Genomic DNA, 60948 nt, shown 5'->3' with positions numbered 1-60948 from the left:
GTCCAGGCATTAATCCGACGCCCTACCCAAAACCCAAACCCTAAACCTAACCTCACAGGAAGCCTATAGTTTTAACCTGCCACGGGTGAGTATTAACCTGCCACATGTTAGTTGTAACCGGCCCACGCACGGTATATAGACGTGTCTTTCCGAAGAAACGGCAGAAAAACGCTGCTAAAAATCTGAAAAACGCAACAGTGTGCAGACACCTTTAGTATGCTTAACCTTTACCAATGTATGCACCCCAGTGGAGCAACCCCCGGTCTTTCTTGTGTTATCCTTTTTAGTATTGCAAACTTGTTATAATAAAGTATTCAATCAATCAATGGTCTCACCTGGTATATGTGGAGGGTAGTGGAGGATGGGCGTGTCTTTCCTGCGAGGTTTCTTCAGCTCTGGGTCGTGGTCGTTGTGGTGCAGGCCCGCCTCCTGCTCCTCCTCCATGCCGTGCTTCATCTCCTCCACCTCCATCCTCGTCGATACCTCCTGGTCTATCACAGGAATTCAAGTACTGTAATCAACACATTGAGTCCTGAGACCAAATTCTACCAAATCCTGACAGTTTTCTGAAAGCCAAAAATCGAAATTGAGAACTACTCAGTAGTCAGAAATGATAGAAACCGTAATGGGGTGGTGTTTGCATGTATATCCACAAAGATACTGAATTCATTACCCGTACTGACTTGCAGCATGTTGAAATTGAAACTGGGTTGAATTAATTTAAAAAAATGCTAAATCAGTACTAGTTGGCACAGTCTACAAGACCTCCTGACCAGCAAGGCTTTTAAGATATTCTTGAGAGATGCTTAGCTGAGGAGGAGGGTGCAGAGAAAATCCTGATGGGCGATCTGAATACGGACGTACAACGTAAAGAGGCGCCTGTTTTCAAATCATTTAGTAGGTTTTGTGATCTGCATAGTGTTAGCCAGCTAATTACCCAACCCACTAGAGTGTGTGTTTCTCATTCTGACCTCAGACAAATCCAGAATCTCCAAGAAAGGTGTTATTGTATGCAGGCTTAGTGATCATTTCATGATATTCTGTACCCGCAAAAAACAAAAACTTAAGACCGGCTGCCACAAAACAGTCATATCAAGTGTGAGTGAGGTCTTTAAATAAGAATTGGAGAGTCTGGATTGGTCCTATGAGCTTAAAAGCACACTTGTCGAAGAAGCTTGGCTTGGCTTTAAAACCAAATTTACATCAGTGCTGAACAACATGGCTCCTTTGAGAACCATCAGGGTCAAAACCCGCTCAGAGCCATGGATGAATTTGGACATACTGACTGCAATCAGTCTTTATTTGTACGTCTCTAAATGTTTTGATGATTTGAACATTGTGGACCCTCTTGTAAACAAGTGTAATGCTTTATTGGGTCGTCCACTCACAGTTAACAGTCTTTGTATTGAGTTGTGCTTGAAATGTAGGCTACTGTAATTCTGCAAACTGTTTTTGATGACATGCAGGGATCTCCATATATGGGCATTCCCATATGGGCTTAATACTGATGACATCTGGGATCTCCATTCCTGGTGATTTTATGTGATGTCACGATGTGACCAACCAATAAACCAACTGACTGACTGACAAACCCTATAGATACCAGCTAAATAGATGAACCTAGCATCTGCGAAATAACACACTGGCTGTGTCTTTAATCCCCATGTCCTGCCTCTAATCTTAGCCTCATCTCACTCCCTCTCGCACGCACACACACACAGTCACACACACGTGTACTCACAGTGTGTGCTGTCCTGTGTTATCAGTGTGTGTTCACCACTGAGCTCCGATCTCACATAGCCACTCGTCATGTCTGGGAGGGGTGGGGGTTGGTCCTCGCCTAGGGGGTCGGGGACCTCCTTGACCTCTGTCTAACTGATCAAATAACACGCACGAAGAAAGAGAGAAAAATCTTATCTCCATTATTATTGTATTTTTCTGATACCTTAAATTAGTACCCTACTTCGTCATACTACAATGTCACACAAAAGTAGCAAAAATATTCAGAAACGTGTCTCGAGCTTGTAGATCAGCTATTTGAGTTTGAATTCTGAAAAGTAACATTGTTTTGTAGCATATGAGATTATGAGGTTTCCCAGTGGTGAAAAGTAACTAAGTATGTTTACTTAAATAATGTATTTAAGCAGCCTATATTTTTTAGCTATTTGTACTTTACTTGAGTATCTACAATAGGCCTACTTGTACTTCTACACCTCTACATCTCGGATCCAAATACACACATACATTTATGGGTAAACATTAATTACTAGTTAATTGGTAGATTGTGATTATTATTACAAAACATACACATTAACCACTCCAGCCTTATATACAGTACATTCCATATCCATATTCCATTCATTTGAAAATCACAATGCGTTGCATGCTATTTACAAAAAGATTTTTATACATTTGAAAACTTGTGAAATGGGACATTCTGCATTGAGCACGTTCTACTGTTGGTACATTTTTTATACCAATACTCAAGCAACATTTTGAATTCCGGACTTTTGTCTTTTACTTACAACAGGGTATTTATACATTGCCGTATTGATACTTCTACCTAAGTAAGACATTTGAGTATACTTTTTTCCCCGCCACTGGGGTTTCCACTGCCGACAGCAACCATATCAGATAACCCAGCAGCATGGAGAGACGGCCCACCTGCATGAATAATTCATGAGCGGGGGGGCAGACCCTCTCAGTGACAGACCCTCTCAGTCTGTCTTTGTGTATGGAGTGCTACGCAGGACAATAAGAGTCTTTGTTTGCAAGTGGAACTTTACGTCACCGCTGTGAAATCCAAAAGACGCCGCTCACTCCCTGCATGTACGCCAACGATGGACAGAGTATTACTTGACCCCTGTAGTAGGCAAAATATTAATAATACTCCTGGTCCAAATATTACTCATATCAGCTGCCAGTGAAAGTTTGCCGTGTCCAAACAAAGACTCGAGTTAAAGTAGTCTACTGGATATACAGTAGTGTATGAAGAAGAAAGAAGAAGAAGAAGACGAAGAAAGGAGGGAGGGAATGAATAAAAGGTGTCAAAGCCAAAAGAGTTAGAGCTCACCTCAACAGTGTGGACAGACAGTAGACAGCTGGACAGACAGACAGTAGACTACTAGACAGCAACACAACCACATCAAAGCCTGACTCCCTCTTCTTATATGCACCACGGAGGCGGAGCTTGTTGTCACGCCGACAAGGTCCCATCATCCCACCCTCCCTCCGTCACGGCGTCACTGGTAGAAAGCTGTGGTTCTCAACAGTGTACATTTTTTCAGAAGATTTTGATTTAGTCTTAGTCTTGTTTTATTTTTTATAGAGGGACAGAGTGACAGTATATAGGCTGACAGGAAATGGGGGGTGACACGCAGTAAAGGCCGTCGGGATCGCAAGTGGAACCCGCGGCACACTGCCAGACTGAATTACCAGCCACGTTGCCCATGATGACTACGCCAGCCGCCCGGGCCTGCATGTCTTTAATGCAATGTTAATTTTGCCAGAAAACACTGGTTCTCAAAGTGATTTTGGGGAGGTCCCCAGATGATTTGCTTAATGTGGAACATACTTTCCTCTCTCAACAAACAGTAAACAAACCAACATACAGTAGTGTGGTATCTGCACATTTCTAAAAATGACAATTCATGTCTTTTAACTTCCAATAACTTTAAAATAAAAAGACAAAAAACCATTAGGCTACTGTGTCAAAGGTAACTAACAAACTATAGGCCCTACTTAAAGAAATGGTCAAAAATTGGCCGAATGATCAATCATAACCTAAGATCAAGGCAAACATTTAGAAAATAGCTCTTTTACTTTACTTGAGTAGGCTATTTCCATTTTGCAGTACTTTTCATTAATTATGTATAAACTATAAACTCACTTCAACGTTTCTTTTTGTACGGTAATTTCTTTGCACTTTTACACAAGTGTCAAGTAGGCCTATGTCATGATCGTGACATCCCCTCCCTTCCACCGCACAGGTCTTGCATATCAATAGGGCACTTGTGAGGATGATAAGAGGTGTTATTGATCTATTTTAGAACACACAGAGTGGAGAGGCAGGAGTGGAGATGCGGTGGTGCAGAAAGAAGAAAGCAACGTTTAAAAGCAAGAAATATGTTTAATCTAAATGGGTTAAGTTAAGTATAGGATATAGAATACATAAATAATAATCTGAGTACTTCTTCCACTACGAATGAATGTTTTACACAACTCTGTTGCTAATTTCCTAGAATTTCTCTTCTATGGTTCAGCGTACTACGAACTGTTCCGTTCCAAAAACACAATGCATGACGAATAAACAAATAGCCTACAGCACTTATGTTGTTGCTATTAACCACAAGTCTTTGATGTGTGTGTGTGTGTGTGTGTGTGTGTGTGTGTGTGTGTGTGTGTGTGTGTGTGTGTGTGTGTGTGTGTGTGTGTGTGTGTGTGTGTGTGTGTGTGTGTGTGTGTGTGTGAGTGAGTGTGTGCGTGACAGTGGGTTCTGCTTCAAGTGTACTTCATTGTACTCACACTGCAGGCTAATTATACAAATAAAACACTTATGAACAGTGATGTAAGTGTGAGCCAGTGGAAATTTAGATGTGTTGTGGTTATGTGAGTTTGTGCTATTTTTCTGTGTTTTATATTTTGCATGTTTTTGTTGTGGTCATTTTTTCAGGAGAAGAGACCATGCCTCTCACCTCCCCCTGTTTATAATGGAGCTATGGTGGTAAGGGTCCCTATAGCTTCAAGTACCTCGGGGTGCACATTTGAGAGGACTTAAAGTGGACCACAAACACCTCAAACATTCACTTATACCGCCATATATGCCATTGCCGAAGTCCTTTGTCAATTGAAGCCTAATGGTAGAAAGGCTCTTATTGAGACCTTTAGATCGTGTCAAAGGTCATGTCTCAACTAGAAACAGGATCTGACACGAAATTTGGGCCCCAAATCATACCCTAGAAAGCACAAGTGTCTATTTAAAACACATATGTTTTTTGACTGACCGCAGATCACTGCCTGTCAGAATTTCACCCCCCCTCCCTATCTAAAGATTGGAGAGTATTAGGATGTTAATATTCATTTTGAATTCAGTAATTTCTGTACTGTTCAGAGGACCATCCTTTTAGTTTTCAGTGTAACCAGTCAGGACATATAGCTTATCTGTGTGACATCAACGATGAAGATTATAAGCACCAGTTGTGTCTGACCCAGGCAGAGAAGCCGTCCCTGCAGATAGCAACACATGCATTGGAGAAAAACGGACGTGAGCAACGGATAAGAGGATGCCTTCTGGAGAGTGGGGTATCGGAGCTTAGCCACCGCAAAAAGAAGCCCATCCGCATGGCCCAGACCCCCCCAAGTGGAGATGGACATCCCCAGGCGCTCATCAGACTGGGTGAGCCGACTGGGGAAGACTTACAACCAGAAGCCGGATGACCTGGGAGAGATACGCCAGCAGGTGCACCTCCTTGAGGAGCGCAACACTGTCTATAGGCAGTGTATGGATGAGATGGAGGAGGAGCTTGGCAAGGTAAACACTGTGCATAACCAGCTGGATGTCTGCAAGAGACGGGTGCACGACCTCCAAACCAAGTATGCTAGTGCAGAGGCCAGGAATTCTGAAAAGTGGCAGTTGAAGTATAAGAACCTTCATGACCAGACTTCCTCTCTGTAGATTACATGTTTTACCTTGATGCTTTATATTTTCTTTTGTGTGTTTGTTGTTGTATTGTTTATTTCTGTTTTTTGTGCAGTCTGTTTTTATTTATTTACTGCGCAGCTGCCCCCCTTTGCCAACTTGTAGATTTATGTACTGTTCTTTATGAACTTTTAATCTTTTAAACCAATGACCTCTTCCTACAGGAAAGGATTCCATATAAGCCTTCTGGCTTCTTCCTTTCCTTGCATTGCATTTTTGTTTCTTTGATATGTTATTGTCTATTTTTTTGTACTACATGCTAAATAAATAAACCTAAACCTTAAACACCAAATTTTAGTTGAAGAGAAAGAACACTGGATGTTGGAGAGTGAGGCACTGCAGGCGACCAATGACAAGCTGAGGTGGGGACAAGACCAACAGCGGGTGTCAGAGCTACAAGTCAAGGTGGAGAAACTCCAGAAAGCTCTACAACAAGATCAGGACAGCAAGACAGACGATGCCATCTCATTTCTGCTGAAGAAAACTCGGGGCACTTGGAGAAGCAGCACCAGATCTACCAGAAGGAGAAAGGGGTCCTTTATGACCTAGGATTCACAGCAGAAGGCCCTCGAATCCTGGTCAGTGGCACCACTTACAGAGTAAGAGCATGACAATGGGAGGGTCCTGTAGAAGTGGTTAACTGTTCTGGTCATGTTTCTTTTTTTTTCTTTTTTTTTTGTAGTGAATCGTTGGGGCGATGATTCAATTTTGGAGGGGGTAGAATGTAGCCCCTAGAGGGAGGCAGAGGTAAAATGACATAAGTGACTAAAGCCTTTCTGAACAGGCAGGTAACAGGTCTGAAATCTCTGGGGCCTCACAACATTGCTGGTAGCAGGTTGTTGAGAGGGGGATGTTGAGTGCCAACCTGTCAATTGGTAAGCCTGTTTGCTGGATGTATTGCATCTTTGCTTTTACTGCTATCTTGTATGGTCTACAATGATTATGTTTTTATATTGTCAGGACTGCAGTGGCACTTTTGGTGCTGTTATGTGGATGTTTACCGGTCCTGAATTGTTTGGGGAGTGGCCTCCCCAGTAATGTGTAGGCATGTAAAATGGATCAATGTGAGTATTATACGATATGTGTGCAAAGCTGAACAAAAATGGGTTGATATATTCTGTTGTATTTGCCCTGCAAGTGTATTGACTAACATTGTGTAACCTATGATGTCGTTGTTACCACAGCTACAGTTGGAGACTGGGGCCTATTCTGCCTGTGTAGCTGTGTCAATGTAGCCATTGAGGAGACTGCCTGTGTGTAGCCATTGAGAGTTATCTGGTAAAGCAATCATTGATTCATATTTAGTTATTGCCTGTGACATCTTATAGAAAGTATGATGGTGCATTATGATGTAATATTTTTATTATTCCTTGTGCTTTGTTTTGATTGCATAGTTGAACAGTGTGCTTTGTTTTTGTAGATCCATGATTGAGGAATAAGCGGCACCAATACGGACCGCTGTTCCTTTCCATTCGTTATTTGATTTGCTATGATTTGTATTTTTGTTTGGTAACCATTCTCCCCATTTCTAGTTAAACCTCTTAACACTTTTAAACATTTTATAAATATGTGCCCTTATTAGAATGTGAACAATAAGCAGCACAGCTATAATCAAAGCGAACGATGCTCGACTTGTAGCCTGCAGTGCCAGCCAGTGGCAGTGGATCCACGATAGCACATGGCTAATTAACATATATTTAAATTAGGACCATCGTATGCAAATTACCCATGCGGTATATATGCCACATGGAAAGAGGTGCGTAACATAACAGCTTACTTGTTTTTCATTGCATCAGATAAGACAACATTGATGTGAGTGAGACACCTGGCGGCCTGACCTAGATGCAGATGTGAAGAGATCTGGCCATACATGGGGACTGCTGGAGAAAATGGCCCAGGACCGGATGCCTGGAGAGCTCTTGTTCGTTTCCTATGCCCAAGGTTGGGGTAAGTAAGTAAGAGATGATACAAACATTACTTACACACGATGCTTGACTTGAATGAATAACATATAAAATACAAGTGTGATGCTGCATACCATAAAAGAACACCATGTGATATCAGTGATATTTTATTACAAATGCAAAAAAACAAACCAACAAAAAATAAAAAAAAAATGCATGTAGGCGGCCTAGTCAATATATCGTTATCCAACGGCAACAAAATATTCTTTAGTTTGGCGTCTGAGAGGCTAGATCTAATTGAATGGTGGTTCATGGCTCATAATGTCAATTGAACAGTGGGCCTTGATATGAAAAAGGAGATATTTCTGCCTGACAGCAACGATATAACATGCCTTTAACATTTAACATACGGTAATATAAAATGCAACTGTATTACTTACATTTTTAAACCAGGTAGGTTTACTTAAAATAGTTGGAAATAGTGCTTTTTAGCTTGTAAACATAATATAAAATACAACTTTTGAGGTAGTTTGTAGTTTTTTTTTAAATTACTTGTAGCATGTAAATCGTTGCTTGTAAACATCATTATTCTTTCTTTTTTTTAAAGCTAGTAAACAAGTTGAGTACTACTCAGCCTACTCTAAGTATATTATGATGCCAACACTGTTATAATTTTAATCAATTCAAATACTATTAGTATTGTAGAATTGATTCATGAACTTTGTCTGTGGAATTGATTCATGAACATGTCCTGAGAAGAGAGGTTGTGCTGAAAGTAACCCTGTATTTGGGCGTTGTGGCCGATGTCATCACATCATTGTCCTTTTTTGCAGCTTGAAGTTCAGCCTTCCATTCAGCCAGAGTTGTGGTGGCTGTGGCCTGGCAGTAGGCCTACCAATTGCCATAATAGTTATTGTGGGTTGCAGGGTCCTGCTAGCCTGGGTACCCAGGCTAGGGTCCCGCTCCATCTGACACTGCTTGCATGTGATGATGTTAGTCCTCTTGGTGTACCGTACGTCTCCTCTTTTTGCCACTTGCTTCTTCCTCTAACTTCCTCTTACAGTAGAGCAGGGTGCTGTAATGCAATTTTTTGTGGAAGTTACAGGAACGGCAGGTTGGGAGGTAGGTGCAGGAGCCAGCGGACGTTGTGAGGTAGCCACCGAAAGGAGAGGTTGGGAGATAGCCACAGGAACGGGAGGTTGGGAGGCAGAGATTAGAGGTTGTGGAGCAACTAAGCTTGTATGAGGCACATATGTTGTGGAAGCTGCAGCTCTTATTTGGACCAGCTACCTGAACAAGAAACTGGGTGGGATAGAGGAGAGGTTGAGCTGGCAAGAGAGGTCGCTGCACACGTGGTTGAGGTTGGACAGCTGGTGTTGGTGTCGGGATAGTGTCCTCAAGGGCTGCAAGGAAAGGTGGCCCAACACTGGCGCATGGAGCCACTGACCCCTTTCTCCTTTTTCCCAGGGCTGTCCCTGTAGTGTCAGGGGGGTCCCTGACCCTGTAGTGTCAGGGGGAGAGCAAACGCAGGTTTCCACAGCACTGGTCGGCATACAAAGTGGGTCTAAGAACAAATTTCCTCTTAAGAACTTCTTAAGAACGGTTGGCGCATGAGGCCCAATGAACCTGGGATTGTGATGGGATTGTAACCGTTTGCTGGTTACACCCTGGCGTTCCAAAGACTGCCATTCCGACGCATCGCATTACTAACCCTGTCCCAAACTGTACGCAGAATTAAGCCACGTAGTCAGAATGGCTAAAACCTAACCCCAATGCCACTCCGTCCCCGTTTGCTGTGCCGTGTTTCGTATGTGACGTATGTGGTTTTAGTCGCCATACTAGGTCTCAGTAGTGTATACTATTTATGCAATTATAGATTGAGACTCAGTCTCAATGTGTTTTACTGTTTAAATAAAAGTGAAATTGATGGGGTTACTGAAGATATGGGTGTATGCTGCACCCATGGATGTACACTCCACTTTCACCGGACTGAAACTACACATCCAAATGGTGCAAGAAAAAAACAAATAAATAAAACGCAAACAAATAAAACAAACCAACCAGAATCACAAATGTTTTTAATTATTTGACAGGTTGAATTAATTTGAATATTCCAAATTCCAATTCAAAGTTGTATAAATTGTATTTGACTGTGTCCCCAAAGTGTGTTATATTTAAATAACTGTTTCTTGTTTGTGGTTGTAGGTCATATTGGTTGTTAAAATCTGTGAAATCACCTACAGTATTACAGTTATTGTAGTGTGAATTTTAATAGTAGCTATTATGTCATGTACTCTTAAAGCAAAATAATAAAACCTAAACCAAGTAGTCTTTATTACAGCAAATGTCACAGTCTATAAACACCTATGCAAGGCCAAAGATGTTTTATCACAAAAGGTCAAAGAACATGTTGGGGAAAGGACTGCAAACTGGATAAATCTGTTAAATACAGCATCACAGGTCATGTCAAATATAACGGAGAACTATGTAGCGTGTAAATGTATGCAATTCATCATTGAGAAAGCGAACAAGGGGGTGAACTTTATCACCCATCCAAAGACATTGACCTGAATTATATGACACTGATATTTCTATCAGATATATGTCGGTAACATAAGCAATTTGGTTCCCTTGGAATTGTTCAGGAGTCTTTTCACAGCACCACTATGGACATTTACATGTGTTGGGAGTCCATAATGTCCAGATACTTGGCATCTATTAATCTTGGCAGCAAGCTTGTCCTGAAATGAAAAATGAAAAAGATAAGCGGTGCCATTCATCTATACATACGAATTCTACATTCTACATGACGAAGCAAATACTTAAGAAAAAACTACTAATAAAGGTTGGATGCTGCTATAGCATGTGTGTGCTTGTATTGTGTCGAATACAAGAACACTCGCGACTCGCCCCAAAACACGCCAGGTATTCCTAAAGGTATCTCAATAAAACTAGGCCTATAACTCTAACCTTATTCCCAAACTCAACCTCAGTGAAACTACAGTATACCTACACCTAACCTAATTCCTAAACAACTCATTAAAACTATGCTTAACCCTAAACTTATTCCTAACCTTAAAGGACCACTTTTCAACCTATCTTCATATAATAGGTCCTCACTAATAATCATGATAAATCCTTTCTACTCAGTCTATGTCTCATAGGAGAGCTGTGGGCAGTTCACAAACCCGTCCACCAGTGACATCATCAATGGGGAATCCAAGCTAATAGAAACTGCAGGCTTTCTAAAAGTTGCAATGCGAAAAAGGAAGCCATCATTCTCACGTTTATAAAAATCTAAACATTTTTCTAAAACAAATCTGCCAAACGATGATGTCACTGGTGGACGGGTTTCTGAACTGCCCACAGCCCTCCTATGAGACACAGACTGAGTAGAAAAAAAATGTTTTCATTTTATCATGATTATTAGTGAGGACCTATTGTATGAAGATGGGTTGAATAGTGGTGAAGTGGTCCTTTAACCTCAGTGAAACTATGCCTAAACCTAACCTCATTCTAAACTTAACCTCAGTAAAAGTTGTAAAACTATTCCTAAACTTAACCTTGGTAAAACTATGCCTAACCCCTAAACTTAACCTCAGTAAAACTATGCCTGACCCTAAACGTATTCCAATAACCTTAACCTCAGTAAAATAAATAATAATATATATATATATATATATATATATATATATATAGCTGTATTTGTATTTTGTATTTATTTATTCAGCACAGTATAAAAACAACACGGTGAACATATACATATAAGAAGGGTAAAGTGCTAGGCTGAGGCAAAAAAGCCCAAGGGGCTTATACGAGGCCTCTACCTAAATAAATTATAATGAAACATTGTACATGAGATAGACTAGTGTTTGGGCCCAAACGGATCTAAAAAGATGGCGATTTACAATTCACGGAATGACTGGCTTCATCTTACGTCCATATCAGACCCGGGGAACGCTTTGTCCATATAGTCTATGTTTCAGTACTATTTGGCACCATACTATAAAGTTTCATAAGCATATGATATGTATGTATTAGGGGCAGAATTGTTATTGGCTCATAAAAACTTTTTTGTCCGTATAGGTCCAAAGTGCATGTGTATAAGTTTTCGTGCATTTTGATCAAAGATCCTGGGAGGAGATAGATTTTAACAGTTTTTCATCTAATTCAAAATGGCGGGTCAGAGGTCAGAGCACGAAAGTTGTTCGGCATGAGGAGACGCATATGTGTATTTTGTATCAACGTTTCATTGCAAACAGTTCATGGCCATACGCGTTAAAAGTTAGCATTTCCAATTGAGTGCTATAGCACCACTCTTTGGCCAATGGTCGTGGGCTTCGCATCATCATCGTTTGGCATGGCCCTCTACCATATTCCCGAAATTCGCGAAAACCGACTGCACGGTTCAGCCAGAACTGTTATTTTTTGGCGGAAGGAGGAGAAGGAAAAGAAGAGGGGGGAAAAAAAAGACAAAAACAATAAGGGACCGACGTCCTTGGTCCCTTAAAAACTATATTCACTGCAAACTGCAGATTGGGTCTCACCTGACGGGAACGAGCAGGATCATGAGCAAAGGGAAGACCATCTTCATGTAGGGTAGTGGATACATCCCAAAGGCACAGAGGACGATCAGCTGCACCATCTGCAGGGCTGTGAAGTAGTGCACCTTCCTCTGAGGAACCCGCCGGATGTAGTGGGTCGGAGGGTAGGAGGTCTGAGAGGAGATGGCGGTTTTCATTGTCAAAGACATTCCAAAAAGAACGAAAGTAGACCATTTACAATTAGCCGATAGACAATCTACAATGGCCGATCTACAAGCTCACACCACGTCACATTGCAACGCAACACGTTAGATCTGCTATTTTTGAAATAGGTTAAAGGCAATATAGACAACTTTAAGACAAATTTTAAATTGTACATATATGTCAATATATATATATATATATATATATATATTACGCAATGCAATATATATTTCCCCTAAAATATTGTAGTTTTACCAACATTGTTCATATGAAATAGTATGTTTATGATTATTTAGCCTGGTCTTGGGGTGAAATCAGCAGCAGCCCTCACACAACGGTGGCTTACTGGTTTCTCGGGCCTGCCCAGACCTTGCTCGCCAAGCAACGGCCAGCCAGAGGAGGAGGGGAAGGATCCGAGACGAGAGAACGTCGGATCACCCGCTTCGAATGGTATCAACCGATAATAATAAAACAATATCAGGGGCTTGTGACTACGGGTGACGGGACTCTTGTGACTGTGAATTGCGATGTCATTGTCATTGTAACACAGATATTCGATAGAAATTCAGTTTTTTAATGCCATATTTAGACATATGAGCGCAAATATCCATTGCGTCCCTCCCAACAGCAACCACAACCCATAGCCTATTGGCTCGGCCAATAGAGCACCGAAGTCTGACGTCACTTTCAGTAGAGGGCGCCAGTACACAGGTTCATGTATTTTTTTAGTTGCATTGAAATCCCCATAGGGGTATTTTAGATCGCTTCATATAAGAACTGTTTGAAAAATAAACCGATCATCTCTGCCTTTCTGTCAGGGGGGTGGCTGTGTGTCGTTAATGATGTCCATTAATATCTGATACAGCCAGTTTCTGGAGAAAATTGAATTAATGTGGCCGCAAAAGCCTTGAAACTAGGTACATATGAAGGCAATGTCGCTGCTAATATACGCCACGCCCCAGCTGTCAACACATTGCGTTCCTGAGATTCCATATTGACGTAAGCTTAGCTGGTGGTGACTCGACTCGTACTAACCACGAAACATTAAATATCAATAAATTTAAAATAAATGTAATTAACATTCAGTTTCTGTTGTGTGACGGGCAGATGCAGCCACCCGCCTACCCGGAAATGTAGTCTCTGGGTTATTTGACTAATTTCTAACGCTTATTTTGTTACTCTTTGGGTATATTTGTACATTTCCACCTTCAGTCGATGCTTCATATCCATATGAGTGAAAAGGCCGGGATGATCGGTTTATTTTTCAAACGCAGTTCTTATATGAAGAGATCTAAAATCCCTCTATGGGGATTTCAATGCAAATAAAAAATACATGAACCTGGGGACTGACGCCCTCTAACGACAGTGACGTCAGGACTTCGGTGCTCTATAGAATGGCGGGGAGAGGGGAGCCAGATTTGAATCTGTTTGGAAACATCCAACTCACTTCTGTGTACAAACACTGGAAGTTGTCTATATTAGCTTTAAGTTGTCTGTTGGTTTTATACATATTAATGAAAGTAAAAGTACAAATAGCTTCTGACTAAGTAACAACTACCTTGGAACACTTTCTTTTTTTTCAACATTTCCTGACAAAAACTGAAATTCTGGTTCCCGCCACAACGGCGACAATATGCCAAACGTGGACAGACAAAGTGAGAAACATTGGACAGACAGTTGGACAGTTGTCCTCCCCACCTGTTCCTTCATCAGGAGGAGCATAGACAAAGTGAGAGACATTGGACAGACAGTTGGACAGTACCTGTTCCTTCATCAGGAGGAGCATGCGGTCCATCATCTGGTTGCCGTCCAGGGACGTGGCGGCGATGTAGAGGAAGAGGCCGTACAGGACGGGCTTGGGGATCCACTGGAGCGGGAGCGGCAGCATGAACACCGAGAGGCCGATGAAGATGTTGGCCGCTAAGGCCGTCAGGCGGGTCTCCTTTACGCTGACAATTCTGTGAGCAGAGCAAATAGAACTTAAGTGAACTAGGGGTTGTAACAGTTAATCAAACTAATCGATTGAATCGATTTTTTTTTTTTAAATATCGCACTTTTGCGAATTGAGTGGTGACGTCTGATGTCAACAACATGATGGCCAATCATATGAGCACATTTCATGCTCAAACGGACAGACAGACAGACAGACAAAGCTGTGCATAGGAGCGGCTGCACAGCTTTGCGAATTCCACTGATCCATGATATCCACCTGATATGGGCATAAAAGGGGCACAAACGGTTGTAACAGTACTCTGGAATACTTTCACAATTTACGTCGTTCCTGAGTGGGCCTATAGTGTCATAAATGACATAGATCTACTGCCCCAGCGATCAACCATGTCGATGTGGAGTTCCACATCGACATCATCAATATGATGGGAATCACTATGACATCAAACATTCTCTGACAGAACGTGCCCTTCGGTCCTCACAAAGTGTAGATGTGTTGTTGATTTTAAATTTTTGTTTATCTAAAACTATGACAAAAAAACAAAATGTTTGTCGACTACCCTTTTTCACCGACAAAAGAAAAACAAAATATAAACTTAATACATGGTGAGTAAAACTGACTAATGACTAAAAAGATTACTAAATATACAGACAATTTTGTCAACAAATTTAAACTAGACTAAAATGGAGGAACTAGTGGCGAAGAGACAATTTTATGTTTGGTTGCGATCGGGTGTACAATACACAACGAAAATACACAACGGCGAGCTTGTTATTTTCAACATGCAAACAAGTCTAAAATCAGCCCATTAAAGACTGCATTAAGGCCCGCCAACACTAAAACATTTCATTAAAGACTGCATTAAGGCCCGCCAACACTAAAACATTTCATTAAAGACTGCATTAAGGCCCGCCAACACTAAAACATTTCATTAAAGACTGCATTAAGGCCCGCCAACACTAAAACATTTCATTAAAGACTGCATTAAGGCCCGCCAACACTAAAACATTTCAGGTGACTAAAATATAAAACTAAACAATGTGCTGTAAAAAGTCACACCCGTGCGAATTAGCGCCGCTCTTATCATCACACATCACCTCATTCTGGCCAATCACAATTTGCGTCCTCACTTTTCCATCTTCACTTTGCTAGCCCTCCCAGGGGCTAGCGGCGAAGCGCCCCTCAAAAACCAACATTGACATGTGTGTACTCACTCTGTGTAGACGTGTCCATTCTCCACGCGCTGCTCGGTCTTGGCCAGCTGACGCGCGTGCAGGGACGAGTGTGGGAAGGCAGCGTGCATCCACGGCAGGCCCAGACACGACATGAGGATGTTGATGAAGCCCGTCAGCATCAAGTCCCAGTGGAACGCTGTGCCTTTGAGCAACCTGTAGGCAGTGGTGGGGAAAGTATTTGATTGTTTTACTTAAGTAAAAGTATCAATACAGCAATATATGGAAACACTTTGTTACAAGCAAAAGTCCTGAATTCAAAATTTCAAAAACAGTATTGACATAAAAATGTACTTAAAAAAAGCTGACAGTAGGCTCTCTTTACTCTAAAAAATAATAATATATATATATATATATATATATATATATACTGTCCAGCAGTCCAAATATTATTTCGGAATGGTAGACCTGAGGCCTACCATACCAGGCCTCACGTGAGGCCTAGCGTGTAGTCGCTTCTCTTGCTTACTTTCATAGACCTGGTTGCTTATTTCTCTCGCAAAATCTGCCAAAACACTGCTTACTTGTGTTCTGGTACGTGTGTGAGTGAGATGACGATGTTCTGGTCGATGAAGATGAGCAGTGCCAGAAGGAAGCCCAGGCCCACGGCACTCAGGGTGTTCATACCCGTCAGCTTGTCGAATGGAGCGAAGTTGAACACCGGGCCGTTGTGGACGTTGAATACAGGAACTAATGGGGAAACGAAACATTACAGAAGACCTACATTTTACACCAGAGGTTGGCAAACATTTTCATGACAACGACCCCCAAATTGATATGAATTTGGCAGTGGACCCCCAGCAGATTAAGGTTACGTTAAAAAATACAGAATTAATAAATAAAAAGTACCCATAGTAATAAATGTTAATTAATAGCTGATGTACAAGCTCGCAGCACAGTGCAAAGTGACACGTTGAACATCTGCTATCATTTTAACCACTTTAGCCATATTTTATACTCTGGCTAAAATAGCAAATATACAAGCTCATATTCGATAATCCGTGCTGCATCGATGTAGCTTGTAGATCTGCTATTTTCGGTGATATCGTCAAAGTTTGTGCAAATCTATGCATGCATGCAAAGCGAACATATTTGGTGGTCTTTGACATGAAAACGTTTGAGAACCACTGATACAGCAAAATAAGTAACTGTTAGGATTTAGAAGCAATTATTTTGAAATCGGCCTCAGAGGAAAAAGTTGTTACTCACGCTGTATGTCAAGGAACAGGTAGGAGCCAATGAAAGAGCAGATCACCACAGAGGTGGGTAAGGCACAGTCAGACACGACCTCTCTGACCTTGGCATTCAGATACGGGCTGTGGGGACAAAGTGTCACATAGTATCATGACACATGTATGATGACATATATTGCAATACAGGTATAATACATTCCCAGATAAGTGTTCCTATCATATACTGCAAATGCAAATGCAAAAAAATAAAAGAAGAAAAAGAATAATAAGAAAAAGAAAGTCACATGATGAACTGAACATAAAAAAATCCCCATACCCTGTAGTACATAGGACATATAGGCTAACGCTACACAGCTGAAAACGTTACATCTATTTACCTAGGTTAAACCTTGATTGATCTGTATCTGAGCATTTATTGGCCCCCTGCCTGTCCACTTCCTATATTTCTTTCAACCCATTCATGCCCTACAACAGCTATGTGGGCTAACGTTGTTTTTTCAGAAAGCTGAAATATAAGAATGCTAATGTATTAACCCATTCAAACTGGGAAAGCATGTGTGTCATTTTAGATGTTTAGCTCAACAAGTTTTTCAGAAAAACCCATTGTTCTAAACAGTGGTTTAGTTTAGAACAATGGTTCTCAAAAATAGCAGGATGGTTCTCACATTTTGTCACAACCCCTTTAATAAATGAAGTGGAAGATGATTTGAATGAATCATCAATGATCACCATACCTCCTCTTGATCTGGTAGAGAGCGTAGCCCAGCCACAGCGTCCCCAGCATGAGCAGGAGGCAGAGGATGGGCCTCTCCCGGGTACACAGCACCAGGGAGTCGGGCAGGAACACATGAGGTGGGTGTCCCTCCGTCAGTGGTCCTCCTCCTGTCCCGTTCTGGGAGTGGAGGGTGGCCCCCGACGCGTTCTCTGCCTGCTGTAGAATCTCCTGGATCTGCAGGAGCACGGCGGTGCTGTTGGTGGTAGCCAGGATGGGCCCGTGGTAGAAATGCTCAAAGACTGTGGGAGTGAGGGAGGAAGAAAGGAAAGCAAGAAAGAAAGAGGGGTTGATGGTGATTGATCGGAGGTCTTCTGTGACTTTACTGCTCATTGAATCACTTCAACTCTTCTACATCGTTGCTGTTGGGCAGAAACCAACTAGCCTGGCAGGGCCAGACTCACATCGTGGATTCACTGACGCTTCCTCCCCGCAAGCGTCAGTGAATCCACGATATGAGTCTGGCCCCGAAACCGACTATCTCCATATTTTAACTTTTGAGGGGGGTCGATCTGCTACTTTTGCTGTTAATTTGAATACTGAAACGTAACAGTGATGGACATACTGTATGTGGTTTCCACTGAAACGTAACAGTGTTGGACATACTGTATGTGGTTTCCACTGAAACGTAACAGTGTTGGACATACTGTATGTGGTTTCCACTGAAACGTAACAGTGTTGGACATACTGTATGTGGTTTCCACTGAAACGTAACAGTGTTGGACATACTGTATGTGGTTTCCACTAACGTAACAGTGTTGGACATACTGTATGTGGTTTCCACTAACGTAACAGTGTTGGACATACTGTATGTGGTTTCCACTAACGTAACAGTGTTGGACATACTGTATGTGGTTTCCACTAACGTAACAGTGTTGGACATACTGTATGTGGTTTCCACTAACGTAACAGTGTTGGACATACTGTATGTGGTTTCCACTAACGTAACAGTGTTGGACATACTGTATGTGGTTTCCACTAACGTAACAGTGTTAGACATACTGTATGTGGTTTCCACTAACGTAACAGTGTTAGACATACTGTATGTGGTTTCCACTAACGTAACAGTGTTGGACATACTGTATGTGGTTTCCACTAACGTAACAGTGTTGGACATACTGTATGTGGTTTCCACTAACGTAACAGTGATGGACATACTGTATGTGGTTTCCACTAACGTAACAGTGTTGGACATACTGTATGTGGTTTCCACTAACGTAACAGTGTTGGACATACTGTATGTGGTTTCCACTAACGTAACAGTGTTGGACATACTGTATGTGGTTTCCACTAACGTAACAGTGTTGGACATACTGTATGTGGTTTCCACTAACGTAACAGTGTTGGACATACTGTATGTGGTTTCCACTAACGTAACAGTGATGGACATACTGTATGTGGTTTCCACTAACGTAACAGTGTTGGACATACTGTATGTGGTTTCCACTAACGTAACAGTGTTGGACATACTGTATGTGGTTTCCACTAACGTAACAGTGTTGGACATACTGTATGTGGTTTCCACTAACGTAACAGTGTTGGACATACTGTATGTGGTTTCCACTAACGTAACAGTGTTGGACATACTGTATGTGGTTTCCACTAACGTAACAGTGTTGGACATACTGTATGTGGTTTCCACTAACGTAACAGTGTTGGACATACTGTATGTGGTTTCCACTAACGTAACAGTGTTGGACATACTGTATGTGGTTTCCACTAACGTAACAGTGTTAGACATACTGTATGTGGTTTCCACTAACGTAACAGTGTTGGACATACTGTATGTGGTTTCCACTAACGTAACAGTGATGGACATACTGTATGTGGTTTCCACTAACGTAACAGTGTTGGACATACTGTATGTGGTTTCCACTAACGTAACAGTGTTGGACATACTGTATGTGGTTTCCACTAACGTAACAGTGATGGACATACTGTATGTGGTTTCCACTAACGTAACAGTGTTGGACATACTGTATGTGGTTTCCACTAACGTAACAGTGATGGACATACTGTATGTGGTTTCCACTAACGTAACAGTGTTGGACATACTGTATGTGGTTTCCACTAACGTAACAGTGTTGGACATACTGTATGTGGTTTCCACTAACGTAACAGTGTTGGACATACTGTATGTGGTTTCCACTAACGTAACAGTGTTGGACATACTGTATGTGGTTTCCACTAACGTAACAGTGTTGGACATACTGTATGTGGTTTCCACTAACGTAACAGTGTTGGACATACTGTATGTGGTTTCCACTGAAACGTAACAGTGTTGGACATACTGTATGTGGTTTCCACTAACGTAACAGTGTTGGACATACTGTATGTGGTTTCCACTAACGTAACAGTGTTGGACATACTGTATGTGGTTTCCACTCCACAGAGACAATGTGTTGGGTGTCAAATAGATTAGTTCAGTGGTTCCCAAACTTTTTCATGTCAAGGACCCCCAAATTAGTTGCAAAAATGAGAACTGTCAATCACAGCGACAACTGGCCAATCACAGAGGGGGCTCCCTAGAACACTGGTGGGATATAATCATGTGCCCATGTCGGCTGCACTCACTCTTGACGGTGCCCTTCACCGCGTCCCCAATGAAAGCTATGGAGATGAACAGGGCGATGACTTCTTCCGTAGAGCTGCGACACACGGGGAAACAAAACAAAGCCAATGGTGAGACCAATGCATTCTTAAGTTATCAGTCTTATATGGGCAGACATAGCAGTGCATTCAAGGCAAAGACAGTGGGTGGTAGATAAGCTGCATGGGTACATTTAACAACAACAAAAAGTAGTAATGTCTGAGAGAGAATAGTTAGTCAAAGCAGACTGGCCTCTGCTATCAGTGATTTGATTGGTTCTATTGAAAGTGACAAGTCCTTTGAAAGACCCCTTTTTGTGTTTTAAGCACGATGTTATAGTTTAACTGTTGAAAAATAGCAGATCTGCTATTTTTTTTTAATCGTGAAAATGTGGCTCAAACTTTTGAATATATATTCTTTCAGAGCGGACGTTTAAATCTTTGTTTCTGGTGCTCCCTGGAAAAACATATGTTCAGATGGGGGGCCGCGGCCAAATTCAGATAAATCTGGGGTCCTTGACATGAAAATGGTTGAGCACCACTGACATAGAAACATATTCTTGAGGGGCACTTTATCTAGTTTGTCTGTCATGTATTACCACATCTGTTGGGTTAAACATATGCATACAGCAATGGTAACATTTGGTTACATGTCCCTAACCTTTCACCTCAAACAACCCTTTGTCAAGTCCTGAACATCTCAGTGCAGTATAGCGACTGGTGTATTTTTATTTATTTTTACTAGTTAACGCAACTAAACCATAATGTGGAACCAGGGTGGAACCACGGCAGACCAAGGCAGAAAGAGCCTGCTGGTTAGTCAGTCAGTCAGGGACCAATCAGGCAGTGTTGGTAAAGCCATAGGCCTATTTTATTTTAACGGTGGTTACTGCATTTCATATGTGAACTCCCAGATGTTATGCACTCACCGTTTAAATAGTTTCATCACCAGGCTGACGTTGAACAAGCCTCCGAGAATAAGGAACAGGCTGTTCCACAGGCCAATGCAGGCGTAGAATGCAGGGAAGTCTATGTCATAGTCATCACATATTCCCCGGATCACTGGAAAACATTTGTGTGCATTCACGCAGGCACGCACACGCACACACACACACACACACACACACACACACACACACACACACACACACACACACACACACACACACCAAGCTTAAAAACAAGTTTGTATTCTGTTTTCAAACTAAGCGCATACCGAAACCGATACATACCGCTTATGAAAATAGCTAGTGGTGCCGTAGTCAGTGGAATGACCAGTGGCGAGCCGGCAAACAGAACGTAGATGATTCCTCCAATGCTCTGGCCAACTATGGTCTTCTGGACATCTGTCAAAAACACACATTATTTTGTATTACTTAGTTTATAATGGCAAATTATTTTTTAGATGAAGTGAGTTTATCGCGTATCCCATGAGAACAATTCAACGTAGTCGTTAAGTAAGGGATAATCACAGTGGTGGTTAAACTCCCTGGAGGTGAATTATATCCCGACAATGACCACCTAGCCAGATATTATCCTGCTTATTACATGGCTACCTAACATTGACCCAAAACACAACAAAAAAAGTATTCCATAAGTTTGCGCTGGCTGCGTCTGCCCAGCTGCAGAGCTGGAGCACTGTCGGAAAACCAAGAAGTGAGTTGATCAAATAGAATCCATTTTCAGGTCCTGCTTCGTCTATTTCTCGCTCAAATGGGGGCCCCCATGAGGCCCCCATGAGGATTATGAAAACTATTCGTCCCTGCCATAGTGTCATAATAAATAATTGCCATACTTATTCTGGAGAAAACCTGGAGATTGACGTTCAGTATGGGTGTTATGATAAAAAATTGAACATTATAATGGTGTTTAAAACAGAAAATCAAACGTTTGCCACGGACAAGACCAAGTCTTTGCTACGGGCACATTTGTCAGTGCACGCAGGGGTGGCCTTATGAATCATGACCATATGATTCATAAGGCGTATTGGCACATAGTTTTGACTGTTCAATATCACACACAGCCATTACTCTCGACAATTACGCAGCAACAACACCTCTCCTCATCCTGTCGTCCCTTCACAATAAAGTGTCTCCCATTTACCTCCCAATGCTGCACATTTTACCCAGATTATTAACAGGAAATATGTGTAACTTTAACATCGTGACGTCTGGAGGTCAGTCGTAGCTCGGGGGCCCCCCTGAGGGTGGAGGCCCGGTTCAATTGAAACCGGTGAAACATAGCAAAGGCCTCCTATGCGTGTACATGTTGGTGGCCCGTGTGCATGTACTGTACCTATCTCTCCTCGTGTGCTCTCGTCATTCAGAGAGCCAAAGGCAATAGCAGGCAGCAGAATGGCAATGTAGAGGAAGATGGCAGTGGTGGTGTACTTTAGAAGACACCGGTCCTTCCCTGTGATACCTGCGATCCAAACACACACACACACACACACACACACACACACACACACACACACACACACAGACAGACTTTACAATTTAGGCTATCACTATCATCTTTACACACTCAATGTCTGTACTGTAGCCTATCTCAAATGGAACCATTTATTTCATGGGACGTACCCCAATCTATTCTACACTGTGAAATTGTTAATTAAAATGTAAGTTAAGTTACCCTCACAGGTCTATTTGGTTCCATTTGTACACTCTCAGAATTACAGACCTGCAAGGGTCCATTTGGTTCCATTTGTACACTCTGAGTTACAGACCTGTAAGGGTCCATTTGGTTCCATTTGTACACTCAGAGTTACAGACCTGTAAGGGTCCATTTGGTTCCATTTGTACACTCTCAGAGTTACAGACCTTTAAGGGTCCATTTGGTTCCATTTGTACACTCTCAGAGTTACAGACCTGTAAGGGTCCATTTGGTTCCATTTGTACACTCTGAGAGTTACAGACCTGTAAGGGTCCATTTGGTTCCATTTGTACACTCAGAGTTACAGACCTGTAAGGGTCCATTTGGTTCCATTTGTACACTCTCAGAGTTACAGACCTTTAAGGGTCCATTTGGTTCCATTTGTACACTCTCAGAGTTACAGACCTGTAAGGGTCCATTTGGTTCCATTTGTACACTCTCAGAGTTACAGACCTGTAAGGGTCCATTTGGTTCCATTTGTACACTCTCAGAGTTACAGACCTGTAAGGGTCCATTTGGTTCCATTTGTACACTCTCAGAGTTACAGACCTGTAAGGGTCCATTTGGTTCCATTTGTACACTCTCAGAGTTACAGGCCTGTAAGGGTCCATTTGGTTCCATTTGTACACTCTCAGAGTTACAGGCCTGTAAGGGTCCATTTGGTTCAATTTGTACACTCTCAGAGTTACAGACCTGTAAGGGTCCATTTGAGCCCCTGGTGGTCCCCAGACCGATGTTGAAAACCAAGTGTCTTAACCAAGCCAAAACAGTCCAGCCTACTGCATTGGCATGTAGTAGCTGGATTTAATTATACATTATATTAACTTTTAAAGTTAAGTTTGCTGAAGGAAGCAAAGGATAAAATGTTCATAGTGATGTTCAGAGCCAGCGTTTCCCTACCGTCTGTGAAGTCGGAGGGGTAGAGAGGTAGTCTGCGACGGAGGTCGTCATAGACACCTTTGCCGGCTTTGAGGAATTCCTTAATCTGTGAAGAACAAGACTTTACTGTCAGCTGAGGTCAGAGAGCAGTGATGATGCACAGTAGTATAAAGTAACTAAGAACATTTACTCAAGTACTGTACAGTGTTGTGGTCCACTTGAGTCACGAGTCACTACAACGCAATGAAATAATTGTATTATACCAACATTATGAGGAGCCCGTTCACATTATGGAATGCGTTTTATATACAGTTGTTGGTTTGACATAAACAAAGACAGCTATAATTGAAAGTTCAGCTTCAATCTGTTATAAATTGTGGTCAGTAATAAAAGTGCTGTATAAAAGTGCATGCTGTGGTGTGTCTCTGGGCAATGTGTTAGCTGTTCCCTAAGCCCCTACTCAGCACACACACACACACACACACACACACACTGTGTAATTAAATACGAGAGTGGTGGAACGAGTACTCTGATTATTCACTTAAATCAGTCATCCCAAGGACAACCATAATGGGCGTGTTTTCTTTTTCTTTTCTTTTTTTTATTTTTAATTTGAGGTGTTTCCATTCAGGAATTTATATTAGCCTTAATGCGCAAAACCATGGCTTAATGGAAACGTGACTATAGACCTTTCTCTTGCAAAATCTGCTTGGGGAATGGGGATTCATGCATTCTGCTTGGGGAATGGGGATTCATGCATTCTGGCAGACATTTCAATGTGCCCCCCAGCTGCTCTGCATTCAGACAGACGGTTGATAGAGTGTGGAAAACAGGATCAAATAATGAGGGGTTTTTTTTAACTACTATTTTTTCCCCCTTCTTCTTCTTTTACTGGGCCACATCTTTAAATGACTAGATGGAGGAGTAAAATACGAGGGTGGTCTCTCCACATGTGCAGAGATGTAAATGCCCGTTTTTACAAGTAGCCATGCATGGCTGGTATATAATACCCAGCTTCCCTGTTGCTATATTAACTGTACGCTACAGTCAGTTGGTTCCTGGTTGGTAGCATGATTGCACTGAACCATTCTACAACATAGTTGAGAAGAGGGTTACGCACATCCAGTTCTTCGCTGCTGCCAGACACAGAGTAATGATTCAAAAGAATAAAAGAAGAATAAAAGTAGTACGCACAATTTATGGGCGTGAAAATAACACAAGAAGATATAATATGGAGAATACAGTAAGTGGTTTCTGCCCGGAAGCGATGATATAGTGATCAGTGTTGTGCAGACCAGTGTTGATTTCGTCGACTAAAACTATAACAAAAAATGTTCGTCGACTACCTTTTCACTGAGGAAAACTGAATAACATTAACAACGAAATAAAAACTAAGCTATGATGACTAAACATAATGACAATTCGTCCACAAATACAAACTAGACTAAAATATTAGAGAGGGACTAGTGGACAAGAGATCCAGTAGAACTAAAAGACAAGTCATTTTTTTGCGTCACAAGAGCATTCTATGCTCACGAGTCACAACGCATCGCAGAGCGACACAATGTGAGCTTGTAGATCTGTTATTTTCAGCATGCAACCAAGTGTAAAATATGCCATTACACCATCAAGGGTGAAACAGTGGGTTACAAAATCGTGGAAAAAAAATGAAAGAAAATCAAATTCAACACTAACATGTAGGGCTTTGCCTTTGCGCGGGTCAGTGTTGTCCACCTCCTCCACGACAGGGTGCTCGCTGGGCATGGAGAGCTGCTGCCGCTGGTAGACCAGCTCCTGCACAAACTCCTCCTGGCTCCTGGATTCCAGGAGCTTCTGCCTGAAGGAGATGTCCGAGAACATGGTGGCAAACGTCCTGCCTAGCTCAATGGCCGTTTTGGTGCTTTTCTGGAAGGAAAAAAAAAATATGTATTATTCTATGAAAGTTATCATCTAATTTAGTATCTCAAGCTATAGACAACAATTCTTCAAATGTTAATGTCTGTAATTAAAGGCCGATCTTACATATCGTCAAATGCAGTGGTTCCCAAAGTGGGGTCCGGGGACCCCCAGGGGTCCTTGAGGGAGTTCCAGGGAGTCCCCAGCTAAATGATAGTTAGTAACCAAATGGACCCTTATTGGTCTGTAACTCAGAGAGTGTACCAGAGTGTACAAATGGAACCATATGGACGTTAGGGTCCATTTGGTTCCATTTGTACAATGAATTCCGGACTTTTACTTGGTATTTCTACATTGTGGTATTAATTATTGTGACTTAAGTAAAATAAATTAGTACTTTTTTTCCACCACTGTGGGAAAGGGACATTATTTATTACCGTTCTGGGAGGGGCCATGATGAGGATGACGTAGCGCGCTTCACAGCAGTTCTGTCCCCAGTTCTGGGGTCTTTCCAGACGGGCGATGCAGACATGGCGACGCTGGAGGGTCCTCACAGTGGAGCTGATTGATTGATTGAATGAATAGTGAAGACTTTATTAGTCAGATATGCAAACAGCAAAAGGGCCTTTCTGTGTGGAGTCCGCATTTCTCCCCGACATGTCCCCTAGGGTAGGTACCCTCGCAAAAAGAACATGCAGTAACTGCCTCCCCACTGGCCCGCCTGATGGAGGGGAAAGGAACTGGTTGGCATAACGTGTTCCTTCCATGCGCTACGTCCAGCCGGGGAAACTCCTACCGGTGTTATCACTGTTTACATACAGTACTGTAGATTAATACGGTAGCCCTGCTGCCATCCAAATGTATTTGTGTGCGAGTTAATCAAACAAAATTCATTATTTTAAATATATCAGTATATAAATGCAATCAATTTGGTGGGGAAAAACTGAAACGTTGACCTTTTCTTTTCTCTCTTTTTCTTTAAAGAACACAAATGGCAGATCTACAAGCTTACAATGCATCGCATCATGCTGTGTTGTGAGCTTGTAGATTGGCTACTGTAGCTATTTTTGTATGACACTGTTGTCCAATGAAGTATTTCTAATTTGGTGCGTTGTACAGACAACTTGAATATTTGATTCATCAAAAGGAAAATAATCGATAGTTACATGCAGCCCATATGTAATTTTTGGTTCAGCGAACAGCTTTCCCTTTATCCAGCAAGCTGGTCAAAGGATGAGTTCAAATAGGTTCATAGGTTCGGGATTTGTAGTGAGCCCGCCCTACAGTTATTTCACTGGCCCAGGGCGCAGTCAAAGCTTTTCATTAAAAACTAAAACCTGTGTACTCACAGTATACATAGCCAGGACTGCTGGTAGTGGATGCCGGTGGATGTAGAGGTTATACCCTGAATGGTCTCTGACAGAAGTTGCACTGTGGGAGCATAAACACAACAAATGTTAGGTTATATGTTAATCACAGTGCGTCGTTTTTCGGGACTTATCAATTCAACTTTATTGGCATGGCCTCTGATTGTCCTACCGAACATCCCCTTCCGTTACGCACACGGAAGCTGATGCTTCCGCAAAAGCTTGCCTCAATGTTGCCTACTCTCGAGATACACACGCCACAGAGCCGAAGGAGGCGTCTACCTTTTTACGTCTATGGTTAGGACATGACTATGTATGACGGATGGTGCAACTTTTTTGTGTGTCAGAAGTGAAAGTGCATGTGAAGTGCGCTGTATATGCTGCGAGATATTACAACAGATTTTGCCCACAATTACGCTATTACTAGTATTATCCAAATGATCCAAACCAAAACACTGATAGTGGTTAATCTAGGCTTCTGCTTCCTATTTAGCACTAGCGTAACAGCGTTTGTGCCCTGAGCTGGCCTGAGCTCGGCTCTGACGGGTGCATATCTTTGGTCCGACGTAGTTTGACAATAGTCAGACACCCTACCCCAAACCCTGACCTAACCCTATGCGCACACGGAAACCACGGGTGAGTCTTAACCGGCCACATATGTGTCTTAACCCATAGACAAATATAAAGGCTAGATGGCTCAAGGCGGAGTCTCTGACGTAGTTCACCCGGTGGCCATCTTTCTGAGGGGCTACAGTACAGTATGTTCTATGGCAGCACAAACAACTAACTAACATAACTCGCTCAAATCTTGACAGATTTACAAACGGGTTGGTTTATTACAAACGTTATCAACGTGGCTATGATTCAGGGCGCTTATTTGCTTAATGTTATTTTTTATATGAACGTCATCACCTATTGGTACATAGGACTAACTGACTGTGCCTGCTGCGCGACTCACCGTTCAGCTCCTTCCCACCGGCGTCGGTGAAAAGCGAGGCCATGACCTCGTCCACGTCACAGTCCTCCGCCACGCTGGCGAGCATGCGCCTTAGCACGGCGTCCAGGGTGCCGGCCTTCTCGTCCAGCACGATGCTGGCCTGGGCCAGGAAGCCGTCCAGGTCTCGGTGGGCCCGCACCTCCTCCAGGAAGTTCACTGGCTTCACATACTATATACCATGGGGAGGAAGGGAGGGAGAGAGAGAGAGAGAGAGAGAGGATCAGTGGAGGAAGCATAAAGGTGGTTGCACACTGGACACGTTTTTCGGAAAACAGATGGAGAAACGCCACTAAAAATCCGAAAGACATGCTCGTTGTGTGGGGACCTTAACAGGTTTTAACTGGTTTAGTTCTACAACAAACAAATTGTTACTTGGGAGGCATCACAAAATAAAAAAAATCTTACTTTTCTGGTTGTGTTTAAAAGCCCATAATCAGGGCAGTCCGGATCTGAGGATGAAACACATGGTCATAATAAGCATTGTGAAATGAAGGTTGTTTTTAACCATATGAACCCTATCCCTGCATGTCATAAAAGGTGAATATTCTGCAAAAATAGGCAAACATTTTTGAAAATATCTACAAGCTCATAATTGTGCAGCAATGCCGTTGTATTTGTTGTTTCTTTTTGCTTTATCATTGTTGCTCTCTTGTCGTGATGTATAGCACTTTGGTAACTTTAAATGTGCTTTATAAATACAATGTGAGTTGACTTGAGTTCAGTTGAGTTGTGTGCTTGTAGATGTGTGCTGTTTTCGGAGATGCGGAGGGTGGAAAAATACGCATGCACGCACGGCCGCACACACACACACACGCACGCACACACACCTGTGGTGTGGGTCTGGTTGTTGAATATGAGGTCCTTGGTGGAGACCGGCGATATTTTTCCCTCCTCGAGGTTCTCCTGCTCGCCATCATGCAGTTCTGGAATCACACACAATAATGTAACAAACACACTGTTGAAACACACCATGACAGCCCAAAGTGTGGTCGGGGACCCCCCGGGGGTCCTTGAGGGACTTGAGTTAATATGGTGTCAAAATCCGTTAAATAAACCGTGCTAAATAATGTGCACACAGGTGACCCATTTCACAGGCTACTAAGCATTTATGTTGAGTGAATGTATGGGCGAATAACAATGTAAGTGATCTATGACGTGGTGGTGAATAGATCATGGGGACGGATTGGAGAGCCACGGTTCGCTAGGGCTAATTTCAGGATCCAGCAAAAAACTATTTTGTTCATGAAGGGGAACATTTCTTGCCTCCTCAAAACATTCTAGCAGACATATTTCTGTTCTATACGATGAAGGAATTTACAAGGGGCTGATATTGTTATATTGCCGCTTGTCTGGTTTAAGGGGGATATTTTTTATTGGGCCTGATAGTATCGTCCTCCCTTCTGACCCCCCCCCCCCCCCCCACCCTCCCCCTCCTTTGTTGCTGTGTGCTGGTCAACAGATGGTGGAGTGGTGGAAGGGCAGAATTAATACTATTTATTTATTGCAGACATTGATAATCTAGTCAATATTGCATCTTAACCTTAATATTATTATTATTATTATTATTATTGTTAGTGCTGCAGCCCCCCCAACCACAACCATTATCCTGATGCTGTAACTCTCCGGGAAAGGTCGAGCTGTTTAAATTCTCTTTGAAAAAGCCGGCTTCATTATACGGCTGGGTGTTAATCGGTGATCGCTATAATTCACAGTGGGCCCCGACACACAGGTTAGGAATCACTGCACTATAGTAAGATGCATTTCAGCTACAGTACACACCTATATAACCCTAACTACTGCACTATAGTAAGATGCATTTCAGCTACAGTACACACCTATATAACCCTAACTACTGCACTATAGTAAGATGCATTTCAGCTACAGTACACACCTATATATAGTGACTGATAGTCGACTATTAGGCAACTAATAGTCGACTACAAAATAATCGACTAAGACTTTGGTAGTCGACTCGATGGATTATTAGTCGACTCTTCGACTAATCGAGGTCAGGCCTACTGCAGTGCACACCCATTTAACCCTAACAACTGACTGCATTAGTAGGATGCAATACAGATACACACCCATTTCCTGGAAGACATATCCATTCTTGGACCTCCCTGTTGTTGCCGGAACCCCTGTGGAGACAGACAGAAACATTATGAAGACCTGATGGCTTTATCATACATTATGAAATATCAACTCAAATCATTCCGTACAGTTCCAACGTTTTGTCAACTCTTTATTTGCAACAGTAATTATTTTTTACTCCTGAGTGGATTGTCTGATGCTTGTTTTGGGAATCCCTAGCTGTATTGGCATCATTATCATATACCTATATGATGATGCCTATACATCTCAAATCCAGTGGTTGTAAGGAAAAGGAAAAAAGTCTCCATTTGTAATCATTACTTTCTTTTGCAATGTAGAAAGTAGAAGAAGAAAGTGGAAAAGAAATGGCATCTTTCAATCTTTTGAAATTGCATATCTCCAGTCCATAGACTTGGCTGGCAAAAAAAAATACATCAAAACTGCTCTAAACAAACATTAAAGTCCATAGACTTGGCTGGCCCATGACGTCATTTCGGAAAGCCATGTATTGGACTATCGCGCCCCTCAAAAATACTGAATTGATTGATTTTTTTTTTTTTTAATAATTAATTACATTGATGCAGCACATCAATTTAAATGCTGGACCACCCTTATACACATAATGGTAGGCTATAAAGTTGAACCTTTATGGGTTTCCATTTCATGTTTGTTGTTTACAGTTTAAGTGCACAACCCAGATTGGCTGGGCCTCTGATCTGTGGAACTAGACCCCCTGCATACGGCCGCAGGTCTGACCCCAGAGCTTCTGGTTTCAGCGCTGGCCTTTAACCCTTTTAGGACCGAGGCTGATTCTAAAAAGGCCTTCTGAATCCTGACTTAAGTTTTATGAAAAACGTCAAATATTTATCCCCCCCAAAAGGGGGTTCCTGTCCTAAAGCAAACATGCCTCAGTCATACTGTCACTCATCATCCTCAGTTTGACATGCATTAGGCCACACCCACGGACCCTTATTTATTGTTTGTAATCTCCGAGACCCCAATACACACTGTACAATCCTTAGTGATAATTTAACTCTGATCGTGTACAAATGGAACCAAATGGACACATGCATTTGGTTCCATTTGTACACTCTCAGAGTTACAGTTACTATTTTTTGGGCGTAGTGATATGGACACAAAATACATAGTTCATAGGTTCACCAAAACCTGAGCAGAACTCCCACCACGGGACTCTGGCAATCAATTAATGCAGTTGCAACCACTATATTAATGGCAAGTATTTCATACAGCTTGCCTTAAGTTAAAACATTCTGAACTGTCCCTTTAAGAGTTAATTTGGACCCCTGGTGGCTGGCTGACAAATATATACATAGGGAAGACTGCTGATATACACTGATGCTTTCCAGCAGTTAAAATAATGTTTCAATGGGATATGTGGGCACTACCTATTTTACATCTGGTCACCTCAATGTAAAATTGGCTATTTTGTCCAAAATGTAAGAAAAAAAATGTTCGTGGTTAGAACATGCTTAAACATTTGACAATTAAGGTGTAATATTTCTACAATTGCTCCAAAATGCTGTAAAGCCCAGTAATTTTGGGGCATCAACAAGAAGTTGAAGGGTAAAATTTAATCTGATAATGATGTGCCATGCATGTTCACATGACTTAAAGGGATATTTCCTTTTCTTTACCCAGTGCCTACCTTAGTATCCTGTATCCGTTTCAACTATGTGAACCCTATAGCCTTGGATCTACTCTATGCATGCAGGCCTGGTAGCATGTGACCACATTCTATTTCCGTGAGAAACATTCTTCATGCTGTCCAGGAGACTGGGGGGGGGGGGGGGGGGGGGGGGGGGGGGGGATTGGGTGTGTCTTGTATGCTGTCTAGAAATTTCATGAACATTGAAAATGTTAAACTTTTACACTGACAAACTGAACTGAACTGAATTGGACCCCCCCAGAGGTCCAATTCTGGAGCATGTTCAGTTACAACAAAAATATGTGACTCCAGCGGTGTGTGATGTTTGTGTATGTGGTCAGGTATCTGTGAGACACTCACTGCCCCAGCTGTAGGGGTGAGATTTGTTTTGCCAAAAGGTACAGTGTTTGGCTCCATGGGCTCCGGCACTGGACGTTATCTCAAAGCAGATTAGACCGAATATTCCCAGGCCTACATCAACCCATTAAAGACCTGAGGCCGATTCTAAACCCTAAACAGTTTTCTGAAATAGCGTATGTTGCTATTCAGTCGTTCAAAATTATACAAGCCTAATTTGGCCGCCGACCCGCATCTCAAAACATTTTGTTCCAGTTTACAAAATAGTTTGTGTTACTTCAAGACTTTTCAAAATGAGCAGATCTACAGTTGAAACACTGTAATAACTAACTGTAGTAACGATGCTTCTTCTCAAATGTTTTACTTAGGTAAAGGTATACTGCAATGTAAAAACATAAAACACTGTTACAAGTAAAGGTCCCGTAATCGAAATTCACTTGAGTAAAAAGGTACAAAAGTGCTGGCATACAAATTTAATGTAACAAAAGTACAATTATTCATCATGCAGAATGTCCGTTTCACAAGGTATCATATACAATGTAGTAAAATCATTTGAAAAATAGCAGAGTCGCATTGCGTTGTGAACTCAGCTATTTTCAAATAGCCAAAGTTTGGTTACTGTATGTTTTGTAATAATAATCTAAATCTACAAAGCAACTAGTAACTAAAGTTTTCAAATCATTGTAGTGGAGTAAAAGTTAAGTAGTTAAAATACCCCAACATTGTAGTAGTATGGAGTAAAAGTTAAGTAGTTAAAATACTCCAACATTGTAGTAGTATAGGAGGTAGTTACTTTCCCACCACTGCTAAAACTTGAACTCTGTGCACATGCACTCCACTCGAACACGGTGTGGCTTTGCTTTGCACAACAACGGTGTTTGACCTCACAATGCACACACATGGTGCTACATCATCCATGCAGCGTAAACAGTAAGGAGGAACTGCAGTTCATTCCACTTCAACACTTCACACACACACACACACACACACACACACACCTCAAGGTGTGGCGTCTAGCTGCAGGTGTCTGCGTCTAGCTGTCGGACGGAAACCTCCTATCTCCATATTTTGGTATTCCATATTCTGCTTTTGATCATACTACAGTGTCACACAAAAAGCTTCAAAAGTAGAGATCCACAAGCTCAATCAAGCGCGGTGCAAAGTGATGCGTTTTTGAGCTTGTCGATTTGCTACTTTTGCTGCATGCTTCAATCCTGAAAAGTAATGTAAGTTTTAAACATATCAGGGTTCCACCTGACAGAGACCATATAAAGAAGCCTGGATAGAATCACTGGACCAAATGACAATTGCACAGACAAATGGGCACAGTCTCCCTAGTCCCTACCTATTATCCACAGCTTACAATTTGAAGAGATTTATTTTTTACAATTAGACATGAAAGAACCCTGTCTCCATGACAGCTATGCTCTGTGACACAGGGAGATATAATTGCCTGTAATTGTCACTTCATTATGTGCTTTTTGTGTGGCTTAAAAACCTAAACGTTGCTGCCTCCCTAAGCCTAAGTAGCCTACTGTGGAGAAGAATATTTTCAGAGAATGTACTGTATAACAAAAAGAGCCTGTGTTCTAATCGATCCACTCTTACCCATTTCCACTTTCACTGTCAACAAGTGACAAAAAGTAGAAGATCTACAAGCTCACAATGTCAATTCGCGATAGATCGGTTAATTTGTCAACGTTTGCGAGTTTGCGTTATTGTACATTCATTTATGAAAAAAGCACAACAAGCTAAAATATCAACATCAAATATCCAACAGCAACGATGTGTGTAAATCATATGAGACAGGAAGAATCAACTAAATAAATGTTCTTTTTCAAAATGTAAACAACATGACATTCTGATTCTCTAGTCTTCAACAGTTTGAGCTTAATAATGCAGTCAAGGGAAGTGGAAAGATTAGGATATTGAACATTTTTCTAGTGGATAATCTTCTTAAACCTCAGCCTGAGAAAATGTAACCGGAGTGGTTTAACCCTTAAAGGTACTGAATAGTTATGTAGATCATGTCATTCTTGACTTCAGATGGTACGCTTTACAAAAGATGTGGTGTATTCACAGATATAGGGTTAGAGTTATATGACTTCAAATTAGTTATTGCAGTCATTTAATATTTTTATGTACGATTATTTAAAAAAAGGAAAAGCTCACAACACCACCCCTATTCACAGCACTGAATATACAGTATTACCTGCATATTGACCAGGCACATGCTCATAATGTGCTGTGGATAGAAGCTATAACATAAGTATAATTTATGCTATGTTTGTCAACACATTGTGTTTATTCGAATCTGTTCAGATAACCTACCAGATGAGGTGTGTGAGGTTGAGGACAAAATTACTTGTTTTAGTTGTTTAGTCAATTTAGTATGTTTCTGTGATTTTGATGGACAGTTTATGGCAGAGTAAAAACAACCTTCCAACCAGGCTAAAACATTAATTATTTGCAGTTTGTGCATGCTCACATTTCCAATGTCAGACAACTGTATCATTTATAGGTGATCTGTAAATATTGACTGACTGACTCCCATTTCCTTTGCAACTTTCTAGCTTTCCCGGCAATAAAGGCATCTTTCTCAGGTTGAATGGATACAAAACACCCAAGACTCCAACACCCAACGAGCGAGTTACAGTATAGCCTTACAATACGGAGTGCAACAAAGCAGAGACATAACATTCAGCCGTACAGTCAGTGCAGACCTTATTTCAATCAATCAAATCCTCTATAATAAATTATAAAACCAAAACTATTCATAAATGTCACCTCATGTCACCTTCCACCAACACAGTGATTCAAAGTTATGATGAGCAGCGTTGCAGTGACAGAGTGAAACAGCATACTGTACATAGCATAATATGAGCAGACCAGCTAGCCCCCCACATGTTTGTCATGTGGTAGGCTCAGGTTGCATGGTGAATGAAAAGCGCCTCTCTCTGTCTCATATCCTCTCCACAACCATGTGAGTCAAATCTAACTTACCAGATGGCACGAAATGGAGGACCTGTTTGGCTTCCATGTTTACAAGTTGAGTTGAGACACACTTTCCCGTTGAGGTCAGCCCATCATCATCCTCAATTCCTCATCATCATCAACAACCTAGGGAGAACTTCACTTCCCTAACACCTTGCCCACACTAGAAGTGCCTTCTGGAGGCACACACACACACACACACACACACACACACACACACACACATGCACGCACGCACGCACAGACACACTCACACCGTCACACGCACAAACACACACACAGTCTCACACACACACTGAAACTCACCCACCCACTCACACAAACTGTGAGGCAAGAACTAAGAACACCTCCCCCGCCTCCTCTTCCAGCACAATGAGCACATGGCTTCAGGGGTGAAGGGGGAGGGTTTGAGGGAGGGGGAGGGAGACCATGCTGCTGCTGGTTAAAGTGCTGTACAGCCTAATTTAACCACCTACATTATGATGAAGGGGAATTTGTCTTTTGTTATATTAGAGTCAAGTATATTTACTAGAATAGAGCTATAGCCTACATTAATGAGCGTTGAGTATGACCAGAAGGCATATTACAGTGTATCATTTGGCAGAAACATCTTATCTCCATACTTTCACTTTTTGTGTTTTTTCATGAATGAATGCTCTACCAACTTGATCATACTACAGCGCCACACAAAAGTATCAGCAGTAGCACTAGCAGATCTGCAAGTTTGAATCGTAACGCAAAGCGTATACGTTTTGAGCGTGTAGATCTGATGCTTTTGCTTTTTTATCCTTAGAAGAACCATTTTGGGACATATGAGGTTTCCACCTGACAGAGGTCAGGACATGAAAAACAAAATAACATGTGATCTCATGAAACCAATGCAGTTCTTGTTTAGTCACATCTCTTGCTCTATGGTCTCTTGTCAATACAGGCTCTTTCATTGTTTTTTTGTTTTTCTTATATATAAAAACCCACAGAAATATTTGACCTGGCATTAGTACAATGTCTCTTTGATTACACCTGCCTAACCTGGTACAGCAGCTTATCTAAAAATACCAAAGATAAACTACAGACATCACAAAATAAACTGAGGGTAGTCCTTTATCTCTCCCCAAGAACCCACATTGGCGCTAACAACCATTTTAGATAATTAAATTGGCTCCCAGTGAAAGGCAGAATACAACAACTGAGACTCATTATGGTCTATACATTTTTAAAAGAACAATGCCCAAAATATTTTAAAGGTTACCTCCCTATGTTAACCAGTTCCATAGTTTGAACACAAGGGCTAGTGTAGCTGATCTTAAACCACCAAACCTGAGACATAGGGTAGGTAGAAGCTCATTTAAATATACAGGGGTGGAGGTTTGTAACAAAATCCCAAGGGAAATTAAATTTGCCCAGTCTTTGAACATTTTAAAAAAATATGTTGAAAAAGTGGCTGATGGGCAAGTTAGTATAGTGCTGTATTTACCTATTTATATCTATTTATTGTCTTTTTTTTATTGATCCATGATGGCCGGTTGTAAATGTCATGACTCATTAGTATTGTAATGTTAGTACACATGTTCTTCTTATCATATGCTGTAACTATTTATTTATTTATTTGGATCACAATGGAAATAAGCCCTCAGACTTTTTGTGCAATCCTGATAATTCTGTACTGCTCATGAATTCATGAATTGTATCATGAATATATCAAATAAATCAAATAAAATCAAATGGCATCTAAATTTTGGGTATTGGCAAAAGAAATCCATCTTTGTGACACAGTCATACGACATACAAGGCATTATGGAAAAGAAAACACAAATACATTATTGTCATTTGTCTCTGTCGGGTGGAAACCTGTCCAAAACTTTTCAGCAAATTCATAAAAAGCAGATAACATGAAAACATGCCGCTTCACGTCGCATTTCAAGCTTGTGTGGATCTGCTACTTGTGATGCTTTTGCCTGACGCTATAGTATGATCAAGTAGGGCAATTTGTTCATGAAAAAAACTCAAAAGGTTTAAATAATTATGGAGATAAGAGGTTTCTCCCCGACAGCAACGATATGGAAATACAAGGTTTGCCCAGACAGGCAGCAATGATATGTAATCTACTTGCTGTGCATTGTCCTTTTAACATCATCTCTTGGGACTCATGTGTTATAGGGCTTGCTTTCAATCTGCCATGTGGGTGTGTGTAGTGTACATTATATCATATGTCAATATGATATGACTCACCAAAGGTCACCAAGACATTTTTGGTCCATTTGTCATACATGGCGGTGGGAATGGATTCATTACAACCTGCTTCTCATATTCTAAGAGGGCAGGAATTCCCTACTGTAAACCGCTAAGTACCTCGTCTTCCCTGGGAGCCAAGACTGCAGTAGAGTCTTTGTGGTGGCGCAGCCGCGCAGATGTATATGATTGTGTCTGTGAAGGAAAACCCAAAGCTTCACTTCCTGAAAGTCCTTTATTGGCTCCTGTCTGTGAGTCTAAAGACTCACATAGGGGCCAAGGACATTTTGAATCACAGCAGCATCTCCTCTACTCTTCTCAGTCCTCAGTTTTCAGGTGAATGGTGAAACATTTGGTACCTGTAGTCTAGTGTATTCATGCTGTGTGAATGACAACGTAAATGAGGCCATCCATGGTTGGTGAAACTAAGTATGCTGATTGTGAGCGACCAGGAATGGCTATAGTTCTCTTGCCACCATGGTGAAACTTATAAACTTAAGTATGCTAATTCCTAGTGTGGGGGCCATGGCCTGGCTATTTTTCTCTGCTGCCTGCAACGAGCAGCGAGGGGGGGGGGGTAATCGGGGACTATGTGGTGTGGTGGTCATCTATGATATCATCTGTACACTCTGAGTTATGGGGATCCTTGAAATTAAAAAGTCAAAGTGCAGTAACCAAGTTTTTGGACAAACACTGACCTATTTGTGTATCCCAAAGGTCAAATTAGCCATTTTTGTCGATATAGACAATTACCCCAAGAACAGATAGGCCTACAATTAGTGTATTACATATATGTCGATATCTCAATTGGGTGAGCAGTTGAAACACTTTTAAAGCCATTTATCAGTTGTTGTTTAGTTTAGTTTTTATTTTTCAAAATGTTCTTTGTGTCCGTCTCCCTATTGATTCCATATTCTGAAATCCTGATGTAATGTAATTAGTATCCCAAGGTCATCTGGGTTTCGGGTCTCGCGAACATCATACCCCTCACTCGGGTGACCCAGCCGGGGTGATCAAGTCCCGACTTACGTCCCAGTAGCTACCCTCGATCAGACCCACTAGGGAAAGACAGGGCTGCACAATCCGCTGGAACCACATTTGGGCACCACAATGCGGAAATGCGCCCAAAAAGTCGACTTTGAAATGTCCCCTTAGGGGCACCTCCCCCCCCCCCCCCTGACAAAAAAAATACTTTAGCCTGAAAAAAAAATCTTCTCCTGAAAAAAAGAATCTTCACCTGAAAAAAACCTATAGGCCTACTTTACAATGTCTAAAATAACTAATATACATCTAGGGTTAGTGTTTCTACTTTCTCCTTGTGTGTAATGTAAGAGATATCTTCCTTTGGTGGTGAGCAGATGCAGGGATGCACACTGCACAGCTATAGGGCACGCCATTGTATTGACACAGGTGCGTGTTGTTATTAATTATCCCATAACAACCGCAACGCACACGTCAATTTAATGCGCCCCGTGTGCTTCCCAAACAATGGAAGGTGGGCCTATATTGCCCGTACGGGTGCACGGTGCATGCATGGCTCATGGAAAAGTGGAGATAGGTGACAGGTCTACTTAAGGACACGATATTTATTTATTTACGATGAGATGGCAGGGCCGCCGCCGCCACCACCACCACACGTTACAACTTTGAACGCCGCCAAGATGAGAGTGGGACATTGCGTGGGCAAACCAGGGGATGTTTTCTTCTCTACCAGGAGATGGCAGGCTTGTCCTGTTTTTCAAAGGCAGCGAGCATCGATTGAAACTGACCCAATATCTTCCGAGGAGAGGTTAACAACAGAAAATGTTCCGGTGAGTGACCAATGCAATCAGGAGAGAGAAGGTACCATTTTTTTATCAGCTTAAAATGTATAGGCTACAGCTCCTGATTGGAGAATATCACTATCCCAATCATCTAAGGAGTCACAGGAGACTCAAAGAGTCTCTTCTTTGACCGATGATCCCGTTCATCAAATTATTGTTAATTGTTATTATTGGCTTAGGAATGCGACAAAACATCAACATCGTGCATGAGATTTTGTAGGCTATTGATTCTGTTTAAAACTTCACACAACTCTGACAGCTCTATGGGCCGGAATAGATTTATTTCACTCAAGTGAAATTTATCGAAGCTTCTGATGTTTTTGTTTGTTTTCCCCCACTGTATGAGGACAGAGCAAGTCAAGACCAACACTAGCATATTTCGTTTTAACACATATTTCGTTTTAACACATAATGGAGAGACCATGATCAATCAAGCAATTGTGTTTTTGAAAGTAGTTTCGAGTTAAATGCAAGTAAATAGATTACTACAACAGAATGAAATGATTTGCTCTGAACTACACCGTATTCTACTAATTTAGGAAAAGGTCAGATTTGGGTAGTGTGCGTCCTTTAGGCCTAGTCAAGTGTATAGCGTTGGCTTAGTGTTGAAACTTGAAAGGGCACCCTCTGCTGGTATAATAGAGAATCACTACACTGCCTGTGCTGAGCATGCTGATAGGCTCTTGACTACTCCAATTTAAGCACTTTTAATCATACCATAAGTCTTAGTGCTTTTCTGGTTTAATTCCTCGTGTGCAGTTTTTGTAGTGACTCGTTTGAAATGTACCCATTCTACATACTGTGAATACAATTAACTTCAATTGGTAAGGAACTAAGTATATTTAGGCTACACAAGTACAATTTTGGAGCACGAGCACACACATAGGCCTTCATTTTAAATCAACTAACTGTAAGTTGGTTTTACTTGGTGAATATTAGGTGACCAGTCATTAGTCCTACAACTACAAGTTACTACAACCTATCTCAAACCCTCACCCTAACCCTAACCTCCCACGGGGCAGCACACCTACACGTAACCTTAACCCATGTCTAACCAATGACTAGTCTAAACTAAGTATGCACCCCAGTGAATATTCTAAGTTTGCAAGTTAATAGCCCTAGATTAGAATGTCTACGAACATCTGAATATATCAAAACATTAGGAAGCACAAATTTATGGGGCACACAAAATAGGTTGTGTGATCATTTACCCAACACCAATCACAACACACCTGTCAATTGTGTGCGCCATAATGTTTGTACTTCCCATTCATCGACTGTTCCCAAACGAAGTTTTTATATTTTCAGTCTAGCTTTTCCTCATGCAAAAGTGTTGATATTTTACATAACATATGTTTTCTGCCAGAACTTTCACATGGATATGAAACTAGAGGACAATATCTGACTCAAAGTCTTAGGAATTAATTCCTGGGTGAGTATACACGCAGTGCTACAAGTTTACATGCTGACGTGGTCAGTCTGCTCTGATAGAACTGATATGGCTGTGTATTTGGTATTTGGAATAAATGAAATGTATGTAAAATTACAGACATTCTAGGTCTATTAACAACATAACTATATAAAGCCAGACAATAATGCCAGACAATATTGTTGGCTGGTATCACAGAAAAAGCGAAACCAAGAGTCACTTGTCCAACGGACATGTAAAATTTGAATGCACTTGTCCGGGAAGATTTAATACTTGTCCTGGATAAGCGGACAAGCCTTAATGTCAAGCCCTGTTGAGTATGTAAAGTTTTCAATAGCCTACTTTATACTTCTCCCCCACAACTTGGAGGCAAATGTATGTTTTTTTTGCTCCGCTACAATTATTTGACAACTGTAGTTATTATAATATTATCTATCTATAAATGCACCACGCCTCGTTGTGTATGTTTGTCTGTGTGTACGTTTGTAATCTACGTAAGCACCATTAGCTCCACTGAGTTAAAATTTGACACACACGTTCCACACCACCACAGGGAGTGCAGTGCCTGGCCTTGAGTATGACAGATACACGGTTGACCACCACAAAAGTGGTTGCGGAAAAAAAGTTGTGGCCATTTTTGTATACCACACCATATAGACAACCAATATAACATTTAATCATACTTTAAGTAACATGTGACATGTCAAACTAGGGGGTTTTCGTGATTCTGAATCCATTCCAAGCATTCGTTTTGCACGAAAAACACTCCTTGGCCTAAAAATGGCGATAGCCGTCATCATAAATGTGATGAGGTCAGCACATTTGAACACATCTGGGCAAGTGGATATGGATGAATTTAGGTGTTTTTCATGCAAAACTAATGCTTGGACTGGATTCAGAATAATGAAAACCCCCTAGTTTGACATGTCACATGCTACTTAAAGTATGACATTTTGCCATTTGTCTAACATGGTGGGGTATACAAAAATGGCCATAACCTTTTTTCAAGATATTTCCGGCAGAGTAGACCTCTCATTCTGTGGGCCTTAATGACCAAAAAAATTGAAAAAATACAAATAAAAAGTATGTCATGACATCACAGGTCCTCTCATATTTTGTACGGCTGGCTCCCCGGCTAGTATAGGTGTTGTGCTCCACCTCAGCAGCAATCTATCTCCCTGGTGTCTAGCGCATTGAAAGTGATAGGGATAGGTGCCCGTGCCCCCCACTCTCTGCTGATATGGGCAATAAGCCACTCTGACCTACTTTGCGGTCATAACTACAGAAGAAATGCAGTAGCTGAAAATATGTTACTGAATGAGAGCTATAAATGTGCAACAGCACGCACGGCTGAGCAGCTCATCTGCAGTCAATCATTACGTTTTGGGTACACTACACTTGCAAACATGTGTGATCATTAATCACATGGAAGAGCCTGAGCATGACAGACAGAGCTCTCACTTGGACACTTTGTGGAAAGATCTACAGCCAGGGTTCCCAAACCTTTCAGGCCGTGATGCCCCCGAAAATAAGCATGGATTTGAACTGGGGCCCCTCCATCCTGACAACATCTTGGAATTGTAGGCATATTTTGTTTGAGTCGGTTCCACAGATAAATATTGTGAAAATAGCAGATTGATCTATACATTCTGAGCTTGCAGATCGGCAATTTTTTTTTTTTTTTTACAATGTTTGCCTCTTTCTTATGTAGTATTTGACAACTTGACCAATTTGGTATTTAAAAAGGTCTTAAAAGTCATTAGTCATGAAGTCACTTTAGAAATGTGCAGATACCCTGTGTACACTTATACTGCATGTTGTTTTGTTTACTTTTTGAGTGGGAAAACAAGCACACCTAATCATCTGGGGACCCCTCCAAGTGTTTTGGAGGTCCTTGAAATGAAAAGATTTAAGAACCACTGGTCGAACGCATGTAGTTAATTTTTTTCCCTCATAACTGTAGCTAAATATTTTGTATACATAATACACGACACCGTCTCACGACGAGGCAAAGCCTGATTGTCCATAGAAAAAGAAACAGCTGGTATAACATGCCGTGTTTTGACCAGTGTTGCCAGTTGTGAGAGAAATAAGAAACCAGGTCTATGAAAACAAGCCCAAAAGAAGCCGAACTCGGCCACATTGTAACTGTAAACCTATATTGGCACTATTTGAAAATGGCACATCTACAAGCTCACAATGCATCACGATGCTGCACGTTCTGTGCTTGCAGATTTCCAAAATAAATCAAACATTTTTGAATACCAATCTTGTACTATGATGGAAACACTGACCAGCTGTTTATCAAGTCAACACCCTGACCTCATCTTAACACAATTGGTTATCATTGTCCCTCTCAGATCTACAAGCTCAGAATGCGTAGCGTCGGTATAGTCCAACAGTTTGTGTTGAAGTGTCCTTGAGCAAGACGCTGAACCCCTAATTGCTTCCGATGTGCAGGTTGGTGCCTTGCTTGGTTTCCTCCGCCATCGGTGTATGAATGTGCGTGTGTGTGTGTGTCATTGTAAAGCGCCTTGGGGCAGCTAAAATTAATATCAAAAGAATGAATTGAGCAACTTAACTGTTTGGGGTGTTCACATAAGCCTGTGTGTGTTACAATTTAAATCTCTCTTTCTCTCTCACCTTCGGCAAAGGTATTCACTATGACCGCCGGCATCTCCCCCCGGGCCTCCTTCTCGGTCCTCACCATGGTGCTGTGGTAGTGGTGGCTTTCCAAGATTGACGACCAGCACAATCAGAACCACAAAGACGGAATAGATTGACGAACCATGCATGCGCTGGACGGACGGATGGTCAGGATCCTGAGTACAGGTATAGTTCCTGGGGCAGTGTTGTTCTATGTGTGCAGCATGAGTGATCCTTAGTCCACACTCACACTCAGGCCGGCAGGGCAGGTAAAGAGGACATGGTCCCCACTCCCCTCTCTATACAATGAATAACACCTTAATGTCATCTCCACCAATCAGATTGCAGACTGCTTTGTGTGCAAGAGGTTGGAATTTGTGAGGAGGTGGCGGGAAAGGCATAGGGGGGGGGGGGGGGGGGTGTTGGAGGTGTGAGGCAGTGGTGTAACTAAGTACATTTAAGTAAGTACTGTACTTAAGTACAATTTTGTACTTTACTTGAGTATTTCCAATTTCCAATATACCTTTACTTCTACTCCACTACATCTCACTCAGAGGCAAATATTGTACTACATTAATTTGAAAACTTTAGTTACTAGTTACTTTTATTATTACAAAACATACATTAAACACTTCAGCCCTAGATTTCGGCCGATCTACAAGCTCACAATGTGTCGCAAAAGTTGTTTATACATTTGAAAACTTGAAATGGGACATTCTGCATATTGTGAGTATACTTTCTACTTTTGGTACTTTAAGTACATTCTGATGCCACTACTTTTGTACTGAAGTACATTTTGAATTCCAGACCTTTTACTTTTAGTAGTTTGCAGTATTGGTACTTTTACTTAAGCAAAAACTTTGAGTACTTTTTCCACCACTGGGGGTTGGAGGTGTGAGGAAGGTTTTAACCCATGCTGGGCACCTTTTGATAAACATAGTGTGTGTAGTAGCGCCTCCTCCTCTATGAGCTGTGAGCTCCTTTACTGTTATGCTAAACCAGGGGTTCCCAAGCCGTGGTGCGTGCACCCCATGTGAGACCCTGATGGCCTCACTGTCCCTCTCAGACATAACCATGACCTAGTCCTAGTATCTCTTGGTTACAGAGAAACATTTTGTTGCTTTGGGGCGGAAACCTTTTTTGTGTATTTTTTTAAATTGACTCCTTACTTGATCACATCACACTACAACAGCACACGGCAGCAGCAGCAACAAATGTAGCAGATCCACAAGCGCATGATACATCAGTAGTACAGTGGTGAAATAAATGACCGAACCAACATGTTGGCTTGTACATAGAGCATTCTCCTGTCTAGACATACTGTATCCTCGTCAACCTCTAGGCCCCTATGGTAAGGCTCACCTTTAACACAATTAAACAGAGCTTTGTTATGATTATATACTAAGTACTGGACCCTCATCTGGTTCTGGTGTGTGACTACCCGGTTGAACATTTCCGTGGTTCGGCGGCGGACAGACAGACAGGCCGGCCCGGGAGAAGATTAACATGACACGAGCCTGGTCACATTAAAACGTTCACAATGTTTATTACACATTACAGAATCATATATACCTCTGGATCCTGGTGTCCTAATGACGTGCCACTGAGACATAACAATAACAATCAGCTAGCAAGTTGACCTTGCTCTATGAGCTGTCTCCAGTGGCTAACAAGACAGTCAGTCTATTACTCCAGGCAGTAGGCCTACACAATATCAAGTACATTGCATATTCACGTACAAGTACCTTGTATGAGTACACAGCATGTTGTATACTACAACAAGCTTCATAATCATAATGCTGTCTCCAGAGGTCAGCGATGCCTACTGGATCTGCTACCCCCTCTACATTACATGGGAGCGCTGCTTTAGCAATATCTTCATCACTTTTGTTGTCTGACTCTGGGTTTAAACTGTCTGATTCTGACATGTTGAAGTCACGCAAATGTTTTGATCTAGTTTGAAAGAATTGAAACAACAATTTTTTCCTCTGACACAAAACTTTGTTTAACTTTAATAACCGGAACGAGTCAAAAGTAAATGTTTTGAATGAAATGAAACCTCGTAGCTATGACCTAGCTTTGATAGTGTATCCTGCAGCAGTGCCGTGGCGCGGCACCACTATGGTGTTCTATGTGGCGCAGTGATACTGAACACAAAGAAAATAGTACCATGTGACAGAGGGGTCAAAGTTGAACGAAAGTTGGTCTATAATGGTAGATATTGGTCAACAATACGAATGACGCTAGTTTTGTAGATTGATTTAATTGAATGCGTGGCCCCCAGTGCCCCTGGGAACTACTTGATATTCCCCCAAACCAGAGCAGTTTACCTCTTTCCAAAATGTTGTGATATCATTATTAAGCAGATTGTCGGCAATAGAGTGAGCACTCAGGGCCTGCTCTTGTTTGCTAATATACCGTAATACATATTTGTACGTTAGTTTTATTTTTATTTTCTGTCTGGGCCTGCCAGCTATTACCCAGGCCTTATGGGCCTCATTGGCCTCCTAGGGCGGGTGAATAAAGACCTGCTAGCATCATGAAGGGCTCTGACTTTAAATGTGGGGTCCCTATTTTTGGCATGGGCTTATATACGTGCATGTCAAATATTGTTACAAATTTACAGGAAATAGCAAATCCGCTATCATCATTGCATGAGAAATGGGGCATCATTGGTTAAACCAAGGCTTTTTCATTCAAGGGATATCACGAAATGGTAGCTATAGGGTTCAATTTGCTGGGTAATCCATGTCTCTAAGTCTTTTGGCATGCCACGGCACCGGATACTGGCTTGCATATCAGCATTAACCAAAAAAGTCCATAATTTGGCCTGGGGTCATGTTGTGTCCCTAGTCTCTGGACCCTGCAGCTCTGGCCTGCACTACTGTTTAACTATGTGATGTAACCACTGTTGCAGAGCAACCAAGACAAGTTGTACATAATGTGGCCTTTTATTGGGCCCTAAGCTATAGGGTTTCACAATGGGTAAGCAGTCCTCGCTAAACCATTCATGGTGCAAGTAATCCGTTGTGAACAACTTTGGTCAACCATTTGAATTATCTGTCAGTCACGCGAAGAAACTGTTTGTGTTCAACGTGAATATCATTGTCTATGTCAGTAGTTCTCAACCTGTGGGTCGGGACCCCCAGAGGGGTGCATTTACACTGACATGTATTAAGTACTATTATTACATGGCTTGGTTGAATGCTTGATTCCGATTGGTCAATCGCTGAATTCAGCTGCCTATTATTTCTGGATGATGACCGCTCTGCTCTATAACAGACCGATGCCTAATCAAACCCTCGGAGCACCAGCCACTGCTGTTTCCAACATCACAGCCATGTAAACGAGCACACAATGTCATTTGTAGCTAAACATTGCTCTCAAAAGTGTTTTTGAAAACATTTGAGCGAGAAAAGCAGTACCCGGGGGGGAAAAAACTCACTGACGCAGCCAGCGCGACACTTGACTTAAGTCTTTTTTTTTTTTTTTGTGTTTTGGGTCAATTTATTAATTTATGTTAGTAATTAGCGGGATAATATCTGGCTAGGTGGTCATTGTCGGGAGGTAATTCACTGACAGGGATTGAGTTTAACCACGGAGGCGAAGCCGACGTGGTTAATCACCCTGAACTTGTCAACTTGGTGGATGGGCCACAGGTGTGGTGTGTCACACTGCATATACTGTAAAATGGATTGGCTACACTGTGTGTGAAGGTCTGAGGAAGAGCTTCGGCTCGAAACGTTACCAGTATGAAGTCAAGATATTTCTGGCAGCAGAAAATGGTGTGCAGACTTTTCTTATTCTTGAACTATCATTGTCTTTTTAACCGGCACCCGGACTGAATATAAGATTTCCCTGCTAACCCACCAGTCCATCCACGGCAACGCGCCCCCTACCTCAAGGAACTTGTCACCCTTCAATTCTCAACCCGCTCCCTCCGCTCCTCAAACGCCAACCTCCTCAAACCCATAAAGACTAACCTACGCACCATGGGTGACCACTGACCGGGCCTTCTGCTCGGTCGCCCCCGAACTGTGGAACGCTCTCCCCGCCCACCTGAGAGCCCCACCTGAGACCAGGTGGGGCTCACATCGGTCGACACTTTTAAGAGAGGACTAAAAACGTTCCTTTTTGCCAAAGCCCTTATGTTTTAGATGTTCCTGTTCTGTTAGATGCTTTTAATGGTGTGTTGTTTCTTCTGCCTTTGTTCATTTGCTGTAGCACTTTGAGATTCTGACGAATATAAAGTGCGTTAAAAAAATATAATAAAAAAAATCCATTATTGTATATGCCCATGCACTCTTCTGTGTACCCTAAAGCGTGCCTCATAGGTGTGCAGCCAAAATACACGACACAGCGCAGGCCAAGGGCCCTGTTGCTTGGCTGCCTGCAGCAATTGGTCGCTGGCTGCAGCATTATTATCAGTGAAGGCTGCTGAACGCTCTACTGATTGTAATGTTCTTACTAGCATCTCAATTGAGAATGAATGACGGAGCTATTTCTTTCCTTCCTGAGAGCAAAACTGCATTCGATGTGAATATACAGTATGTCACTCTTTTGTGCACCAGAGGACTGGAAAAGAGATGATTATCATTATCGTCAGGCGGAAACCTAATTTTGTCAAACTGTTCCCAGGATTAAAATAAAAAAAAAGAGTAAAAGTAGAAGATCTACAAGCTCAAAACCCTTCACTTTGTGTCGCGTTTCGAGCTTGAGGATGTCCTACTTTTGATTTTGTTTTGTGTGACACTGTAGTAGTCTCAAGTTGGGCATTATATCTACTAATGTTGTGCTGTGTGCAAGACTCTTAACCCCTAATTCAGGGGTTCCAAGTGTGGTGCTTGCACCCTTGTGGTGCGTGACTATGGGGTTCGTGACATGGAAAGGGTAATCAGCTAGGTCAGGAGGTAACTGCTAGGGGTGCACGCCTGCATGGCAAAAAACGTTGGGAGCGTTGGTATGGGAACTGCTGTCGTAATTGCTCCCAGTGCGCCATGCACACAATGGCGGCTCACTGATTGAATGCAGAGGACAATTTTCAAATAGTGTTCTTCAAGTTACTTTTAAAAAGTAATTAGTTATAGTTATAGTTATTAGTCTGAAAAAGTAACTAATTACTTTACTAATTACTACATTATGAAAGTAACTAGTTACTTTACTTTCTCATGTGGAATGTGTTTCACTCTGGGAGTGCACTCAGCGCACCATGTCAGTTTACAATGACAGACTCCGCACTGGCAGAAGAAGGAGACGGTTCTTTTGGATTACGTGGGTAACTACTAACTCACCCATTGAAAACACAGTAACTATAATTGCTTTACTGAATGGGAAAATGTAAAGTTACATTACAAGTTACAGCAAAAAGTAGATTCGTTATGCAAAGTAACTTAATGTAAGGGCGTTAGTTCCAACACTTCAGTGACCAAAAACACCCCAAGAATTTCAAGGTTTCTGCTCTCATCGGTATACCATCAATTAAATAATATAATGCCAACATTGACTGCAAGTGCAGTATTAATATGATCTTTGAAGCAAGGACGCCCGCACGACTCCAATCCGTCTTAGTTTCTCTGAACATTCTTACCGGGTGCGCGGTCGAGGAAAGTTAACTTTACAAGAAATGAATTTGTCATTTGGTTTAAGGCACTTTTTATTATTTTATATTCGCACAGTATGCTGCAGAGCAGACAGAACAACGTACGTGTTTCGGCGTATATAGCCTTCATCAGCGTTATACTATGCTGTCAACAACAGAAGTTTCACATTTATAGTGTCCGTAGGGTGCGACACCTTCCTCTGTCCGTGTTGATGCAAATAACATACAGCCAACAAGAACCCAAAAGTGCAGTAATGGTAAACAAATTCCTTTAGACAATATAAGATAAAATGTGATGTTGTTACCTGCTGAGGGCAGCAGGTAACCAAGTCCTTAAAGGAGGGGGGGGGGTTCAGGATTTATATTGCACGTAGTAGACTAAGAGAATGTAATGTTCTTTCCTTGATGAGAAGACAGGTTGATCAACAAACCAAAACTAGCAAAACACTTGTTAACCAATAAAGAGCAGGCAGGGCCTCTCTTCTCAATGAGAATTCAATTGAAGTCCACCCCTCTCTAAAAAGGTTGTCATTGCATCTACACATAAAAGACAAAGGTACTAATAGTAGCCTGAACAATTAATACGTTCGGGACCTTGTCTCAATAAATACGAAATGGGAGGCAGTAACTTCCTCTATATACTCAAACTCATTATGAAAAACATGAATATAAATACATTTTACAATACCATATTAAAATCCATGCAGGATGCATGAACATTCTTCCAATGTCTCGATAGGCTACTGGTGTCCTAGGTTTGAATCTTAACTGGTTCTCAATACAGAAATAATGAGGCAGTTGTATGATGCCAATTCAAGTGTGTGCATGTCTCATTAATGGAAAAATAGGAAAACACGGTTGAATTTAGACAGACTAATTAACAGAACATAAACATCTCTGTTGCTCAAGACAAAACCGAGCCTTATAGCAATACCTGCAGCGTTAATTTGTTGCGTGGACATAAATAATTAAGGTAATTAATTCACCATGAATTAAATAATTACTGAGCTGATAAACTCTTGATTACTGATTTGATTTGTCTTTAGCCACCTCTTAAGGTTGAATTTGAGGGTCAGATGGTTGGAGGTCTCTTACTTACTGTATGTAGGGAGACTCAAGGTTCAAGGTTGTCTTTATTCGTCTCCCTTGGGAGAAATTTGTCTTGGAGTCACAGCTGCATACAAAACATTCCCTTGATAAAGTGCAACTAGTCATTAAAGTGCATTCGGCAATCTCTGATTGAGCATTTTGATTGACAGGGGAACAAAAGAGTGTTTAAATCTATTATACACACACTGTGGAGTTCTATACCTCCTACTGGATGGCATTAGCTCTTACTCTCGGTACAATACATGCAAGGGGTCAGATACAATATTCCGAGCCTGTCTCAACACTGCTTGTTCAAAGATGGCCTGGGGAGTATGGGGGGGGGGGGGGTGGGTGGACATGGACATGGACATGCCCATGATCTTCCCAGCCATGTTTGCTAGCCTACTTATTTGAGATTTGTACTTCACAGTTAGATTGCCAAACCAGCTGGACCGTATTTTAGGATTGACTCTATACTAGCTCTGTAAAAGGTCAACATGATATTTACACTGACTCCAAAAAGCCTAAGTCTTCTGAGAAAGTGTAGACGCTGGTGTATCTTAGAACACAGTGTTGTAACATGCGTGTGCCAGCTCAGGTCCTCGTCGATCTGTACTCCCAGATATTTATACGAGGGGACCTGTTTGATATTATGGTCATGGACACTAATCGTACTTGTGGTCTCCTATGGACCTGGGGTCCACTATGACCTCCTCTGTTTTGTTTACATTTATTTTCAGATGGTGTAGACCCGTGCTGCAGCTATAGTCAAAACGGGTAGGCTCTTGCGATCTACAGCCATGTCTTTCTCGCGTTACGTCTCGTCCTTTTAATTAAGGATAAACCTGACGCGCTCTAATGCCAATAAATGTGACTGCCGATCCAGCGCAATTGGGGACCGCATCCGCATCTACTGTATCGGTAGGCTAACCCAGCCAGCCTGAGCCCACCACCACTATAGCATACCAGTAGCCAGCCTGAGCCCACCACCACTATAGCATACCAGTAGCCAGCCTGAGCCCACCACCACTATAGCATACCAGTAGCCTACCTGAGCCCACCACCACTATAGCATACCAGTAGCCTACCTGAGCCCACCACCACTATAGCATACCAGTAGCCTACCTGAGCCCACCACCACTATAGCATACCAGTAGCCTACCGCATACGCTTTAGGCTGCGCAGGGAGGCAGTCTATGGAGTCTAATATACAGTAATGTCATGCAGGTCACGACAGTGACAGAGACAGACAGAACAGGAGCGGAGGAGGAGATGCATATTTGCAAAACAGCATTTGTCACGGACTGTGCGTGTCCAAACTCATTCCAATTTAATTAATGCTTCACAGAATCACAGGTTCAGGTTTTCGTTCACTAATCTTGTTGTGTATATACAACTTTAATAATTGTATATACAACTAACAACACACAGTGACAGTTGCTTGCAAGTTGCGTGTGTGTATGTGTGTGAGATGGGGGGTAAGGAAACGTTTTTATTGACTTTTTTTGTAACTATGGTTTCCAAGGTCGTATGCAAAAACGAGGGCGAGGCTTGATTTCATAGGGCGTGCCAGATAGATTTCAGCCGTCATATTTATTAATGTCGGAACGAAATTAAGGAAGGATCAGCTGTTTGCGAACACTATAAATGCCCTGGTGACGTGGGTGTACTACGAAACCTACACTCGAATTTGGGGCAGATTCTACACTCAATAAATGAGGGCCTATATCTGGTTAGCACTTCGCAGTTGCCACCACTGTCCCTTCGATCTAGGGTTGGTTGGAGCAAACCAACCTGTACGAGTCACTCTAGTGCAGCCTGCACATACAGTACAGTAGAACACAATTCCACCGGAATTTCCGGGTGCACACCTGCACACACAGACAAATGTAGTCGTTGGAGTTGCCACGGATGAATAGAAGCCAGTGCGAAGGCAAAACCTATATTTCGGTAATGAAGGCGCACAAACAAGTGTTTTTCTTACAATTTATTTGAATCCATTGTAAGTGTACACAACTGTTCCCTATTTATGCAGGAAGTATACAACATAGTTGAGCAATATAGTATAGTATAATGCACGCGCGCACGTGCACACACACACAAACGTTAAATGTGAAATGGCATTTTAATCAATATAAATGACAGCAGTTATGTATTCAGTTTATTTAGCCATAAAATCTTAGCAGGTTCATTAAGGGCCTTAGTGACATAATCGTTCAATTTGGGATGCAAGCATTAATTTGGCACAAATACCCTTTTCCACTCTTATGCAAAAGGTGCTAGCCACTCAAACATCCAAGCCACCACCTAAGTGGAGCAGATAGTGATATATTCTTTCGCCTTAAGTTAAAGGTCAGGAGGAGATCAAGTTCTACCGTACCAAACGGTAACTTCGATAGTTAGCGACATCTTGATGAGAAATCTTAGACCTTGCATAGTTGTGATGTCACGCATGACAATGAAACAATGGAAAAGGAAAGATAAGAGTCAAAACCATCATGCATACCTGTACCGTACATACATGAGTGATTAGATAATGAATGATAAAGGATTGACATGAAGGATGACAGACAGGATTTAAAGGAATTTATGCAGTGTCACAACTAGTTTTTATGCAAAGACTCCTAACTTTGATCAGAGGTCAATATACTTCTAAGTGGAGATTGTGGACCCCCAGGCTGTGGATCAAGGGTTTTCCACGGATTATGATTGTGGAGTGTTATTATAGTAATATGTTGTTACACTTTGAAACGCTTTCTCTCAACGGTGAACATGTTTTTCAGCGAGCTTTACCCAGTTCTGCCCTCATTTGCTTTTGTAGCAAATTCTGAACAGAACCGTTTTTGCTGCATCATTTTCCATGCAACGTGAGCTTGTCGACCGGCTATTTTCCGGTCAACCATATGTGGTTATGGCCCCCGGGATTGTTGTACGTGAGTGGTGGTGGTGGTGGTGGTGTTGTATGTGAGTGGTGGGGAGGATGGTCTGTCTGCGGTTCTTCAATTCGCGGCCCATCTGGCACCAGGCAAGCATGGGGCAGCAAGTGACAATTACGCAGTCTTTACACATGTCACCCTGAGAAGACGGGCAGAAGGGAGAGTCACAGAGAAATCACCATTTCACTTTGTCATGTGTGCTCGTCAGTTGACACAGCCGGTCTCACAGATAAATGCACTGTATACAACTATACATGTAACACGCTGAGGAAGGCTTTGACGCCGAAACGTGTCTGTGATTTGTCTGTTTGTGCGTGCTGCACAATGAAATAAATATACCAGAAAGACTTCGGAGTGCTGGCTATTTCTCTATTTTTACAGTGATTCTTCGTGAGCTGTGCACCTGGTAAACTGCATTATTTAGACTGAGTGCTTGTTTTTCTCTTCTACTGTATAAATCTGAAACTCTGAAACTGTAAAATGTAATTAGCATGGGCTGATTTTACACTTTCACACACTGAACACTTTGATTTTGACTGTGCACTTATGAATAGTTATGACGATAAATGTGATGATTATTTGACTGTGCACTTATGAATAGTTATGACGATAAATGTTGTTATTTGACTGTGCACTTATGAATAGTTATGATGATAAATGTGATTATTTGACTGTGCACTTATGAATAGCCAGCTGCTCTGGGGCCACTAGGCCAGCGGGCGCCCCATGAATCGACAAATATTAACCAATCAAATCTGTATGGGAATATGTAGGCCTACTTTTCACCTAGGCATTTAATAAATAACCGCAATTGAATAAACCGCAAGCGGTAACATCGGTTTATTTTGAAAGTGACATTGTCATTTGCGTGTCTTAAGTACCAGGTCTTATTACTTAACTTAAGACCTGGAGGCGTGGTCAATGCTCTTTGGCCACTCAGAATAGCCAAATGGCATTGATCACGCCTCCAGGTCTTAAGTTAAGTAATAAGAACTTAAGACACGCAAAATACAGCCCTATGACTTATGATGACAATGAATGTGATAGGAAGAATGTCTCATATAATATTTGCTTGCCCTAGTTCTTCAGGCACAGGTGGCTCTGTAAAGTGCTATAAACCATCGCTGTGTGAGATTTACCTGTATGTGGTACCTCTCTCTCAAAGCAGTTCTCATGGCAAGAGAAGTGGCAGGGACAAACCATAGCATATCCACCAAAGGCATGCACAGACATTCTCCAAAATCTGACTGATTCTGACAAGCCAAACACCATGGGCACCAGAAACCAAGACAGCCTATGTCAGGGACGCAGACAGAAAATGAAAATATTGTCAATCGGGTCGGAAACCTTGTATACATGTCCAAAACCGTTGGATAGAGAAGACTATCTATCACGGTGTCATCTGAAAACTTGATAACAAACTTCAGATGTGAGCTGACACAGTGTCCGTATACAAAGTAAACAGAAAGGAGGAACAGTCATTCTTGGGGCACCCCTGTACTACAGAGTGTCTCTTCTGAGCGCTGTGCACCCAGTTAAATCTCACCCTCTGTGGAGAGAAAGGAAAAGTACAATTTAATTATGAATTATTATTATCTACCTGAGCTAATTTATGCAACAGAATGTCTGGATGTATCGTATTAAAGGCAGAGCGGAAGTCAATAAAAAGTAATCTGGCATATGATACCTTCTTTCCAGGTGTTTCAAATTGAGATGAGCTACTGTAGAGATCGCATCGCATGTACTGCGTTTTTAGAATATTCAAATTGATACTGGTCTAGTCGAGGTCCTACCTCCTTTCGGAGTTCCTCCGTTAGAATCCTCTCCAGTGATTGTACTATATGTTATGGCCACAGGCCTATAATCGTTATTCTCAAGTGGACATGCATTTTTCGGGATTTGGTTTATCACTGACTTTCTCCAAAGTGCTGGCGCTGTATGTGTTGTGAACTTGTGAGTCTAATGAATGCTGGAAAAGCATGTGCCAGGCTGGAGCTAATTCTTTAGCACATGTTTTTAGTTCCGTCTGGTCCTGTCGCTTTATTAGTCTGTATGGTTTTTTACACACTGTGTCTAGATATATCACCATCATGTCATTAACAGTATCACAATTTAATTCATGAATCACCTCATAGCATCCCTGAGAAGTATTTTGGTGTTCGAATTGGCAAAAGTCCTGTTCCGCTCGCTCCTTATACTTCCTTCTGGATTCTTTCAGTTGTATGTTCAGTTCCTTTTGTGTCTCCTGATTGTATACACTCCTTGATTCCATTTGGGAGGTATGGTCCATTATTTGGATACTTTGTTATAACTTTCTGTGGCACTATCATATCAACAGCGGTAGCTGTGTCAATGTTTGGATGGATAGATTGTTCAAATGGATACAATATATTTATGATTTTTGTTCAGAAATAGCCAATGCCCACAACGCATATGACCATGCATATAGAGAGAAGACGTCCGCACACCCGGTTTAATTTTCAGCAGGTGCGTTTGTAGCAGAGAAGCAGATGTTTAGAGAAGGAGGGAGACCTGCACACTAGCTGCCACTTGCTGGTTCAAGAGGTTTTTATTTTAGAGTCAATGCAACGTTTCGGTCTGTGGCCTTCTTCAGGCATCAATGACAATGACAAAGCATAAAATAGTTAATTTATATTAGTATGTGGGCAAGGCTGCAACCAGAACGACACAATGGGGATTGAAAGTAGGCATAGATTAAATTCTTTAAAAGTGAAACTGTAAGTATGTCGTCTGATTTCTGATGAAGTGAAAGACATGGTGCCCATTTACTACACACACACACACACACACACACACACGCACACATATGCTGGTTTGGTTGCCTAATAGGTTTCAGGTAGGGATGTAACGATACAGTAACTGCATCGAAAAATTGATTTTAATTTCAGCAGTATTTTTTTTGCTATGTAAATAGCAACATATGGTATTGTTTGACTTTGTACCGTATCTTTTTGCAATGCAAATAATTGGTATCAAATCATTTTACAATGCAAACAATTGATTGTACTTAGCAATTTTACACCTGGTTTAGGGCTCTTTCTAGGTGTATTTATTCTTTCCCAGATAATATTTTTTTACTCAGTAATGTATTAATTCACCTACATTAATTAACATTCTCTAATTTGAACTTTAAGACATTTGAATTAGGCTGTATACATATTTTCTATCATAATGGGTGAAATATAATTACTGTATAATTGCAGTCCGTTTATTTCTTCCCTTTCGCTGCAAATTGAAAAGGGAGAAAGGAATTCAACCTTTAAAAAAGATTACACCTGTGTGAACTGAGCGGTGCAATATACTTTTATGTTATTAACGTACTGTACTGTGCTCTGTACTGCATTGTAGTGTATTGTGCTCTGTACTGTACTTTGATTATTTTTGGAAAAACCTTTGAGTTATCGTGTGGGGTCCCAAGTCACACACATAATTCACATACGGAATATTATTTTTCAGGGATTTCAAGACACTCACAGGTGCTCATGTCCTCACAGCAGCCACAAAGGTTGGTACTCCAAACCTCGTTCTTCAAGCCTGATGGGGATTGATACATGGCTGGCTGCTGGACTATAACTGCCATATCTAGAGAGAGAGAAATTATATAAACATTCAGCCGCAGATGTTCACATTACTCATACAGTTAGGGACAGCCAACGTAGCCAAGCCAGTATACATACAATACACCCATAACTCCTAAGTGGAGAATATCTAACCCTGTAAACATGAGATGTTCTTTCACTCTAAAAAGGCACTCACTTTGATGTCTCAAGTCCAGAGGCAATACCACATTACAGTGGTTTTCAACCAGTGGTCCTTGTTTGTAGAGTTTGTAACCAAATGAAGCCAAATTGACCAATATGGGTCCATTTGGTTTCATTTTACGCTCCCTAGAGTTAAATTATTAAGCATGCATGACTTAATTTACAAAGTCCACACAATTAGAGAATGTAGAAGAATTTGCTTGTTATCTCTCCTGTTATCTCTATTAACATTCAGACATCCCGAACTTCTGGGTTCCATGGTTCCTATCCTGGATTTTTATCAAGTAGAGTTTCTTAAATCATGGTACAGAGTGGAAAACAAAATGAAACTCATCCTCTCTCCCAGGTCACAAAGAACCCACAGTCGCTGCTCCTCAAGAATGCCAGTATATCTGCCCACCTTAGCTGCCAGAGGTACTGTAAACAGTGTAAAGCACCAGATAGCTGGGCACAGACAGACCTCTGTCCTTTAAAAAAATAATTAAATGCAACATAGGGCTCAGTGATATAATCCTCGTTGAATTGAATATCATTTCTTAACTTTGCTTTTTTCAGAATGTCCACCCTCCATTGCTCCTGTATTACTTGCTGGCTAAATGGCTGCACCATACTACTTTTAGCATTCTACGCACTGCCTATCTGGTCAGACACAACCACTTATAAATCATTCACACACACACACACACACACACACACACACACACACACACACACACACACACACACACACACACACACACACACACACACACACACACACACACACAATCAATAGTTCTAATGCAGGTTTTGTCGTTTTCCTGATTCCATGTGAATGCAGCACTAATCTCATTTTCTCTACCTGACTTCTATGTTGGTGTCTGCGTGACACCAAACACTGGTTTAAATAAGCATGTTGAAGTAATCATACCAGGATACGCTCCCAGGGACTTACCGTGACTTTGTGTGGGGGCACCAGTTTAAAAAATCTATTTCCAAACTTGGGTAGAAATAGACAATGGAGCAAAGTATTAAGTTTTGTATTTAAAAAATGAAATAGAAATCTGAATAAAGCAGAGCAGAGTTTTTTTTTAACTTCTTCCGTGAAAGGTGAATAAAGTCTACAAGTTCCTCCGCTTCATCTGATCTACCATTCAAGGGCAAGAGCCAAACTGAACCAGTTCAACCAGACAGGCACTTCTTTGCATTCGATGCCTGCCTCCCTGGACAACACAAAGGAGCCGTTACTATAAATAAACACTGTATTATATACCGGTAGTAATGATACTTTGAATATGCCTGGGGAGGAAAGATTCAGATCAGTACTGCATTATTATTATTAGTCAATATTCACTGCAGTGATTTTCAAACGTTTTGTGCGCAAGGTACATCAATGGACATGTCGAAAATGTCAACACGTATGTGCCAGGTGGAAACATCAGGTTGAAACATCCAAAACTGTTACTTTTCAGGATTTAAAATTAAAAAAATAGCAAAAGTAACAGATGGACAAGCTAGTAGATCTGCTACTTTTTATGCTTTTACGTTATAGAAAAACAAAAAAAGTATGGTGGTTTCTGCCCGAAAGCAACGAAATTGTGATAAAATGTGGGGCACACCTGGGACCTGTCTCAAGGCTCCCCCAGTGTGCCTGGTGGGCAGTGTTGGATAGTAACTAAGTATATGTACGTAACTCAAGTACTGTACTTTTGAGGTAGGCCTTTACTTGAGTATTTGCAATTTCCAATATTTTTTACTTCTACTCCACTACATCTCTGATCCAAATATTGTACTTTTACTCCACTACATTTATTTGAAAACTTTAGTTACTAGTTGATTATTAATACAAAATTATACAATTAAATTAATACATTAACAACTTCAGCCCTATATTTCGGCCATAAAACTAGTTGATCTACAAGCTCATAATGTATCACATCGTGATGCAGTGCTGTGCACGTCATCATCTGTCGGAAGAATTGAGAGCCCCCCACCCCCCCCGCACACACACACACACACACACACACACACACACACACACACACACACACACACACACACACAGACACAGACACACAGGGCTGCTTTCCTTTCAGTGTGTATTTAGTCAGTAACATCAGGAATTAAGTGATTAATCTTCTGATGATGTTCACTGACTAAAGTTTTGTGCAGTAACATCATCAGGAAATCAATCACTTCAGCATATTGTGGCATCCATTCTTCAGCCACCCCCCAGCTATGATGATGAGATACACAGTGAAGCTGTGTGACCTGAACTCAAGCTGAACCACAGTATAATGATTCCCTCGTAACCTGCTGTATATGACCTGAATGGTACAATCTGCTGCCAATTAGTCACATAATGATGGGGCTTGTTATCATGTGAGGGGGTGAACTCACTGAACTGTTGCGCAGACACTTCGTTTTGATGTCAAAGACGCAGTTTAAATGCGACCGAAGAATTGACATAGTCGCATTTAGACTCTAGACAGGCCTGCCCCAAGGTTATTAGCACCGGCAGACGGCGGAAACTAGAGTTCTCAACGGGCCCGGCCCTCATCAAACCCTGAGAATGTCCCCGCTACCACCCTTAGATCTCAGAATCTCCTGTTCTGACATTCCATATGTTGATCTGACCTCATCAAACGCTGTACACTCAAGACATGCTCCTTTATATGGCCAGTACAGAATTCATTCCATGTTGAACCCCCCTCCCCGTATATGAAGATTGAAAATGGGTGAAGTCGTCTAACGATGACAAATTAAAGCTCAATACGAATGAACAGTAATAAATGTAATTCATTTCCTCCCTCAAGTTACAACTTAAAAACAAAGTTACGTGTACTTTTACGCAATATTTTGAACGCATACTCTTGGTCAGTTGTTCCCAAAACTTGGGGGCCCCAATTGATTTGGAGGGGGGGTCCCCTGATCATTAGCTTAACTAGATCGCTTGACAGGCGGAGCCTATAGCCAGAACATCTGAGACGACATCTGCTATTTGTTAACATTTCTGAGAAATTGTTTTTTTTCTTTTTTCTTTAAACACAAATATTATTTTCTGGGGGTCCCTGGCACAAAACATTTTCAGATGGGGGTGCACAGCCAAATTCATAATCAATTTTGGGGTCCTTGGCACGAAAAGAGTCTTTCAACATAATATGAGGAGCCTGTCACACTCTGTGCCTATATAGAGCATGCCATGCCTGGGTCGCCTTTGTTGTGTAAACCTTATACTGTACTCTTAAAGTTCACATATAAACTAGAAACTAAATTTCAAGACATTTTACTGGGTGCCTGACCCTGGGCTCAGTACCAAGCTGGGTTTGGAGACGCATCAGGCGAGTACTGGCTGGGACATGCATCTCCTCACCAATTTCAGAACGTATGAGCTGAGGGTGGACATGGAGGACTTTGAGGGGAAACACAGCGTTTGCCCCTCTAAAATGAGAAGCTGCATCTCAAAGGGCTAAATGACCTCTCTGTACATTCTGACCACATTATGAACATAGATGATCTACCTGTACAAGCTCACAATGAATCACAATGCAACACGATGATCTGTCAATCCCGCTCTGTCAGTGTTACAGGAATTCAGGCTCTCTGTGTTCACATTCCAAAGACAGAAGCTAGTTTCTAGTAAGGAAGTTTATTATAATAACCATTGCAACAGGGCTGCCAAGTATTAACACCTTTGCACGCCACATGACACACTTGCAATTCCACATGCTCATTTTCCCCTCTCACTTCTTCATAATTGACGGCTGGGACGGTGCATACTAACCTCAGGTTAGGTGCATACGAGTCCCGGGCGAAACTATTACTTTTTACACCACAACTATTTAAGCTACGTTGACAAACACAAAACTAGTTTAGCTTGTAGAACATCCTGTCTCTTGCCACATGGAGGGGGGATGAGGGAGGGAAGAGGGGTGGGAAAAAAAAGAAAAGAAGAAAATCTTGGGAACTGCTCTTATATCGTTTGTAGAAATGCTATATGTACTATTATACTGCACTTTCCAAATAAAACAAATATTATATAAAAAAAAAAAAAGAACATCCTGTCTCCTCATGTCCCCAAGTAACACCTAATAATAATAATAACCTAATATGAAGTATACTGCGCACCCATTCACCTTTGCAGCTAAGTGTCCCTTTCTCGGACTGCAACTGTAGCCTACTTTAGGGTCGATTCATACTCCTATTTTAGAGCCGAATAAAAGTCGGTTCGGCGCTGTAGAGCCTACAATTTGACGTCATTTGAGGTTCGGGGGGCGGGTACCGTCCTAAAGTCGGCTCTTCGGTGCTACTGAAATTTTCTGACGAGCCGAAATCATTTCGGCACTACAGCGCCGAAACAGGAGTATGAATCGGCCCTTACTGTAAAGACCCATTTATTGAAATCCCAAACATGGAATATACTTGGACCATGCATTATGCCACATAT

At 41.6% G+C, this 60948-nt stretch overlaps 1 protein-coding gene and 1 long non-coding RNA gene across 2 annotated transcripts; both read right to left on the bottom strand.

Annotated features, from left to right (window-relative positions):
* Positions 1–9663: 9663 nt before the first annotated feature.
* Positions 9664–35271, bottom strand: LOC308322957 (solute carrier family 4 member 11-like). Its single transcript, XM_080774472.1, has 20 exons — positions 34999–35271; positions 29966–30019; positions 28709–28804; positions 28287–28330; positions 27843–28050; positions 26867–26948; positions 25955–26078; positions 25317–25526; positions 23643–23727; positions 22383–22508; positions 21320–21433; positions 21017–21149; positions 20073–20146; positions 17461–17740; positions 16743–16849; positions 16058–16223; positions 15516–15689; positions 14113–14308; positions 12150–12319; positions 9664–10343 (listed from the first exon to the last, which is right to left on the bottom strand). Exons 1-20 carry the CDS (start codon positions 35033–35035, stop codon positions 10277–10279), a joined length of 2547 nt encoding a protein of 848 aa, XP_080630598.1. The 5' UTR covers positions 35036–35271; the 3' UTR covers positions 9664–10276.
* A 17104-nt stretch (positions 35272–52375) lies between these two features.
* LOC308322343 lies at positions 52376–57592 on the bottom strand. The gene is made up of 4 exons (XR_013964692.1): positions 57457–57592; positions 56236–56343; positions 53880–54034; positions 52376–52879 (listed from the first exon to the last, which is right to left on the bottom strand). It is a non-coding gene; the product is annotated as an uncharacterized lncRNA (long non-coding RNA).
* Between the last annotated feature and the right edge of the window lie 3356 nt (positions 57593–60948).

The sequence above is a fragment of the Protomyctophum bolini genome, assembly GCF_963924005.1.
Source record: "Protomyctophum bolini genome assembly, chromosome: 10".
NCBI classification, from domain to species: domain Eukaryota; kingdom Metazoa; phylum Chordata; class Actinopteri; order Myctophiformes; family Myctophidae; genus Protomyctophum; species Protomyctophum bolini.
The sequence above is the reverse complement of the archived record's forward strand: the minus strand, read 5'-3'. Positions and strand labels throughout refer to the sequence as shown.

Bases quoted from the DNA above. Each gene is read 5' to 3' on its own strand.
- LOC308322957 (XM_080774472.1), bottom strand. From the start codon at position 35,035: ATGGAAGCCAAACAGGTCCTCCATTTCGTGCCATCTG. The intron at 30,020-34,998 runs GTAAGTTAGATT...CTGTCTCCACAG, and splicing joins CCTCCATTTCGTGCCATCTG to GGGTTCCGGCAACAACAGGG. The intron at 12,320-14,112 runs GTACTGTCCAAC...ATCTCCTCTCAG, and splicing joins TCCTCCTGATGAAGGAACAG to ACCTCCTACCCTCCGACCCA.